The 72089-nt window shown below is 44.8% G+C and overlaps 1 protein-coding gene across 1 annotated transcript; it reads left to right on the top strand.

Annotated features, from left to right (window-relative positions):
* Nucleotides 1–23010: 23010 nt before the first annotated feature.
* On the top strand, nucleotides 23011–60682 carry pof1b (POF1B actin binding protein; the record flags this gene model as incomplete). Its single annotated transcript, XM_084451240.1, has 14 exons — nucleotides 23011–23064; nucleotides 30777–30917; nucleotides 31701–31778; nucleotides 53786–53988; nucleotides 54414–54447; nucleotides 54802–54882; nucleotides 55167–55259; nucleotides 55622–55735; nucleotides 55984–56136; nucleotides 56404–56523; nucleotides 57026–57154; nucleotides 58205–58275; nucleotides 59293–59407; nucleotides 60569–60682. The coding sequence occupies 14 exons, from the start codon at nucleotides 23011–23013 to the stop codon at nucleotides 60587–60589; spliced, it is 1407 nt and encodes a 468-aa protein (XP_084307366.1). The 3' UTR covers nucleotides 60590–60682.
* Nucleotides 60683–72089: the final 11407 nt, after the last annotated feature.

The raw sequence follows: 72089 nt of genomic DNA, 5'->3' as shown, positions 1-72089 counted from the left end.
GATCAAAAGTTATCAAAAGAAATTGAGTTTTCACCAAACACCCTTGCCGTGGCGCCCCGCCAAAGTTTGACATTTCGCCATAAAACACGAAGTCCTCATAACTCCTACATACATTATCCAATTTGTCCGATATATCTCACGCTTCATGACGGTTCTGTCCTGAACACATCTATGTGTCAGTATTGCGTCATACTTATAGCGCCACCTATTGGTGAAACAGGAAGTCCTCATAACTCCTACATACATTATCCAATTTGTCCGATATAGCTCACGCTTCATGACGGTTCTGTCCTGAACACATCTATGTGTCAGTATTGCGTCATACTTATAGCGCCACCTATTGGTGAAACAGGAAGTCCTCATAACTCCTCCATACATTATCCGATTTGTCCGATATGTCTCACGCTTCATGACAGTTCTGTCCTGAACACATCTATGTGTCAGTATTGCGTCATACTTATAGCGCCACCTATTGGTGAAACAGGAAGTCCTCATAACTCCTCCATACATTATCCAATTTGTCCGATATATCTCACGCTTCATGACGGTTCTGTCCTGAACACATCTATGTGTCAGTATTGCGTCATACTTATAGCGCCACCTATTGGTGAAACAGGAAGTCCTCATAACTCCTCCATACATTATCCAATTTGTCCGATATATCTCACGCTTCATGACGGTTCTGTCCTGAACACATCTATGTGTCAGTATTGCGTCATACTTATAGCGCCACCTATTGGTGAAACAGGAAGTCCTCATAACTCCTCCATACATTATCCAATTTGTCCGATATATCTCACGCTTCATGACGGTTCTGTCCTGAACACATCTATGTGTCAGTATTGCGTCATACTTATAGCGCCACCTATTGGTGAAACAGGAAGTCCTCATAACTCCTCCATACATTATCCAATTTGTCCGATATATCTCACGCTTCATGACGGTTCTGTCCTGAACACATCTATGTGTCAGTATTGCGTCATACTTATAGCGCCACCTATTGGTGAAACAGGAAGTCCTCATAACTCCTCCATACATTATCCAATTTGTCCGATATATCTCAAGCTTCATGACGGTTCTGTCCTGAACACATCTATGTGTCAGTATTGCGTCATACTTATAGCGCCACCTATTGGTGAAACAGGAAGTCCTCATAACTCCTGCATACATCATCCGATTTGCACCAAATTGCTGACGCTTCATGAAGGTGGCCTTCTGAACCCATCTATGTGTCGGTATTGAGTCACACTTACAGCGCCACCTACTGGTGAAACAGGAAGTCCTCATAACTCCTACATACGTTATCCGATTTACTCAACATTTCTCACGCTTCATCAAGGTACCGTCCTGAACACATCTATGCTTCGGTATTGAGTCACACCTAGAGCGCCACCTACTGGTGACAGGAAGTTTCTCTCAGTACTGCACACCGAAATAGCACAGCCTTTAACGGCGCAGCACCCCGACACGCGTGGGGTGCGAGGGCCCGCTCACTGCTGCTCGCAGCACTAGTTTCACTTTGAAATTAAACCTGTGTTTTACACATACGGTATGTCTGCTCAGTCTTGACTGGTTTTGCTCTGCATTCGCCCCTCAAAGCCTCTGGGAAGTGCAGTTTGTACAGACGTTCTCAATCAGCATTCGTGGCTTGCAGTCAATCTACATTTTCATTGAAGTGCAGGACAGACAGGTAGAGTCTGAAAGTACAGTGTAGAGAAAACCAAGGCATGTAAATAACCACATACTGAGCATATGTTCCCTAGTTATAAGTAAGTACAGTTTAGTTTACCTGCACAGCATTCCAAGATATGTAAAAAAAACAAAAAAACATTTTGGGGAGCAAAACGCAGGATGACGCTGTGGTACGACTCCAAAGCTGAGGTCTGGTGGTGGGGGCTGAGCTTCAACATGTCCTTCAGCACTCTCTTGTTTGTCAGTACCTTCTCCAGTTTGGTGAAGGCAACACCATCTAAAAATGATACAAAATGTAAACGACACAAACACCTTACTAAGCTCTTATGTTTAGCTATGATAAATGCTATGACAACAAAGACTGCCTTATATGTAGCTAACGTTACTCGTTGATCACACAATTCATGGCACTGGACCTGTTACACCAACTTGATTTCAAGTGGGTAACGTTAGCAACAGCTACAAACACTGTAATGGCCCTTTAACATTACCTAACGCATTATAGTCAGTTAACGTTATTTTAGATAGATAGCTATATCTGTTGGCTAATCGTTAGATATAGGAGCTATCTAACATTAGCTAACTAGGAAAGCATGTTAGCCCCACAGCTAACGTACACATAGCTAGCTAGTCACTGCTCTAGACCTGGTCCAGGGCGATATCCTACAGATAACGCCCTCTTACTCTCAATGAAATTTACCTATGAATGCACTTCCTTGGCCCGCTCGTCCGAGTCTACAGACAAAACCATTTCGTTACTCACCAAAGTAAAAACATCGTTGGAAAGATGAAAGCCTTTTCTCCGAGGTGGCTACAGTTTGTAGTTCCCCACCTTTCAAATAAAAGGCAAATTTGTACACTTAAATGGCTAATATCCACAGTTTAGTGAAGCAATCCGCCACAAAGTGGTTAGCACACACTAACAGTGATTTAGGAACTTTGGTTGGGATGTTGCCATCAAAAATAAAATGAATCCACTGACTACTTCTTGCATCCCCTGGGACAAGATGTAGCGATACGTGTGGATTTTTGCAGCCGAAAACAGAACAGCGATGCGGCATAATTCCTGATGTGATGCACTTGACTCGGCTGGAAAAAAAATGGCGGAGTTCAGAGCGGAAGCAAACCTGGCTGCTAGGGCGGGACCTGGGCGGGTGTGGTGACTTTTAGTTTCTGGTCGTAAGGAAGAAGATTAAGATCCGTCGATGCAAGTTTCAATACTAATCTCTGGCATCAAAATCACACTGTAGTTGTGATGAGTTCACTCTCCAATTGTCTAGCATGAACTGAACTGGAACAGAACATCATCTGATTATATGAAGAGGTGTTTTCCAGTTATGACCTGTTCCCTTATCTTCGGGTTAGGGACCTTGTGAGCGGCTCCAGTTTTTGACATTTGGGAATCCCCAGTACCCACCTTGGCCACCAGAGGGCGTTTTTCTTCTGACCAATTGGGAATCTTTGACACTTGGGAATCCAGCATTGGGGTATCTTTTGCCATTTGGGAATCCCCATTTGTTATGCTCTCAAGGTTAAATGCAAAACTGGTATGTTTGCTAGCAATAATAAAAAAATAAAATAAAAAAATGAAGCATGAAGGGCTGCATGTGTAACAGGATTAATATTGTTCCACTAGATTTTCTTATTGTATAACTTTAATAATTATTATTTTCCTTGGGTTTCGGCTCGCCTTTGATTTTAATTGGTTGATTTATTATACACAGGGCTGGGGATTGGTTTTGGGGTATCTGGGGGCGTGACCTTGTGGGGTTAACTGTCTGCGCATCTATATTTCCTTCCCTTTTGCGGAGTATGGGTGCAACAAGGTCAGTGCTGTCGGTCTGTCTAAGCTAATCTTGTGACAGTACTTAGTCTGCTGTTATAGTGTATGTAACCCCCCCCCTAGAGATTTGAAGTATTTCATATTGAATGAGTTATGTTAGACTTGAGGTCACTTTTATTTCACATAAGAATATAAAAAGAATGTTTCCCCGTTTTCATGACTGCAGGGTTAGCCAACGAGCAACGAACTATTGCCAGAGGCTAATGTGTTCTCTTGCCCTGTCTACATGTCCATGCAGGTATGCCATGTTTTTGGATTGCTTCCTGATGTATTATTTCATTTTAGTATTTTTACTTTGGCCATGCAGAAACGTGTGTGTATGTGAATAGTTATGTATATTTGTATGGCTGGGGTAGCTCGCGCGGCCTCGTGTTGTGCATAACTAGCCCTTTTGCGGAGTATGGGTGCAACAAGGGTAAGCCAACGAGCAACGAACAATTGCCAGAGGCTAATGTGTTCTCGTGCTTTGTCTACATGTCCATGCAGATGTCCATGCAGGAACAGTCTACAATAAAAAAGATATTTGAATGCACGTCGTCCTCCAGTGTGCTCCGTAAACACAACGCAGATTGAGCCTGGCTACACATGCATGTAGCTTTGAGTGTGAAAAGCCCTGTTACTCCCTTCTCCCAGACAAGTTGGGCCAAGTTTGTGCAGTGTGCACTTTCATGGGTGAGCCTGCAAACCAGAGAAAGTGAGGTTGCAGAAAGTGCCATAGTGGCCTTTGACCTAAGATCAGAAAATGCTAGCCATGATGTGCCAGCTAATCTGGGATTCCACAGAGAATGCTACATGCTATTCACCAACACTGCTCACATTGCAAGAGCCTCAAAGAAGAGAGGAAAGGCAGCCGAAGACGAAGGTTTGTATCAATGCATCATTTTCATCCTAACTCTCTTTGAGAGATCTGTCAAGGGTTTGTACCAGCAGAACCTTGTCTGTGAAAGGTATCCAAGATATTAAATTGCCATGTAGCATAAATTCTCATTGATACAGTATATGTCATAATAACACAATTATGTCTGATAGTGGAGTGAAATGTTCACAGGCTAAGGTCCTTCATCACTGATGCACTGCCAATGATAACCTATCTGTATACCCTGGGCACTTTGGTGATCGGCAGCCTGGTGGGAACAAGCCCTCTTGGGTTATGTGTGAAATAATCAATGACAGATCATGTTGGCAACTTCTGTGCCGGTGCTTTGTAATAAGTGTCCCAATGAGTTCCCTGAATAAGACAAGACAAGACACAACACTTTTTTAAAGAATTACATTTAATAACAAGACAATACATTATATTTTTCTGACCTAAACAATGTGTTAACTAGTTTCCACACAGCCATCTTTAAAGAATACATTGTTCCACTGTATTCTCATACCTGTTCATTACATTTTGTAATGAACTTTTTGTAATGTCTCTCAGAGAGATTATAGAAAACAAATGCAAAACTACTCCTACAATGCCATGGCCACCGACAGCACATGACCTTAACATGGACACGGCCTTGAATTCGATACCAACCGAGTTGTACAACATGATAGCTTGGACAGTAGGTATCACTACAGAGATTACAACTGGTGCTTTGTGTGTCAGTGTTGGGGTCGAGGAGAATCAGAAGATTGTGTGAGAGGGCGGTGGCTCATGGTAAAGCATGCCACGTTGGCCATGACAATAAGACACATGACTAGCTCAGCACAGTTAATTGGGATTCTCAATGGTCTTGGACACTGTAGCTCAAACTCTCAAGTGCTTGAGCATGACACTGCTCTAGCAGAGCTGCAGATACAAAGAGGTAGCACATACATCCCAACAAGCATTACATCTCAAGTCCAAGCAACCCTTGTTTGGGACAACAATGATTTTGGTGAGGAAACATTGTCAGGAAAAGACACACAATACCAACGGAATAATAATTCAGAAGCCTATTTCCAGTAATGCACCTACCTCAGAAGTCGTATCTCTGCAGAAAACCAGAAAAAGGTCCATTCAACCTCCTCCAGTCCAACTTGACGTCTATACAAGAGGACAAAGGACCAGTCCAAAATGTTTTGGATTAAAAGTTGAACTTGGACATGAGAAATACGCTCCTGCAAAGGACCCTGCACAAAGACTGGATAGCGCCTTCTTTTTCATGAAATCTCAAGAGATAAATAGCATTGTTCTACCTGGATGGACAGGCTACAACACACTGCTACACAGAGGTGAGATTCCACAACAGTCCAGCATTGGTTACCTCCCCGTCATCGATGCAAGTCCAACAGATCTCAACACCGTGCACACCATCCTCACTCGCTCTGTTGAAATCACAGACAAACTAGAGCTCAATGAAATTGTGCTGGTGATGGATCAGGCAATATATGCAAAAGCACAAGAAATCCGTTGGACAAACAACAGATTTATGGAACGACTCGTCATCAGAATGGGGGAATTCCACACAGCTATGGCATATCTGGCCTGTATCGGGAAGCGCTTTGGGGATGCAGGACTTCAAGATGTCATCATTGAAGCAGACGTTGTTGCTTCAGGATCTGTGGAAGGAGTCATAAGTGGACATCAATACAACCGCAGCATGCGTACGAACAAGTTAATGTGTGAGGCACTACAAAAACTACGATGGCAGGCATACCTTGAAACCCTTCCACAGGATGGCTGTGAAGCTGCAAGGACAATCGCTCTTGATCTGCAGAAAGCGTTCCCCGGTGAGCAATTTGATGACTTTTTAAAGTCTGAGAACTACCTGCAACTTATTAGAGGGTATGACAATTTAAAGAAGAACAACACCAACAACAGGACATTTGACTTTTGGAGTACTTACATTGCAATGGTGGAAGACCTTCTCCTCTTTATCAGAGGAACACGAGAAGGAAATTGGAGTCTCCATCTTTCAAGTGTCCATTCCATTCTGCCGTGGTTCTTCTCTTATGACAGGATCAATTATGCCCGATACCTGTAAATATACTGGATGGAGAAGGTCAGTTTGGAAGAGACTCACCCAAACATAAATCGCCAGCTCCAATCAGGCGATTTTGTTGCCCAGAGACAGCAAACATATGGCTTTGCACATACTGCTTGTGACCAAGTGATTGAACAAACAGCCAACCGTGACTCCAAAACCAAGGGTGGACTCACTGGATTTTCACAAAACAAAGGCGCAGTGCACAGATGGACCCTCACTCACCATGAACGTGCAGCCATCACCATGGAGTGCAAAGACATGGCCGGTCATAGCTGCACAACAAAACAAAGAGCTGAGCTAGATGACACCCGAAGAGATCGAGATGAAAAGGATGTGGGAAATATCATGTCTACCATCAAGAACATGATCAATCCATTTGATCCTACCATCGATGAAGAGGTCCTTTATCACATTACTTCAGGAAACGAAGCATCGGAGCCTATTTTCACAGACCTAAAGGAAGCAAAAGAGAGGAGAGAAAGCTTTTTTAGAATTTTGTGAAAAGAGGCTACAGAAGGATGAGGTGGAGATTCACCAGCCAATGAAAAAAATGAAGCTCAAGACCTTCAAAGACATCTCAACCACAACTGTAACAAATACAAAAGGCAGAGAGATAGCCTAAAAGGCAGATTGTGATCTTTTTGCCAGGTTAATTGTAATTGGGACTTCAAGAAAGATCGACATGAGTGAGATGCTTGTGTACAGTTTAGGGCCCTTACCTGCTGCACTTGCTCATTTTGACGGTTCTCTGATGAAAACTGATAAATCAAAGATAATCCACCTCCTGGAAGCAGCAGTCAACCCACCGGCAACAGTGGACAACATACCCGAGGGGTCAACTTGGGTATGGGATGCTATGACACTCATTCAGGTCTTGAAACCCCAACCCACATTTGGGATGTTTGCGGACAGTGTGTTGAGGTTGATTGTCAGTGTGGCTACTGCAAGCAAGTCAAGAGTAGTTCATTTCTTGGCAGACACATACAGAGTCACAAGCATCAAAAGTGCAGAGAGGGATCGACGTGCTGTGAAGGGCTGTCAACTTACCAAGATATATTCTGAGGACCAAAGAACTCCAAAACAGTGGGCAAAGTTTTTGGCATGTGGGGAGAACAAACAAAGCCTCTTAGAGTTTCTCTTCCATAGATGCAAATCTGGAAGACACATGGTGGAGGACCTAACTCTGATCGTTGCACATGGAGGGGAGTGCCATGCTCTGAAAAAAAGATCAGACAGCGTTGATTTGGACATCTCACCCATGCCGGCACTATTCAGCACACACGAAGAAGCAGACACCAGGCTTTTGCTGCACTACGCACATGCTGCTGATTACAGCACACATATAGTCATCAGAAGTCCTGACACAGACGTGTTTGTACTGGCCCTAGCTCTCTACAAAGACATCGGAGCTCACCTGTGTCTACATTTAGTGAAGCTAGTGTAGAAAGCTAGTGTCTAGCTTTAGTGAAAGGGTCATGAAGCCATGAAAATGTTTAGAAACATGCAAAGGTCACCAACTGTCATTCTCTGACTTTTGAAACTGAAATGTCAAAAGGTAAATTTAGGCAGGACATTTTCTACTGTCCACAGCTCCACAAGGAATGCAAGTAGAAGGCCAATATGTGCATATGTTCATCCCACAGTGGGGTGCTATATGTGGCCCAAGTACCAGACTTCTCTCTCCTTTCCAGGGCTACTTATCCCCAAGAATGTCAGTGAGATTTTGAGGCCCAAGTGTCAGAAACCAGTGACATTTGGGGAACCTCAACTTTGGGGGCCATATGGAGTGACTTCCCATGCTCCAAAGTGCTGAACCTTTATGTCATACATTGTCCTCAAAGCCAGCTTTAAGCCACAAGTGGTTGCAGGTGTCTAGCTTTAGTGAAAGACAAGTAGAGGCATGAAGACAAGTCATGAAGCCATGAAAATGTTTAAAAACATGCAAAAGGTCACTGGCCATTTGGGAATCATTAAAGGTTCCCAAATGGATGTCCCAAATTGGACACTTCTCCTTAAAGTAGAGTATTGCGCATTAGTGTGTTTAGCATGCCCCAAGACCAACTAGAGGGTTCCTGTGTTGATTGGACCTTTCCAATTACCAAAACCATACTCTCCATTTGGGAATCCCCATTGGATTTAAATGGTGAAGTTTGGGAATCTATTTGACATATGGGACTCTCCAGGGGGCATCCATTTGGGATCCTTTTGACTTTTGGGAATCTTCCAGTGTCCACTGGGGTACCGTTTTGACATTTGAGAATCTCCAGGATTGGACATCCCAATTTGGACATTTCCTATCAAAGTAGAGTCTTGTGCCTTGGTGTGTCGTTTGGACCTTTGCAAGTACCACAACCATACTGTCCATTTAGGAATCAAAAAAGGTTCCCAAATTGGACAACTTACTCTTGAAGTACAGCTTTGACACGTGGTGTCTAGAGGTTTTACAATTCCCAAAGACCAACTAAATAGGTACCGAGTTGATTCGACATTTGGAAGTACACAAACCATCAAATTGGACACTTCCTATTGCAATACCATGGTGCAACTTGGTTCCTGGGGGTATTGGCATGCCATGAGATGATCTAAAGGGGCCCCGAATCTATTGTACCTTGTGGAGTACCAGAACCACAGTTTGGGCCCTAGCAGGTGTAAAACAGGTTAGGATTAGCGTTGGCAACAATATACTAAAAGACCAGAGTGAACAAACACCCTTTTTTTTCCAAAAGACTTTTGAGAGTTTATTGTTTCACATTATTGTTATAGGACCTTGGACATCTCTCTATGTGAAATCGGGGATCTCTGGAAACCATTTGGCATCAAAGAGCCCCAAATGGCAGAAAGATTACTATTTGGATGGATTCGGACCAAGAGACCCATGCCAGGACTCAACAGAAACATTTGGCATGAAAAGAGCCCCAAATGGCAGAAAGATGCCCATTTGGACGGATTCAGACCAAGAGAACCAAACCCGCACTCACCAGAGCCATTTGGCATCAAAGAGCCCCAAATGGCAGAGATTTCCATTTGGATGATCAATCGGATCAATAATCATATCAGCAACCCTTTTAGCATAATGATTCCCAAATGGGTTTCAAGTTTGAGAAAATTGAATTGAAATGATACCCGTTTGTACATAGAAATTACAAGGAAATCCCTACAGAACAGGAGGTTAAAGGATCCCCAATGTCAAAAGGATCCTATCTGGCAGCACCTTCGAAGCAGGCCACTTCAGCCCGAAGCACCAAGCCCAAAATCAGAAACATGGCCTCGAGTCGCCCCCCGGTGGATTCAGAGCAACGGCACACCCACGATGCCGGAATGGACAAAAATTAACACCGAAGTGTGAGGGTTCTGAAATGGCGCTTCCCAAATGTTCACCCCATTGACACTGGGGAAGCGTTCCGGTATTCACTCAATGCAAATCTTTGGACATTTGGGAACACTTAAGCCTAAATTCTCTTACTAAAGTTAAGACAGTTACACACATTCTGTGTGCCCGTTTGTGTGTCGGGTTAACTCCCTAAATACCAGTGTTCTGGTAATGAGATACCTCATCCTGTAGACAGAAACTTGACATACAGGTACATAGGAGACACTCAGTGCCCTGGTATGCCAGCACACAGAAGACTCTTAGCATCCTGGCTTGAAGCAAATTTAGGCCTGTGCTACAGTAGAAATGGACAAAAGTTGAAACACAGGTCAAGAGACAATATGTGTGTGCATTTTAAATTCACTACAATATACCTGTGATTACTATGGTCAAAATATACGATACTATGATAATGTTCTTCGATCTACATCACCAAAACGTCAGTAACAACGCAGAAAAAATGTAAACTCTGAATGGCTTTTTGAAGGATTGAGCTTCCAGGGCAGGAGAAAGTGTGCTGACCATAAACAAATGACTGGTTTGTTTGATATCTATGGTAGGACCATCAGAGAACCACATGTATATAATAAACACATTACAAAATTGATTTAGCATGTGTGGTGACCTTTAAAATGAACTAAATGGCCACGCGGATGTGTCACCGTTGGTTCCTTGCAGCCATTATGTATATCTGAAGCACGATCGTGTTTGAGTTGGCTGTGACACACTAAATAGAAGGGAATATTAATTAATGTAATAAATTACACCTGTGTCTACCCTACTCTTCCTGCTTTCACACTCCACTATACCACAACGCTGTCATGTTTTACCGAAGGAAAATAAGTGAAGAAGTCGGTGGCCATCAGTGGCTAAAGTGGTTAGCTAACGTTACGATAATTGCTGTAGCTGTTTTGCTGCTAATGTGAGTTTGTTTCTGCCCGAGAAACAGAAGTTGAACCAACAGCATCAGCTACAGGAATAATCGTTGAAACGTTAGCTAACTGCTTTTTAGCCACGTTAATATTATGGAAGCGAGCTAACTGGCTATCACGGTCTTATTGTGCACCTTCATAGCTTGCTATTAGCAGACAGCATTAAAGTTGACAAAACCACCTTTGCACATCATTAGAATTCCAACCATTTATTTGGGATTCAAACTTATGCCATCAGTGATCGGGCTGTTTACATGGCACATCTGCTTGCTTGCGTCCATGAATATCCGACGCAATGGCGTTCCATGTAGTGTCGGAAAACTGTTTAATCATTCCCTATGTAGTTCACTATACGAGTAACACTACATAGAGTGAGTGAACCATTTCAAACACATCTCTAATCAACTCCGTTAGCTAGCTTACTCATCCTGATGCCATGTTCCATATGAGAACACTCTGCTAGCTAGCTAGTAAGCTGTGTTTAACTATGTTAAACCTCTACTTGTCCCGATACCTTGTTCCATATCAGTTAACAGATATAGAACCGACGTCAGTTACAGAGATAGATACTATAGATAGATAGGCTTTGTTCGTAAAAATTAAATTACAACTAGACGGAGAACAAGGTAGGCTCATCTAATGTGCCAGACAAGGCTATAGAAATGGGTCAATGAGTAGTATTACTTCTCCCTCTATCAGTGGCGTTTGGTGGGTCCTGGCACCGGGTATGCCAGAGCCGCTTTTATCGCGCGCACACCATTTCTAGGCACCAGAAGGGCCCTTGAGCAGTTATCCCCAGCCAAAACGAACCTCCCTCGAACCCGGAGGCCTTTGGATACGTCCGGAGCCACGTTTTGGCGCTAGAAATCCGGAGCTGCGTTCTAGTGTAATAGGCAGATCCGGAGGCTTTTGAAAAAAACCTTTAGGAATAGGCCTACACTGTAACGCTGTGTTCAATTGACATCATAAAAATCAAACAGGTGATTTACGAGTTTGAGCTATAACCTATAGTAGGCATATCATAATGGATATAGCCTAGTTAATAGTTATCAAATTGGAAATAATAACAGGAGTTACGAAAGGACAGTTGACGCACAAAGAGAAGGAGAGCAATACTGTCTGAGGCACAAACCTAAATTAAGAATACAATATTTAAGCTGACACAACCAGAATAAATGACAGGGCAGTCAGCACCACTACACAATAAACAGGACTGCCACTTGCTTTCTCGATGACATGGCGCCACTCCGAAATACCTGCATTCCGAAGGTCCGCCATTCTGAAAATTACAGAAGCTCTGCTATTCCAAAAATTACAGAAGCTCCACCTTTCCGAAATTATGATTTTCAAGGCCATATGTCAGTTATGTGATACCAATTATGTCTACATGATTTGGGGCGGGACATTACACTCCATTTCCAGCGTTGTATTGCATGTGAGCGGGGTAATAGGCCTATTTGTGCATAGTAAGCATTCTTCAGGAGTAGTCTGCAAAACAATGGCAGCGATATAGGTCCATAGATGTTATATGGCATAATTCACCACAATATGTATATTCTATGTAAGGCTATACTTTCCCAGATAAACATATTTATTTCCTCACATCAGGTAGCCTATGAACAGCTAAAGGATGGCTCTCTGTGGCAGGCCTATTACGCAATTTATTTTTTGCCACGACAGACTGACTATATATATATTATTATTAATAATATATGATTAGCCTATTATTATTATTGTTACAGTTATTGTTATTAATTATATTGTAATTAGAATAATTATAATTACTATTTACATATTATCATTATTTAAACAAAAAGGACATTTCTTCCTTTTTAGTACAGAGCTTGCAAAACGAGGTCTGAAAGGTGGCACATGGAACTTTTTTGAAGCAAGCCATGGCAAGGGGGCCCCTGATGGTGTTGGGGGGACCTTGAAAAGGACAGTGGACAAGCTGGTGACCAACGGCCGCGACATACCCGATGCTCATGAGCGATATAAGGCCCTCACAGAAACATCCACAACTGTTGGTTGTGGAAGTTGTTTTATGTTGCAAGCCAAGCCGTGGAGCAAGCAGTAGAAAGGATGCCAGGCCAGATTCCCCCAGTGCCATCCACAATGAAAACCCACCAAGTGGTCACATTCACTAGAGGAGAGATCCTGTACCGGGAGGTCAGGTGTATGTGCTCCACCCAAAAGCAGCTACAGTAAGCTGTCAGTGCTTCAACACACAGCACTTCACCTTCAACAAGCCAGCCCAAAAGGTGCCGGCAACAGAAGCAATCTCTTGGGAAAGTGGAGCTCTAATTGGGAAGTGGTGTGCGCTTTAATATGACCTTCATCAAGGGATCATCCTGGATATTGATGAAACGCATGCCCAAGTCAAATGTATGCACCGCGTTGGGGCCAACAGGTTCTTCTGGCCTACAAGAGACGATATCCTGTGGTACCTCTTCGATGACGTGCTTGAAATAATTCAAGCACCACAGTCTGTGACATCCCGTCACATGGAAATTCAGAGGGATGTATGGAAGCGACTCTCCGAGTCACTGTGAAGAGAAAAGATGATTGCAAAATGTAGGCTATTTTCTCATCATAAAGCCTACTATTTTCTCTACTAGTTTCCTCAGCATCTTACGTTTTTGCTATCGTTCACCATCTCCTCACAACACTCACAAATTTCTCCACATTCTTCATGGCAAACATACTTGTAAGTGGCACAAAAATTCCAAAATGCCTATTGTGCCCCAACGCGAATGGCACTGTGCCACTGTGTGGGGGCCCATAGCCTTTCCAAACAAACAATACTTGTATAGAATTGTTTGTTTTCAGACTACATGTACCTTGCAGTTGTATCATTGTGTAGTGTTGTTTGCTTTCACCTAAAGCCAAAGGCACTTCACTGAAGGTTGCGCTACATCCCTTTGTGGTTAGTGCTAGCTGTAGTATTACATTTAAGCCCCAAGGAGGATAAAGAAAGACGCATTTAAATGGCACAGAATACAAACTGTTGTACAAAACAAAGCAATCCAAAATGTGGTGATTCAATTCAATCTTTTGTCTCTGGAGGAAGCACATAATTGAAATTGACTGTATTTTTTTTATTATCGGACCAAGTGTTTCAGTGTGACACTCTCACTTAATCTCCCTGAGATGTGATAGGGGGCTTCTGAGTCTGCTCATTCACCGATGGGGTTTACAAAGCTGTCTATCTGTGTTTGTGTGTGTGTGCGTGTGTGCACCTGTGTGTCTGTGTGAGGGACGGTAGGTTGACATTTGTAGTATCGTTATACAGATCTCTGTAGAAATACAAATAAAGTGGATAATACCCAGTACTGTTCTGATGCTGTGACATGACTTCAGCTCTGTCTGGCAAAAATGCTGAATTTGTGTGAGTGAAGAGATCAAATCGCAGACTCTCAAAAAGTGGTGCTAGAAGTAATCCCCTTAGTAGTTTTTAAAAGACTAAAAATGACATACTCCCACACACACTTTTCTCTGCTTTATTTCTGTTAAGATTTCGGTTAGACCTTCATCAGGACAAACCACCACTGTCCCATTGAAACCGCTGTCCTGACGAAGGTCTAACCAAAACGTTAAATACAAGAAATAAAGCGGATAAAAGTGTGTGGTGTGTGTGGGACGATGTCATTTTTTATTTGAAAAATATTTGAAGTAGCCTACATGTCTGGCTCCATTTATACATCTATCATCTAAATCAGGGGTGTCAAACTCTGGCCCGCGGGCCAAATTTGGCCCGCAGTGTAATTATATTTGGCCCGCGAGGCAATACCAAATGACTACTAGAGCTGGCCCGCCAGTATTATACAGCGCATTCACCGCTAATACTACAAATCCCATAATGCTCTGCTGTTGTTTTGGCGCGTCAATCAAGACAGGACCCAGAAACGCCCTCTCTTCTGTGACAGTAGTCACATACTACAACTGTAACCGTGTTACCCCTTCTTAAAAATTGCGAAAAGAAAGGCAGAAAACAGAAGCTTTACGTTATGTTACGTCTCACTGTGATAGAGACACCTGTGTTGACCTAGCCGGCCGCTGTGTTTGCTCTGTTCCTGTTCATTCAATCCTGTCTGCCTTCTTGCCGGCCTGTCTGCCTGCCTGTCTGCCTGGCTGTCTGTCTGCCTGCATGCTGGCTGTCTGTCTGTCTGCCTGGCTGTAGGACAGTCAGGATTTTACAAGCTTCTCTACTGAGCAGATGGAGCACCAACACTTGTGTCTGAGGGCGTATAGACATATGTTAGTGCACACCATTGATGCGCACCAAAAGCGAAAGTGATAAGTGCATATTCAATGTTAAAGCAAAACTTGTTTGGGTCCATATTAAAATTTTCATTTGTTCAATGTTGGCCCGCGACTTTGTTCAAGTTTTAAATTTTGGCCCACTGTGTATTTGAGTTTGACACCCCTGATCTAAATGATGAAACACAGAACACAAAGTCAGACATGTAAGAACACAAAGTCAGACATGTAAGCCCAAAGTCATAGCTCTGTGGGATATTGCCACGGGTGCACAGCTAGCTGGGGATTGGGAGATGTGTGGAATAACAGTGATGGAGGTGGACATGGACATTTCCTACACAGAGCAGGTAGAACTGGATATTCACTCCACAACACTGAAGCTCGGCAGGGAAGGTGGCCTCCTGTAAACAGCACTTAGGAAAAAGGAAAAGAAAAAAAATCAGATTTAGGGCTCCAGCGGTGCTTGGAAACAGTAACCTGGAGTTCCTCTGTTCCCCCAGCCAGAACAGCAATATACCAGGCAAATACACACACTTACAAGCGCGCACACACACACACGTGCATACACACACACTTGCACAAGCGTGCACGCGCATACACACACACACACGGCCCTTTATTTACTTTGAGAGGACAAGCCTCATTCACACAAGATAACCTGTAGCCTATTCTAGAATCAATATGTCAAACATCATCTTGCTGTACAGTGGTTTTCTACATAAATCAGACGATACGGGTCTAATGTAAACAAAACCATGCCAATGACTTAGATTTACAAGACAGCTACACACAGCTTACACATAGCTTAGAGTCACGCAGAATACCACACCGAGCGGCAGTTCCCCAGCGCCATTCACCTGTTTCCTGAGAGGTTCCTGCCAATCATCTGTTCCGACTCTAAGCAAAGCCACCAACGTTCATTAATATGCAAGCAGCCCTCCGCCACCAGGTGACGTTCCCTCTCTCCATCCCCTCCACGTTCACCGTGCGTACAGTCGGTCACATGCTCTCGCCTCGGCTGGAGAGAGATGTGTGCAGCGACGCACTGCCGAAAACCTGCCAGTAAAACACAGCCTATTGTTCGGCAGCCTTAAAATAGAGTTCATTTGCGAAATGTAAACAAAACGATTGCAGTATATTTCAAATGCACAGACTTCGTGTGTAACAGGACTTCAAGGAGGCAAAAACGTTCGAATTAACAATTTATTGAGCGTGCCTAACACAGGGGTCGAAACTTAGGAGGGGCTGCAGCTTTTAACCTGGCCACAAGCCAGGAATCACATGACAAACACATTTGCATACAAAGAATGTTCATCAACACCAGATATGGTCACAAAAGATCAACTAGTCTTCTGAATGGTCAATGTATCAGCTGATCTTTGCCCCACTTCGGACACCGGGGCTGCTGGGTACTTCCTGGGATCATGCTACAAACTGTAATCACTTCAGAGGTGACCATTAGCTAAAGGACCATGCTGACTCAGAGACAAAGACAAAGGCCATTGAGCCTTGAATTAATACAGTTCAAACTAATTTGAAGTTTATTCATTATTCTATAAACATGATTACTACATGAGAGTAATACAGATGTGATCAATGCAATACAGTATAACAATATACTACACTATTTCCTCACAAGCTGGAGGGCCAGAAGAAAGCTTGTACTGTACGCAAACAGCTCGACTAGCTCCTCCAAAGACCAGTCAGTGTTGTTTTTGTTTTACTTTTGCCCCCTTCTTTAAGAATGTGACTCTGCAATTTGGTTAGCCATGACAGTAATAACACATCACAGGGGATTTCATTTTAGCAGCTAGGGCGGGGAGCCTGGAGTGTTAGCCCGGGCCGGCTACCACCTCGCACCCCAACCCGGAGGAGACGGTCTGTTGTTAGGCGCGAATTGTCAGATGGGAGTCACAGGTTGAAACCCAATCTACCGGCCACCCAGAGATGTTCATTGAGCAAGTATGCAGGCCGATGTGTTCCTCCTACCGGCCTATCAAATCTCTCAATGCTTGACTACAACCAAGAAAAAAACAATAGCCAAAGAGTATAAAGAAATATTTCATTTGGCGGTGAGAAGAAAACGGATAACAATATAACAGGGAAGGAAGAGAGAGTGTCTAGACCTAGCTGAGATGTAACGTTACCATGGATACTGTACATCATTTTTAGTTAAAGAATCTGAGAATGTGTATTTTGGTCCTTGTGAGCAGACGGCTGGGGGAAAAAAACTGTCTAAACTTTGTCTATGAAAATGAAAGGAAAAGAGAAAGGCAGTAGCATTAATAGAGAGAGAGAGAGGAGAAAAAGAGTGAGTGAAGAGAGAACGACAGAGAGAGAGAGAGAGAGAGAGAGAGAGAGAGAGAGAGCGAATGGGTGAGTTTTGTGCCCGCTGAGACCAATACTCAATGGGCCTTTTCAATTCAGCTTGTCCAGAAAAGAAAGAGAGATAGCGAGAGGGGGAGAAAAGATGTATACCCCCGCTGAAACAAATAAAAGACAGACGAGAATGAGAATAATAGTGATAAATGTCACCGAGTTGGAGCGAGCCGCATGCTCTGGGTCTTCACGACTACAGAGTGAAATACAAGGCTTAGTGGCCACTGGAGAGATAAGCCTGCCTAAAGAAAAGGTGTATTTCTCCTCCACTACAAGCTGATGAGCGTAGAAATTATTAATGATAATTTCATCATTAATGATAATTTCATCACAATCAATTTAATTGATTTTTATCACGGGTTTATCATTATACCGGTTATCATTACATCCCTAGCAGCCGAGTGGTGTCGCTACCTGAGACCGTCAGGGAGAGGAGGTCACTCTTCAACCCTAGTAAGTGTCTTTAGACTGCGGTCCGTGAGCAGCCGTACCTGTCCGACATTCACTCCAGGAAAATGCTGCTATCCTCCACGATACAGTAGTTCAAAAGTCTTGTAATAAAGACATATTGTTGCTACCGGTGAGCTCCGACACAAACTTCTCACAGCAAACAAGGCCACAGCCAGGCCAAGAGGCAAACAATAAATGTGATTATGCAGAGTAAAGGAATGAAACTGTCGGTCTCCCTCTCTCTCTCTGTCTTCACCCCTCTCTTGCTCTTTCGCTACTCCTCTCTTCCTCTATATGAATATGCTGTATATTTGTGTTCCAAACACATCAAAGTGTTTTCTAAAATCAAATTGTGGAGATGTCAAAGAAACCAAAGCATCCCTCATGCTGCCATATCATTTCCTCCAAGATTTTAAAGTAATACCAATGATTTATGGCACATCTGCTGCCATTCATTTATTCCACTTAAACCCTCACCAAAAATAAATATTGAATTACTTTGTGAAGAGAAGCCATCCGCTAAAGGTTTCCTTTGTAATATTAGGGATACAGAAATTAATTTCCCATTTGAGATAGCAAAAATTGACAATGGTAATGTACAATGGGAAATATAAGCCTATCAAACACTATCAATGTGCATGTGGCTGGCAGACAGGGGAACACACACAGTGACAATCCATTGAGAGGACTGCACACACATACTTGTGTGAATACAATAATTATGTGTAGAGAAAACCTATTTGCCCACAGTAATCGACACAACTCACATTCAACTATCAATCAGTGCTTCAATATTGAATGCGGAGATTAGCCTGACTACTGTAACTGGCTGAGAATAAGCATCTTTATACGGTCTGCTATTTGTTTTTTAACAGCTACTGTGCATGTGGTATTCAAAAACAAGTGCGCAGTGGACCTGGCATCCCTCTCACTTGATGTATGTCAGTACCGTTGTTGAATGATATTGGCCGTCGATCTACTGTAGCAGTCCGTAAACTTGACCAAATGTCAAGAGACGGACATTATTGGATTCATTTCAGCCCACAGAATCTAGGCTAGTTTTGAGCAATTTGGAGTCGATTAGCGTCATTGCAGAGAATTACCACCCATTGACCCCCATCCAGATGGGATTTATATCCATACCCGACTAGCTGTACTCATTCTGATCCATCCTACATGATCAAACTACAAATATGAATCATCGGATCGACAGTACAGTATGTTGTGAATATAAGATTTGTATATTTACCAAGGGCTACTGCTAACCGGCAGATGCTTCCTGTAAATGTGAAATGTCTGTCCCCTTGTACCTTTACTAAAATGTTCAGTGTAATACAACACATTATGTAACTTATGAATATTGTGTTTCATTCGCCTGTGCCTCACGCATATCCTGTTGACTCGCAAGCTTTTTTACATGTCCGATCGTTTGCAGCTACCGTTTGCAGGTCCAGTAAATGAAAGGATTCGATGTAGATATATATATAACTTCGATCATTGTGTTACATTCGCCCTGCTTCGTGCTCGGACTGAGGTTATTGATCAAAGTGTATCTCAGGCTGTGAATGCAGAACTCCAGAGCATCAGTAGCTTCGCAGACCTGGGCTGCGTGTGTCCAAACCATTAAGATACTGTAGATCCTTACGTCACAACGTCTCTCCGCGTTGTCTCACTGTCAATCACAGAAGAGAGCAGCTCTGCACTCTGACTCAACCTCACAGACTCCCCAAGGGTATGACTAATGGCTAGAAAACATATAACCTAGCTATACTCCACTGATCTATACAACATAATCAAACCACCTAAATAAGTCCCCATCTGATCTATGTTGTGAATATAACGACAACAACTAATGACAATGAACTTAAAGGAATAGTAAAGGGAAAATGCATGTTTAGCCCTGTTGTAAGGTTGCTTATGATCATATACAATGGTTCAGATCAAAACGTTGACAAAACTAGCACTTTTGAAAAAGTCTGATAATTGCTAAACCACCGTTTTGGTCATACAATGGATGTGGATGGGCATCTTGAAAAATCATTCAAAAACATGTTAAACCCTTTGATTTCAAAGACAAGAAGCTCAACGAGGGTGTAATTGGTGTCCGTTGGTGTTCTGACATCAAATTCGCCGCAAAGTATGAATCCTGTAGGGTTTTATTGATCATTTTATGAAATCCATTGACTTGTATTGACACGACCGTTGTAGATGTGTAGATCAATCCACAGAGGTGATTCTACTTACGGTAGCTATTGTTTATGTTAGCTAGGCTAGCTAGTTTGCTCACTGCTCACGCTACTCTTTAGCTCACAGACAAGGAAGCCTAGTCTCTAGCCCACTCTGAAGCTGAGTTGTGGGGTTGTGGCATGGATAGTGGTGTGATGGCGAGACTCCACCCCCCCCAGTTGTGGCTCACTTCCGTTGTGTTGTGGCTCACTTCCATTGTGTTGTGGCCCGTTTGTGTTGTGTAGTGGCCGATTTGTGTTGTGTTGTGGCCGGTTTGTGTTGTGTTGTGGCCGGTTTGTGATGTGGCTGGTTTGTGTTGTGTTGTGGCCGGTTTGTGTTGTGTTGTGGCCGATTTGTGTTGTGTTGTGGCCGATTTGTGTTGCGTTGTCACCTTTTTGATGCGTTGTCACTTTTTTGATGCTTTGTCACTTTTTTTGATGCGTTGTCACTTTTTTGATGCATTGTCACTTTTTTTTTGGATGCATTTCCACTTTTTTGATGCATTGTCACTTTTTTATGCGTTTTCACTTTTTTATGCGTTGTCACTTTTTTTGATGCGTTGCCACTTTTTTTGATGCGTTGTCACTTTTTTTGATGTGTTGTGTTGTGACACTTCAGGGCCACCGTACTTTTTTCATTAAAAAGTTAATTCGCACTAAATAGATCAAAAAGTTACTGCGACATGCTTGATGGAAAACAAATTAAATCGATTTAACGCCGACTTTGACGCGCTAACTTAATTTGCTCGCTAGGGTTGGATTAGGGAGAGTTGATTCGACTTTCAGGTGATGGAAAACAGCTGGAGCGATTTAAGAATGTTACGCATGCGCCAAACTGCTAGCTATCCTGTGTACACAGGTAGTGGCACTTGGTCAGGACAGTCTGCCTGTTGGTGGCCTCAACAAACAAGGTAAGTTGTGCTATTTTTGAGTATATTTCTTCTCATGTGATATTGCTGCTCCGGTTTGTTTTGGTCCACCGTCCGTGGCCTCATATTTGATGTGGTAGGCTACTGTTGGGGCGTGTTGACAAATAGGCTATTCAACCTATACCATCAGTTTTGAGTAGGCTAGCTTTTTCAACTAAGATTTTGCTCTTGCCCCTGCATCCCGAGGTAGAGGTCTTCACGGGTCGGGTAAATTCGAGAGGACCCGAACCGGACCCGAGACCCGTACGGGTCCGGGTCCACATTTCCCTGCTTTTATTATGGTCAATTGGGTTCGGGTGGATCCGACTCTATTACCTCGGGTCCCGGGTCTGCTTATCATTATGCGTAACACCCGAGAGAAACGCATGACGTGAATTCAGTGAGACCACGGGCGCGACGCAAGCAGAGACACGGCAGCCACCACCAGTAGCCTACCTTGTGAAAAATAAGCTGAAAGAAAATGAATATAAAGAGGTCAAACCTAGTGGCAGTTTTGTGTAGCCTTTATTTATTTACGGCCGTTTATTTCCATGCTACCACATCACAGCCTGACAAAACAGCGATTGATCCTGTCGAGATTGAGAGGATAAATCGCAATTCCATCCAACTGTGATGCAACAGCATGCAAGCCAACAGCCGTGACAGCCTATGCTACTGCTACTTGCTACTACTGCCTGTCGGATCCGTAAAATACCCGATCCGACTCGGGTCTCTGACCTACTGCTGCTCTCGGACAAAATCGGGTCCGGTATACATATTTTAACAAATTATCGAATTAAGTCGGATCTCGGAACGAATGTCTCGGGTCCATCTCAGTTTCGGGTCCACATTTTAGACCCGAGAAGACCTCTATCCCGAGGTACGCGACATCGGATACAATACAATTTGACACTCACTCGCCTATTCAAATTGTCTACATTGTAACAGGTATCTCGCGCAACTAACGTTTCAATCACTTCTAAGTTCTTACAAATTCCAACGGAAATCGGAAAAGACTAGCTATTCAACAAAAACTAACGTTAATATGGCCGAAGAGAAAAGACAAAATTGGACAAAAGCAGGAACTACATTATTTATAAGATCTCTAGTAGAATTAGATGTTGTTGCGGCATTGGATGGTAAAAGACAGAGAAATGCTGTGATCTTTCAGTGGCTGGCAAACGTTATGGCCTCCCAGGGTGTCACCAAGCCTTGGCAGGCCCTTAGGAACAAATGGAAAGCCATGAAGGCAAAATATCTAGCTGAAAAACGTGAGTCGATGAGAAGTGGAGCTGGAGTTAGGAAATTTGAATTTTGGGAGGAGATGGACCAGCTCTTGGGCAGTCGGCCAATTGCTACCGCCAGCACAGCAACCATCGGCAGCACTGGTAACTTAGTGCAAAGTTTAGAATATCAACATTAAAGCAATACATTGCGATATTAGGACGTTTACAAACATGTCTGGTGCTAATTCTCCAATTAGATTTACTAAAAGTAAGCTGAATCGTCCAAACAGTCTACTCAGAAAGATAATACATTGACATTTATTAACTTTTAAAACTCGAGCCCCCGGGACGCAGCATTCAGTCGAAGTGCGCATGCGCAACGTTGTGCTTAAACAACACAGTAGTAGCTAACTATTCCAGCGTCTATGGATATCATGCATTTTTTTATCTCAATGATATCAAGCGAAACATCACGGAGAAAGCCAGAAAAAGATAATCTGATGACTTTACGAAAGTACGACAGTGCACTTACTCGCAGAGCCTGTGGGGGCGCAGTTCCGAGAAAACGCTATGTATTGCTTTAACGTTAGCTCATTGGAGGCTTTGATAGCATAGCATTATTAAGCTAGCTGGCTAGCTAGCAACTGTTATTTGACCACCCAGGCTACAGTTCTTGCAAGCTAACAATTTTCATCCCTATTCATTGCAATGCCCCAATTAACCGTATGATGTTACTACTTTCAATCTCCCCAGATGTAGACGTTGAACATGTGGATGATGGTGGTGATGATGAGGAAGAACATGATGGCATGGAGGAGGATGGTAAGCCACCATTAACCCCAACTTAAGTTATAAAATAGGACCTATTTACATGAAATATTTCAATGTCAACTTATTTGGTACGAATACGCTTCCTCTTAATAATTTTCATATAGTCTAAGCTTTAACAGTACAAACACTACTTCAGCTGAGGGCTCAACCAAGGAGATGGAGGAAGAGGACACTTCAACTCCCACTGATGGGCCTACTGAGGCTGGGGTGACTCGGGAGAGTAGTGGAAGGAGTGTGTGGCGGAAGCCACTCAAAAGGCGTTCTGCATCCAACACCAAGCTGCTGCACCGTCAGCTGTCTGGGATGATGAGAAGACAGGAGAAGCAGCAGGAGAGCGATACAGATGTTGAATTCGCTTCTTTCTACCGTCAACCGCTTGGTTGACGAACACAGGCTGGCCCTCCTCAGATGTCCCCAGCAGCCTACTCTTACCCCCACCCATCTCCTCACACCTTCTCTCACGATCCTTGGCATTTCTCAGCTGCCTCTGCAGCTCTTCTTTGGGTCTCAGTCAATTTCTGTTTGACTTGGTCAGGGTCAAGGGCATAATGATGATCCTATGAAATATATAACACTTGTTGGAAAAGCACTATTACTAAGGATGGACCGATCGACCGGGGGCCGATTTAAAACCATCCGGTTTTAGTCAAATTAGCCCAATCGGCGACCAGCTGGTCTGGCTTTAACTGGCTGGTTTCTGTGATCTGGTTTTCATAAGGGCCACTAGGTGGCGCTGCAGCCGTAGATATGTCAATGGCACAGTCCGTCTGGTGAAAAGTCTGAGGTGACAGAAGTCACTCGCTCGCTCGCGCTGATCAGCTGCAGTGGTAAGTAAGTTGGCAAATTATGTGAAGTTTCTCTATTTCACTACTTCAGTGACAGTGAGAGGTGACAGTGAGAGGATTCTAGCGAACAGGAGTGGGGAACCCTCCCAGACCCGAACTTGTAAATAAACTGACAAAGAACTTGACTAATGTAATGTGTGCGCATGAGAGGGAGAGAGAGTGTGCATTTATGGTGCGTTCGTTTGTGGTCGGAAGTGGCAAGTCGCAAGTGGCAAAATACCCACCTCCGACCTGTGTGCATTCGAGCTATATACCATTATATCACAGTTACCTAGTTATATCTATATACCATTATATCAGTTACCTAGTTATATCTATATACCATTATATCACAGTTACCTAGTTATATCTATATACCATTATATCACAGTTACCTAGTTATATCTAGTGCATTCGAGCAACTGGGGGCTGAGAAACATATCCGAATTTGCGACAAGGAAGTGCGAGTTCATGCGGCGTTTTATTTAATCATTCCTAGTAGCAAGTCGCAATTTACCACCTCCCAGTTAGAAACGAACGCACCATTAATGTGTGCGCACGAGAGGGAGAGAGAGTGTGCATGTAATGTGTGCGCACGAGAGGGAGAGAGAGTGCATAATGTGTGCACACAAGAGGGAGACTGTGTGCTCTGTGTGTGTGTGGTGCGTGCACGTTGTAGGTGATTAGGCTGGTTCTTCAGTTTGGTTGGCTAGTGTGTGTGTGTGGGTGGGGGCCTAAAATCGGTATCGGTGAGTCTGCCCCCCAAAAATCGGAAATCGGTATTGGCCAAAAAAAAGCCAATCGGTCCATCTCTAACTATTACAACAACAATCCATCTCGAAGTATGTTGCAAAAGTACTGTGGATAAGAACTGCCTTATTTCACTTAACAAGGTTGATGGATTCAACTGGTCTGGGCATTAAGGTACAGGATCACTTGCTTCAGAGGCTTGTGTTGATGTCCTGGTTGACCTGGATTTATTAAGCAACTTTAAATGAAGCAAAATACAGAGATATGTGAATATGTTCTGAAATGAAGCTGCCAGCATTCACAAAGGGTCGCTGTCATTTGGATGCAAAGGATGTGGAGGAAACAAGAAACATCGCACATATCATGATCCACATGGAGAGTCATTGGTCTTGTCCGCAGCAACAAATACAAATGTGTTCAACAATTCCAATCAATATGGTTTTGCCATGTGAGGGTGTGAATTTTTAGATAAAGTTATGACAGTTTGCTGTGCTCTCTGACAAACGTGTTGAAGTGTTTTCTTCTCTTTACAGTGATTGTAACCACCCCCTCACACACACATACACCCAGCGGTCCTTTTCGTTTCTCTGCTCCTTTCTCCATCTCTTTCCTTCTCTGTCATGTGTTTTCATGCTCAAAATGTTACGTGTAGCTACACCGCAACTCTCTAACGTAGCTCTGCCTGTAACAATGGCAGATTCGTCACGGTGTCAACGCAGCCTTCACATTCTCTATTGGTAAAATATAAACGGGAAGCAAACTTTCAGTCAGTTTCCACTAGGTTATATATTAACATTGCTACCCAAAATAAGACTAAAATATCTCATGACTTGAAAAACACACTAACTTTAAACAGATGATCTGGAAAGGCAGGGAACACTGAAGGGACCACATCTTCCTTCAAACGCACAGTTTGCCAAGCTCTGTCGAAATATTCTGCATTAAAATGACAACTACAGAGAACTGTAGTGTCATTAGGCTTGAACTCGCTCCTTTTGAGAGTTATGGCCCACGATTTCCTCATTGCTGGATCCTTTGGGAACCTTTGACATAAAAAAGGCAATTTCGAAGTTAGGCTACTGTACTTCTGGTAATGTTAGCTACATTAGACGAGAGGTGCAGACTGAGGCTTTCTGCCCATGTGAGCTACCTTGGATGACATTGGGCAGTTGGGAAATTGTCCATCCGATCTGGCAACTCTGGGGTCATGTGAGTTGACAGCACAGATAATGGAGAGTTGACAGCGCAGCAAACATTTCGTCTGCAGTTAGCTAATAGCTAGCCTGATATTACTTTTAGTTATTTCTAATTTAGCTAAAATGGCCAAAAGAAAAGTCGACAGTGAAAATAGGCAATTCAAACATGAATGGTTGAAAAATATGCCTTCATCCTCCCTCTACTGAGCACCCAAACTGATATGTCAAGAAATGGTAGCTCTTGTGAATTGGCAATTAGAAAGGCCACTATGAAACAAAACAGTCATTTTGAAGCAACCTTTTCTCAGAATTCAGAGCGAAGAACCAGAAAATTAACAGAATAAAATGTCACAGGAGGAGAGGAGACGAGAGAGGAGATAGGACTTGTATTATATAAAGCTCATTGTAAGACCTGCTGCTGCTGCCTGCTAATAATACGGTCAATACGTGGGGAGATCTGGGACAGTGCCACACACGTCATTCTCAAGGCTCAACCTAACCCTTTATTTTGTTTTCAGAGTCGTCATGGCTGAAAAGCCGTCATGGCTGAAAAGCCAGCTTCACACAGATATGTGGTGCTGAATGGTATCAACACTTTAACTGCTGCCTCATGAGATGCAGGGTACTCAGCACCACATTCACACCAGAATGTTTCCAGGGACACTTCACTGAAACGAGCTCTCCAGGTGGTATCAGATGAGATGTCAATGAGTTCTTCCAAGAGTTTGGATGGACATGTGTCAGGGAGTTTGGTCTCAATGTTCTCTGTAAAGGGTTCTTTATCCAGAGGTAGGACGCTGCTTCCTCTTCACTGAGCTCAGGGAAATAACTGTTGAACTTGTCCAACATCCCTGCCAAGTGTGCTGTTAACTGAATGAATGAATGAATACAAAAACAATAATGAATGAGTGAATGAATGGATGGATGGATGAATGAATGAATAGTGTGCTCTTACCTGGCACTTAATGGTTCTGAAATCCATATTTTTCTCCTGAAGGAAGGCATACAACTGTTTGAACATATCAGTCATTCAAGATGAGGCTCAATTTGTCCACATTTCTAACTTTCTATTGAAAGCCTCCACTCTTTTGTGCTGAGTAGGCCTAATGATGTTTGTGCTTCCACCCTGCATTGTCTTGTTAAGTTTGTTTGTTTTATTAAGGATGTCAGCAAGGTAGCTGAGTTGAGCCAGCCAATTCTCTTGAGTAGCTCAGCCAGTTTGGTTTTTTTTTCGGAAAGGAAGGTATGCATTTCCTTCCTGAGGCTGAACAGGCGCGTCAACATTTTTCCCCCGGAGATCTTACGTCAGTGTGCATGAGCAGGGAACGGAGGTCAGAACCCACCTCTTCACACAGGGCAGTGAATAACCTGGAGTTGGTGGCTCTAGCCTTAACAAAGTTCACAATGGTCACAGCATTGTTCAAAACCTCGTGGAGCCCGGGATCAATGTCCTTTGCTGCAAGCGCGTCTCTGTGCAAAACAATGCATTGAGATGGCACGGGGAGTGACAGCTTTTATTATTTGAACTACTCCGGATTGTCTGGCTGTCATTGCCGCGGCTCCATCTGTGCACACTCTGATGCAGTTGGCCCAACTTATTCCATTTGACTTCATGAAATCATCCAGTGCTTCAAACACATATTTTGCTGTAGTAGTCTCGTCGTCTTGAGCTCTTTACAAAACAAAAAATCTTCCCTTATCTCCTTCTCCCATTCATAGCGAACGTAGCCTATGCGAGTAGATGGGACATTTTAGACACGTCTGTCGACTCGTCTAATTGGATGGCGAAATAATTTCCCTGAAGGCGAGTAGCGCACTGTACCAGTATATCCTCCGACATCGATGAGATGCGGCGTTTAACTGTGTCATTTGACGTGGGAATGTTCGCTAACTGTTTGGCCTTCTCTCCAAACAACTCTTTGATAATCTCAGTTGCACAAGGCATAGCCTAATCAAGTTTCCCCAATAGTATGAGGCTTCTTTTCTTTATGATATTTTAAGCAGTTTCTTATCCACAGCCAGGGGCGGGGTGGCCATCAGGAGCACCGGTGGACTGGCGTGCTAACTGGTCTGGCCTGCAGGCTAGAAGAACCCCCCCCCGAAAAAAAAAAAAAAAATCTGTCAGCACCCCCTCCCCCGCCAACAACTCGCCAACAGTTTATGATTTATAATCAGAAAGCGGGAGGGGGGGGGGGGCAACACACACAGTGTTGCCCTGATGAAGGTCATCTGACCAAAAGCTTGGTATTAAACCTGAAACTTGCATGAGACCTAAGTGTGCAGCTAAGTTATAGATAAAATACTGTTGTTTGTACACATTAGAATTGAAATCTTGAATTCAATTGAATATGTCCTTGTATTATTTAGCAGTGGATGCAATTACTGTATGATTGTTATTTTACATATACACTATATTGCCAAAAGTATTCGCTCATCTGCCTTTACACACATATGAACTTAAGTGACATCCCATTCTTAATCCATAGGGTTTAATATGACGTCAGCCCAGCCTTTGCAGCTATAACAGCTTCAACTCTTCTGGGAAGGCTTTCCACAAGGTATAGGAGTGTGTTTATGGTAATTTTTGACCATTCTTCCAGAAGCGCATTTGTGAGGTCAGACACTGATGTTGGACGAGAAGGCCTGGCTCGCTGTCTCCGCTCTAATTCATCCCAAAGGTGTTCTTTTGGGTTGAGGTCAGGACTCTGTGCAGGCCAGTCAAGTTCTTCCACACCAAACTCGCTCATCCATGTCTTTATGGACCTTGCTTTGTGCACTGGTGCGGTCAAGTTGGAACAGGAAGGGGCCATCCCCAAACTGTTCCCACAAAGTTTGGAACATGGAATTGTCCAGAATCACTTGGTATGATGAAGCATTTAGAGTTCTTTACACTGGAACTAAGGGGCCAAGCCCAGCTCCTGAAAAACAATCCCACACCATAATCCCCCCTCCACCAAACTTCACACTTGGCACAATGCAGTCAGACAAATACCGTTCTCCTGGTAACTGCCAAACCCAGACTCGTCCATCAGATTGCCAGATGGAGAAGTGTGATTCGTCACTCCAGAGAACGCGTCTCCACTGCTCTAGAGTCCAGTGGCGGCGTGCTTTACACCACTGCATCCGACGCTTTGCATTGCACTTGGTGATGTATGGCTTGGATACAGCTGCTCAGCCATGGAAACCTGTTCCATGAAGCTCTCTACGCACTGATCTTGAGCTAATCTGAAGTCTATATGAAATTTGGAGGTCTGCAGCAATTGACTCTGCAGTAAGTTGGCGACCTCTGCGCACTATGCGCCTCAGCATCCGCTGACCCCGCTCTGTCATCTGTTGGATGGGTGAGTGAATACTTTTGGCAATGTAGTGTATTTTAAGGTGTTAATTTTTAAGATTGAGGTGTCAATTTTTAATATTAGCATATATATTTAAAACATTTAAATGTACATATATTTCTTTTATATATATTTTAGGGTTCCCGGTTTTTAATATTTGCATATATATTCATTAAATATATTTTAGAAATATATTTAAAATACATTTCTTTTTGGTGTAGGTAGAGTAGTGGTAAGAGCATTAGACTCCCACCCGGAAGACCCAGTGGGGATGACTTTATGAGACTATACCCCAAACCTCCACATGTTCATCGTTTCACTCTAAACTTTTTATCCCTTACCTTTGTTGAGAAATAGAAGTTGAACCAATTGCAGCAAAATAGCTAACATTACAGGAATCATCATTCTAACTGCTTTAGCCACTGACCGCTACCATTAATGTTATGGAAGCTGCTGCTAGTTGTTGTGAGCTCATGAGCTAACTGGCTATCCCACTCTTATTGTGCTGGATTAGCATTGGAAGCATTGGAACTGATGTGTCCAGGCGACAAGACCTATCTTAATTTATCAGACATTATTTCATGTCATTTCAATTCAAAGCTATTTCAGTGGCATGACTAGTTTCCGTCCTACCAGTCCTGAACAGAAACAAGCCAGCCACGCACATAAGCCAGGCTAGACCTGGCCTGGTTGGAGGTTGACGCCAAAGAAAATTATCCATGCATGTCGTGTCCGTACTTTACCACAAGATGGCGATATAAATCATTAATGTTGCTTGGGGAGGCTAGGGATTAATACATCCATGCTAGGGATCCATACGGTCTACCCCCCCCCCCATCATCTCTACCCCCAAAAGTGTTTAGGCCTCGATCGTCCCATCATATGTCCCCTCTGTGATTTGGCTATGCAAGTTCATGAAAGCCTAATACTCACTAGTGTACCCAACACAGGTAGCCCCCCCCCCCCCGGTAGGTAGATGTGAGTAGCGTTCTATGGACACAAAGGTCGACTAGCTGGGAGGCGAGAATTGCGTTCCTTCAAGTAATTTCAAAATAAGGGTCCCATGAACATTTGACTGCTACTATTTAGGGGTTGGTCATTTCTCCGCGTGAGAATTGTGAAGTGTGAGCGTGAGAATAGGCTGAAATGCGCGTGAGACTTGGCAGCCCTGGGAATCGTATTACAGTCATTTGCATTTAGACCGCCCACAGAGTGCTTTCGCTGGAATCGTAACCTGCTCTTGCCTACTCCTCAACATTTTGCACCATCCGGGAGATTTGCTCTACTGTCAAGAGGAAGATTGAACAGTCGTGTATGGTGTTACTTGCCAACTTTCCGGAAGTAGCCTCTAATAGCCTAATTTAATCTTCCCAAGTTTTTGCATGAGTGAAAATTTAATTTTCGCCAAGATGTCTGTTCCAGTCGCTCACAACACTTCGACACTTAACACCTCGACATACAGAACGATCGTCTCCTCGGAGCCTACGAATACGACATACAGAACGATCAGCGTCTCCTCGGATCCTGCTTCACTGTCTCCGCTGCCTTACAACGTAAATGGATCCTACGAGACGGTGCGGTACCTTGTCCCTGTCCAGCAACCGATGCAACAGTCCTACGTGCTCGTTAACAGCGCACCTCAAGTTATGCCCCAGATGATGTACATGCAGACCATGCCCAGACTCAGCATGGGCAGCTTAGAAGAGTCGGACATCGTTTACCAACAACAGGTTGTTGAGGTGAGCTGTAAGCTAATCAAATATATATCATGTGTATTTAAATAATGGGCATATAGCTTATTCAGTTCACAGGCGCAGGCTAGTAAAATAATCTGCAGTCCATCCTTTCAACCAGAAGGTGTGATATTGAGACCTACGTGAGGTGCATCTTTGGGACCAGAAAAGTCAGTATTTGTTACTGTATCCCATATACTGAGAGACCACACAAAGCCTATGTTATTCATATTTTAGGAATTGTCTGTCTGAAAGCAACCCTTTGCAAGAACCCAACTCAGCACCCAGGTATGCATAGGGGTACATGAAGAATTACCCCTTTGCTGGCCTGTCTGTCTGTGTCTGTCTGTCTGTCTGTCTGTCTGTCTCTCTCTCTCTCTCTCTCTCTCTCTCTCTCTCTCTGCACCGCCCCTATAACAGTAGGCACCGTTGCTGATACTGTAGATGAACCACGCCTAGTCAAGTTCAAACAGATGACAGGCCACACCCTGCCTTACCTGAAAAATGAATCAGGTTGTACACCCCTCTGATTCAGCAGTCCAAGGGCCATCAATCATCTACAGCTGTTTCACTCTTAAGTCGGCTCTGTTTGGTACCACACCTCATAGAGAGAGAGAGAGAGTTTGTTTTTATAGGCTACTGTACCTGTGTTGGTTTTGTTTGTTCTGTTTTCCACTCTGTTTTCCTCCATCTCTCTCTCCACTCGTCTTTCTGTATGTCCCTCTTCCCCTCTCTCTTTCCTCTCTGTGTGTATTATTCTCATGTTTTCTGTGTCTCTCGCCCTCCCAGAGCCTTAATGGGAGAGCCCCGTCCGTGTTCAGCCAGGCCTCCAGTCCAATCAAGAGCCCCGAGCCAAGTGTTGAGGAGGTGAGAGAGAACACACACACACACATGCACACACACATGCGCACACACACACACACACACACACATGCACACACACACATGCACATACACACACACACATACACATACACACACGCACACACACACACATGCGCGCACACACACACACGCACATACACACACACACATGCACATACATACACACACATACACATACATACATTAGACTGTCTTACTATACACACTCTACCAGGCATATCAGTGTTCACAGGGCCTTCAACAGTATCTGTGGGTTCAGGGTGGAGCAGAGTGAGAGCTCAGCAGGCCTCTGAACACACCCACCCATAGGAACAACCAGGCACTCGCAGATGTTATCTCCTCTGAGACACACCCCTGACGCACACACAAACACACACATGCACGCACACGCCTGTTTAGTGGAGGTTAATTGCCTTAGAAGGTCTAGAGTGCAAGAGTTGAGCAGCATGACAAGTGAACTTTATTCATGAGCATGTGTGTGATATCTGTTATGTAACTCTATCCAACTCTTAATAGACGGTTATCAGGGTGTGTCCTATGGTTTCCCAGAAGTCCTTGCCGTGCTTGAGAGCGCTCTTTTGAGCTGACCCACAATACTATGATTACAGGTGTTGTCAAAACATAAAGACATAACGTGTTGTCGTCAGTTGGATTAGATGTCACTTTGCCCTAGGAGGACACTGATTGTATATAATTGCATTTGTCATATAATTACATAATTCACAAGTGTGCCTCTTTTAATCTTTTGTGTGTGTGTGTGTGTTGTTGGTGTCTGTGTGTTTGTTGCACATGTGTAGTTCATGCCTTCCCAGTGGAACTGAGGTCCGTTCACCTTGTCCGTGTCTTGAGGGTGTGTAGGCGAGACTGAGCGGAGTCGTGTGGTTGTGACGGCCAAGCCCCGCATGCGTTCGGTCTTGTCTCCGGTGCAACACGATTACACTGTGCTCATAGTGGTCCGTTAGGTCCTGACTGGGACGCTGTAGGGCCACAACAACAACAACACAACAACAACACAACAGTTAACCAGTGGCCTGTCACTCCCACTGACACACAAGACACATGTGACTGATTAATCATGACTTGTTGATTGATTAGTCATGACTAGTCACCTATTTAGAAGGATGACAGATCAACGAGTTATTATTATTAGATGTGAAGTTATTCTAGATGTATTTATTTATTTATTTGTTTTTATTTATTTATTCATTTTATTTTTTGGGGGGGAGGTGAACCATAGGATAACAAATGCAAGCATAGCCTTACGGAATACCGCTGCAAAATCGTGACAGAACATCAAAGGGTGACGTCAGTAATTCCCTGAAATAGGAAACTGCTACACTGACAGTGATAAAAATTAAAAATAAACTACTCACAGAATTTAGGCATTTAATCCCATTGTTGGCATAACCCTGCTTAATGACCCTGAGAGGTTGTAGAATAGTGTGACGCTGCCTAACCCATGTGGGAGGGGTGTGTGTTTGAGAGAGAGGGAGAGAGAACAATGACATAATTGCGTTAAACGAGGCGCCTGGAGGAAGTTTTGAAATGTAAATGTTGAATGTCAATCGCCAGAGAGCTTTGAGAGAAGAGGAGAGAAGATGATTCACTAATCTAGATCTAAAATACCAGCCTGGGGAAACATGGACACACACACACACACACACACACACACACAGGAACTTTCTCTCACCTCCTAAATGAGTTCACCTTTTCACTCATGTGAATGAAATGGAAAGTGACATATATCATAGTCCAAACTTGATTGTCTTGACATACAACTAACTGACCTGTTCTCTTTCAAAAAGCTGTGTTGTGTTGGTATGTTTATGTTGTTGCCCAAGTGAAGTCGGCTCATGTGACGGAAATGAGTCTAGGCCACTCTCTCTAGGCCACTCTCTCAGTGACAGGCCACTGGTCCCTCTCTGTCATAGAAAAGTCAAAAATACTTTATTGAATAGGCTATACTACACTATACTATATGCTGTACGTATTTGCCTCTCTTTTGCATTTAGCACAGTCGGCGGTTACTCAAGGTGCTGTGTGTCCATGTCCCTTGAAGCAGACATAGAACACAGAGAGGACAGACAGCAGGACATTAGAAGCCTGTCACTTGAGGGAGTCTTGGAAGAGGATCTTTCTGGACCTCAATGTGTTCCTCTCGGTTAGGTGGCCGACAGTCTAGACTGTGACAGCAATGCCCCGGAGACCGGCGTACTTCTGAGTGATTTTAATACAAGCTTGCAGGCAGTCCAATCCCCAGAGGACTGAGGGATCAAAATACAAAGATACAATCAGAGACAGCTTTTCCTTTATACTAGCAAAAAGGTGTGAGGTGAGCCCATGCATTGCCTTATCTTGGTGTTTAAGCATCCCTTTTGAAATTCACATATTTCTGAGCGAACTGCCAGCTTTGCCTTTCTGTTCATTGAACGCGTATGTGGTTTTCTGCTCCTACCTCAAACACTGCCTCCTGTCTACCATATCTTCCCTAACCCTGTTCTATTTCTGTCTGCCACATCTTCCCAACCCTGTACTATTTCTTGGTCCTATCTGATTTGTACTTTCTGTGACCTTTCACTGCTTACACCTGCAGACACACACCTCACATGAGCAAGTCTAAGCTAGCTACAGTACCTCCCCCAGCCCAGGAGCGGAGTCTGGTCTTTGGGAGTCTGGTCTTTGGGACATCCACACCATCAGACTGTGTTTGACCAGAGTTCTCTACCAGACCAGCTCCTTAACCACAAACCTTTTCACGACACTGACATTTCTTAAGTTGACTATAACGTCAATAAATGTAGAAACGCATTTAAAAGTGCTACGCTATCTGAATTTGTGCATACATGTAGATTCAGGGATGTTGCAATGTTTTCTCATGTATGGAGTCATAGCAGGTGTTCTAAGACGCTTCCCCCAGGTGTGTTTTCCCACGCTAGGCCGATGCCAGCTGGACAGCAGCCAGTCTGGAAGGGTCATTATGACAGTGATGGAGGGGAAGTCTAGGCCGTGATCTCCACGGTTCTCCTGAGCCCAGGTGATACCGCCCTAACTGCAGCCTGGGGAAGGATGGAGAGAGGGAGGGAGGGAGGGAGGGAGGGACGGACGGACGGAAGTAGCCTTGTGAGACCGTCCTGATCTCGGAAGCTCTCCTTCGGTTTCTCAAACAGATCAGTTTGTCTCAACGTAAATCCGTTTGCGTCCTGTGAGGAGGAAGTACTGGCAGCTACGGGCGTGGATTAGGTGTGACGACAGTGAGAAAGCGCTGATACAGTATGGCACCATGATAGACGGTGATAGACAGACTGATTTTTTTTTGCTTTGGGGCAATGTACACGTACGTATGTTTCCCTTGCCAATAAAACCGTTTGAATTGAATTGAAAATTGGTTCATCACCTGTCAAGTAATTTTTAAAGTGCCTGCACTTTTCCAAACAGTTTCCAACGAAGCCTTCCCAGATGGTCGATCGGAACAAACCATCTGGTGCGTCAGGTTAGGGGGGTGGATTTTTTAAGGCATTTCTGCTTTATTATGATAGGACAGTGTAGGTGACAGACAGGAAAGGTGGGAGAGAAAGAGAGGGGAAGACATGCAGCAAAGGGTGTGGGCTGGATTCGAACCCACGCCGCGGCAGAAAGGACTAGCCTTTACATGGTAAGCGCCCCAGCCCGTTGAGCTACCGGGGCGCCCCTACGCTCTGAATTCTGACGGCAGAAAGAGAGGAGGCTACAACAGTCTCTTATCTGTTTGTAAGCTGTGGGAACATTGGGAGGGTTTTCCCAAATGAAAGCGTTGCAACTTTATAGGACACTAAAAGTGTGTACAGTATCGGTTGGCCCATTTGTGTGTGCTTATATTCCCGTCAATTTTACAATTTTATGACTGTTTACCTTCTCCCATTACATTTCTGTGAGTCTCTCACACACACACACACACACACACACACACACACACACACACACACACACACACAGTGACTAAGCTGATACTCCTCCCTCCATTCTGGCCAACCAGGGTTACAATAGCCAAGTTCTACGGTTACAGTGTAACAGTGATGCCTACTGGCCTAGATCCCCTCCACACACACACACATACACACACACACACACACACACACATTGTGGATGAGGCAATGAAGCCAGGGAGGATCTGACACACTTCCAGGTGAGGGGGTGATGATGTATATTGTTTTGGTATGGAGTTACAGGCCCGCTGGTTGAAGGGTTTTCCTCTCTGAGATGGGACAGCTAGATAGGTCTGTCCCAGAGCTCTCTGGGGACAGCGCTGTCTCCAGATCACAGCTGATGTCATGCGGGACAGAGCGGCGTCTTACAGAGGCCAGAGAGAGGCTGAGGCCGGAGGTTAGTCAGGCCAGAGAGAGGCTGAGGCCGGGGGTTAGTCAGGCTAGAGAGAGAGATTGAGGCCGGGGGTTAGTCAGGCCAGAGAGAGGTTGAGGCCGGGGGTTAGTCAGGCCAGAGAGAGGTTGAGGCCGGGGGTTAGTCAGGCTAGAGAGAGGTTGCGGCCGGGGGTTAGTCAGGCCAGAGAGAGGCTGAGGGTGGGGGTTAGTCAGGCTAGAGAGAGAGGTTGAGGCCGGGGGTTAGTCAGGCTAGAGAGAGAGGTTGAGGCCGGGGGTTAGTCAGGCCAGAGAGAGGTTGAGGCCGGGGGTTAGTCAGGCCAGAGAGAGGTTGAGGCCGGGGGTTAGTCAGGCCAGAGAGAGGTTGAGGCCGGGGGTTAGTCAGGCCAGAGAGAGGCTGAGGGTGGGGGTTAGTCAGGCCAGAGAGAGGTTGAGGCCGGGGGTTAGTCAGGCCAGAGAGAGGTTGAGGCCGGGGGTTAGTCAGGCTTCCTGAAGAAGCTCTTCAACAATGTCCCTCCAGTTTTTTGTGGTAGGGGGATCCACATTGCACCATTTCCTGGTGGCCTTTTTTGACGCCGCTAATAGGACCTTGAGCAGATATCGGTCTTCCCTATGAACCTTGTCACTTGTCAGGTTGTCGGGCACACAACCCACCAGTGCTTTAACACAGGCACGCAAGTGAGTGGAAGGCCCCTCATTAGTGAATACCTCATGTGTGATGTGGTTTAAAGGGCAGGTATGTGAACTATGATGCTCTTTAACACATGGGGCTTTGATCACACATTGTCCTGGATAAAGTCCAATACGCAAATCGTGAGTGCGTGTGCAGCAAAGATCAGGAAAAGAGGTTGATTGTAGGGTTGTGAAAGGAGTTGGCTTGGTTTCTATAGCCAGCACAGGACAATGGCACGCTCCTCTACAGTGTTGTCAGTTGGCATTTTCTCTTTTTCTCACTCTCCCTCTCTCTCCCCTTTCCTCCTCTACTCTTCCCTGTACACAACTCTATAATAACATGGCCTCTCTCTCTCTCTCAACTCTATAATAACCTGGCCTCTCTCTCTCTCAACTCTATAATAACATGGCCTCTATATCTCTCTCTCTCTCAGCTCTATAATAACATGGCCTCTCTCTCTCTCAGCTCCATTAATAACATGGCCTCTATCTCTCTCTCTCTCTCAACTCTATAATAACATGGCCTCTATCTCTCTCTCTCTCTCACAGCTCTATAATAACATGGCCTCTCTCTCTCTCAACTCTATAATAACATGGCCTCTCTCTCTCTCAACTCTATAATAACATAGCCTCTCTCTCTCTCAACTCTATAATAACATGGCCTCTATCTCTCTCTCTCTCAGCTCTATAAAAACATGGCCTCTCTCTCAGCTCCATTAATAACATGGCCTCTCTCTCTCTCAGCTCTATAATAACATGGCCTCTCTCTCTCAGCTCTATAATAACATGCCCCCACCCTCTCTCTCTCTCTCTCTCTCTCTCTCTCAGACCACTCTGAGTGAGTGAGTGAGTGAGTGAGTGAGTGAGTGAGTGAGTGAGTGAGTGAGTGAGTGAGTGAGTGAGTGAGTGAGTGAGTGAGTGAGCTGAGAGCTGGTCGGTGTGTTTGGAGTTTTTCCTTTTCTTTTCCTGCTTTTTCTCATTTCTTATTTTGGGTGTATATGGTTTAGGTTTGATGTTTGTTACGAAATAGTGTGTTGATAGTTGGTACTGCGAGTTTGCAGTGGGTGTTTACCCACTAGGTGATTGTTTGGGCATAGAGTTTGCCAAACCTGCACGGAAACATGGTATATGGATTTCCACTTGTTTCCCCTTCTCGGTAGAGGAACCCTGTCTGGCCGTGGGGAAAGTTCCCCTGCTCGGTAGAGGAACCCTGTCTGGCCGTGGGGAAAGTTCCCCTGCTCGGTAGAGGAACGCTGTCTGGCCGTGGGGAAAGTTGTTGGATACAACAGTATTAAATCTGCTGATCGGCTGAGCGGCGCTTGTGTGATTTTTGTTGATGAAGTTCACAAAGTGAACGAGCTGATTGCGAGTGTGTTGTGTTGTGATCAGAGATACTTTGGTCTCTATTTTGCCCCTGTCTACACAAGCTAGGAAGGTCACTATATCTAATGTTCCGCCCTTTATTAGTGATAACCTTTTGGTAAGGGAACTATCCAGACATAGAAAAATCGTTTCCCCGATAAGAATACCGTCCGGTATTATTGCTGCGTTCTGTTGTACTCGGGACTCGGAAAGATCCGATCTCCGACACGGAAAAGTGCAATAGAACGGTCACTTAAGTCGGACTTCCATGTCAGGAACTCGGGTGACATCCACCAGGTCCGATAAACACACCTGACGTCAGTAGTGGAAGCGCACACAACACGCTGTGAACGGTAAGCAGAATTTTCATTTTCATCAATTTTTATTTTTATCTTTAGCCACGCTTTGTGTTTTCTATCGGTAGTTCCGCGTCAGTAGTTCTGACCTCCAATCTAAATCCGTTCTATTGCATCTGCTCGGGAAAACATGCTCAACTCAATGGAAATGGACATGAAAACTCCAAAGTTGTTACAAAAGCTACAAAGTCGTTCGAAAACACAAAGCGTGGCAAGATAAAGTAAAAATTGATGAAAATGAAAAATAGTGGAGTCGACTTAAGTGACCGTTCTATTGCACTTTTCCATGTCGGAGGTCGGATCTTTCCAAGTCCCGAGTACAATAGAACGCAGAATTATAGGCGACAGGTGAGCATGATTCTCAATAATAGAGACGAGGAACTGAGTCTGGTTTTTAAGGTGAAGGTGGATGATTATTATCATGTTGTTTTTGTTTCGTCCGAGACGTGTTGTGGGTGCAGTGGCGAGGGCCATGTAGCGAGGGATTGTCCTCTCAGACAGGCTGATGATGAAATTCCAGTTCAAGATATCTTTAATTCCCTTTAATTCAAGATATCTACAATGTAATTTTAAGATATCTTAAATTAAGTTTACGATGTCTTGAATTAAGTTGTAGATATCTTGAATTGGAATTATGACTAGTCAGAATTAAATTGTAGATATCTGAAACTGGAATTACTCCTAGTCATAATTCAGTTATAGATATCCGCAATTCATATTGTGGATATCCGCAACTGAATTGTAGATATCTGTAATGACGTACCCCATACACATGAATGGCAAAAGTAGTTTGAATCTACTAGGCGAAATGACGTTGCAGATATCTAAAATTAGAGTTTTGACTAGTCATAACTGAGTTATAGATATCGATTCAGGGAGGCCTTATGAATTACAGTGTGTCTGACCAGGAGAGGAGGCTGATTGAGAAAAGAGAGTAGTAGTATTTTACAGGAAAGGGTGAAGGGTGCTCTGGTGAGGGTTAGATTTATTGGTATTAGGGATATTGATGCACCTAGTGCATAGAGAGGAAGGTCTCCCAGACGAAACGGATGACTTGTCTTCGTATGTGGATGGGAGGACAACGACTGATCCAGTTTAAATGAGAAGTCATGCTGTGGATTTTTATACGGTAACACTTTACAATAAGGGTACATTAATAAGCATTAGTTAATTCATTATTAAGCATTAAGTAACAGTTAACTAATATCTCTATTAACCATTTACTAATGATATTTATGTTAACTAAGGTTTACTCACCTGACCCTAACCCTAACCTTAACTATGGTATTAATTAACATTAGTAACCTAACCTAACCCTAAATAAGCATTAGTTAACAGTTAACTAATGTTTTTTGTGACCCTTATTGTAAAGTGTGACCTTTTATACTGCCCTCTATGGGGAGGAGGGCTGTGTGCTGAGGACTTACTCCAGGACCTGCCACAGTTAGGAGATGCGGAGTTCCTTGCCCTGGACTCACCTTTGACCCTGGTGGAGCTTACAGCTGCAGGTGGGCCAGTTGGCATCTGGCAAAGCACCTGGGGTTGATGGCCTCCCGGCTGATTTTTACAAGCGCTTCTGGACTTGGCTGGGTGAGGACCTGCTGGAGGTGTTCGTGGAGTGTGTGGGGAGTGTGTGGGGAGCGGGTTGTTGCCGGTCTCGTGTCGGCGTGCAGCCCTTTCACTGCTACCAAAGAAGGGAGACTTGGCTCTCTTAAACTGGAGGCCTGTGGCTCTTCTATGTACGGACTACAAGCTGCTTTCGAAGGTGCTGGCGAATAGGCTTAATAACTATCTGGAGATGCTGGTTCATAAGGATCAGGCGTATTGCATTCCTGGGAGGACAAGTATGGACAATCTTTTAGTTGTAAGAGATTTGTTGGGAGTATGTAAAATGTATGTTTTAAATGGGGCATTTTATTCTTAGATCAAGAGAAAGCTTTTGACCGTGTGGACCATACTTTTTTGTTTTCCACCCTAAAGGCTTTGGGTTTTGATGAAACCTTTTTATCATGTGGGATTGTTGTATAAAGGTTCCTCCTATATGGTTAAGGTGTGTGTGTGTGTGTGGGGGGGGGGATCTAAGTTGTCCCACACCTATACAGAGAGGAATAAGGCGAGGTTGTCCGATTTCTGGGAAGCTGTATTCTCTGGTGTTGGAGCCCCTATTATGCAGACTTAGAGGGACATTAACTGGGTTTTCGTTGCCAGGGCTACCACAGGGTCCAGGCTTGGTATTATATCCGCTTATGTGGATGATATCAATGTTTTTGTTAGGAGTCAGGAAGATGTGGACTTTTTAAGAAATACTATGCAGGTGTATGAGAGGGCTTCGTCTGCCAGGGTCACTGGGAGAAGAGTGGGGTCTTTCAGGTGGGACACTGGGAGGAGGGGGGGGGGCTGCTCCTAGTCTGCCAGGTGGACTGAGATGGGGTACAGCAGGGATGGAGGTGCTGGGGGTTTTCTTGGGTACAGATGATTACCAGAGGCAGAATTGTGAGGGGGTGCAGGAGAAGGTGTGTGCCAGACTATCCAAATGGAAATGGTTGCTACCCCAGCTGTCATATAGGGGGAGAGTCCTGATTATCAATAATCTGGTTGCCTCGGCTCTGTGGCAGAGGGTCACGGTTTTGCCACCTCCACCGGGGTTGATGGAGGATGTACATAGGGCTGGCTATCGAGTTGAATTTCAAGAATGAATTCGATTCCGATTCACAAGGTTCGGAATCGATTCCGATTCGAATCGATTCGATTCAATATCGATTCGGTTAGTGTTACTAAAACCTGTTTTTTTTTTTTTTTAGCTGTAACCTTAATTACATGACTGCCAAGTTATGCAACACATCAGTACTAGGTCTGGGTATCGATACTGATTTCCAAAAATGAATGAATGAATGCATCAGTGAATGAATGAATGAACTATTCATTCCTTCATTTATTCATTCATTCATTAAATAAAAGATCGATTTTTGGATTCATGAATCGATTCAGAATCGATGAATCGATTTTTTAAGATTTTTTAAGAATCTAGATGTACAGAGAACTGTTGTTGTTTTTTTCGGTCCGGGAGGCTCTAGCTGAAGGTTGGGGCTCTCTCCACGCCACTCCATGAAGGAGGTCAGGGACTTGGAGACATTCCCTCCAGGATGAAAGCTTTTGGGTTTCAGACAGCACAGAGGCTGCAGCATGGGGCTGGTTTTCACTGGCATGACACCGCGATGCTGCTGAGGAGAGCGGGCCGTCTGGGGCTGGACAAGCAGCTCTTCCTACTCCGGCCTGACATCATGAACCTTGCGGGACTGACGCCTTTTTATCGGTCGGTATTGGTGGCATGGAGAACTTTGACTGTGCGTGGAGAACCTGAGCAGGGGGCTGGACTGTGGCTGTTTGAGGAGCCTCTGTTTGGGTCTGACCTCATTACAGCAGAGAGGCTCTCTTCTCCTAGTCTGCGTGCCAGGCTGGGTGAGGCTGGCTGGGGGAGGCTGGGACTTCTGATGAGGATGCCTGTTGACCAGCCGGTGGAGTCTATGGCTGGTGGGTCAGTGCGCCCGATGGAGAGAGTGGTGGTGTTTGCATCGTATGTGCAGAATCATCTTTTTTTTGGAACAGTGGCAGGATGGACATGAGTGGGTCTTCCCTACGATCTTAGTCTCTCCTGCTGTTGGGGAGTGGGAGGAGGAGAGAGGGCTGTTTTTCACTTTCCGGACTCCTGAGTTGGAGAGGCTTCAGGGAGTGAGTAAGAAGGCTGTCTACCACACTTGTGTCAAGGTCACGCACACGGTCTCTGGCCACAATGAGGGAGTCGAGGTGGGCTGTTTTTTTTGGAGCAGACTTTTCCCCGAAAGGCTGCTGGCGGTCCCTATACAAGCCACCCACTGATAAGAGAACAGGTGATCTCGAGTGGAGGGTATTACAGCATAGCTTCAAACAGGTATCTGGCACACATCGGTCCTAGTACGGGGGAGGGAGGTCAGGGAGAGAGATTAGAGCACCTTTTTATTAACTGTGCTAGACTTAAGGAGCTGTTATATCTTCTTCGAGGGTGGTGTCAGGGGCTGGGCATGACTTTTTTTTATTTCTGGTCCATGGTACTCAGTGAAGAAAAAAGGGGTTCATGTTCTGGTTTATATGATTTTTGGCACAGCTAAGTTGTCTATATGGGAGACTAGGAGGAACTCCATTGCGGGTGGGGGGTCAGTTGATCCAGTGTGTATGTGTAAAGGTTTGATCACTGCTCACTTGAGTTGAATTTGAATTTTACAAGATGACAAATGACTTCGGGAGTTTTATGAATGTATGGGGGGTTGGGGGAGTGTTATGCTCTGTGCGGGAGGGGTTACTGCTGGTTACTTTTTGAGGGTGTATTGTTTTTGTTATTGTTGTTATTTGTCTTTTTGTCTATTTGGTGTATACAGTATCTGAATGAGTTTGTGTACTTAGTATGAATTGTTAATAAAGTTGTTGTTTTTAATCAAATCTCTCTTTCTTAGCTCTATAATAACATGGGTCTCTCTCTCTCCCTCTCTCTCTCTCAACTATAATAACATGGCCTCTCTCTCTCCCCCCCTCTCTCTCTCAGCTCTATAATAACATGGTCTCTCTCTCAGCTCTATAATAACATGACCTCTCTCTCTTTTTCTCTCTGTCCCTCACTCATCTGTGTAATAACATTGGGCGTCATTCACCAACTGTTCTTACGAAGCTTTTTGTTCTTAACCCCACTTATGCAGTTTTCACGAAGATTCTGACATTCACAAGTGTTCTTATTTGGGATTTGTTCGTAGGTAAGAATAGACCCTATGAACACTCAAGAGCAGTTGTTGTTCGCACACGAGTGCTAACATGTTTGTGCAAAATCATATAATCAATATTATATGGTTGAAATACAATAATATTTGTATCATTTTAATATATTTTAATAATTGTTTTCATTATTTGATAAAGCGAGAGCGCTGTCTTTCCAGTAATGGCCCTGATGCGCCTGGTCCAGCTCAGATAACTTTAATTATTTTCTTTGCCTCAGATTTGGCATCAAACCATTTTTATTACTTCATGATACAGTATGTGCCCTTCTCCGGATACAGTGTTCACTAAGCGAGTAATAGATGCGTCTTTTTACAGTATCTGTTATTTTATATCCATCACTAATGCTACTAACTATGACGGGTGGAGTCCGGTGCTTTCCGCAGCGTGACATCGGAACTTTTCTTTTCAGTTCCTGGGAATTGAAAAAGCTAGCGTGCAGGCGGTATTCATATCGAGGAGCGAGTTTAACCAACTCGGCTCGGTTACATGTGCACATGGCCCTGCAATTTCATGCCCTTTTTTCGGATGGATGGGGTGCTTAACTATGCTAATTAACTATACTAATTAGGGACAAATCAAACTTTATTTGTATTTGTAACTGCCACACGCTAATTTACGGTAAGAACATAGGTGCAAACAAATCTGCAGTGTAAGACCATGTCGTCAATCAGACGTAGACTTTTCTAAGTTAGGACCTTTCTTAAGAACATAAGGAAAATATCGGAAAATATAGGTGAATGAGGCGCATATTCTCCCCCCCATGCCATGTTTTGTGTGTCCCCTACTAACACACGCAGGTTGCGCAAACGTTCTACATACGGCCGCTATAGGTGACGATTCGTCTGCGCCGCGTGCGGAAATTACGCGGCCATTTACGGAAACGCGAGATCTGCCGTTTAGTAGACGCTACGTAAGAACGACACGTCATTCCGAAGTTGCGGCCGCGTGCAAAGAACGCACGTGATCACGTGGGCAGGAACCTCCGTTATAAACTCACTTGGCTGACACTAGATTAACAGGTATTTATATGACTTGGTCTGCACGTCTTTTTCGCACGGTGCAAATACGGTGCGGCCGCGTGCAAAAAACGTGGGCAGGAACTTCCGTAATAATTTCACTTAGCTGACACTAGATTTACAGGTTTTTATATGACTTGGTCTGCACGTCTTTTTCGCACGGTGCAAATATGGTCACTTACTTACTAAACCCTGACCACTGGCTATATTTAGCATTTGCAGTACCACTGGCTATATTTAGCATTTACCAGTACAAAAACGAATTAATGCTATATGGGGATATAGCAGCAAGCATTATGATACAAACCAATATAAGACTGAACAGTTTAGAACATTTTATTACACAAAGTACATTACAAATTAAAAGTATACATATTTACAAGGATGAGGTTTACGGTCTGTCACATTACGCATAGCCAGAAAAGCAAAAAAAAGCATGTACAAGCTCTGGCTAGCAACCCATTATCTGACAATTGCAAAAGTTCTAAAAACAAAAATGAAACAGTGCGCATTCTGTGGCAGGCAGACCGGGAACAGACCGTTGTATCCCACAAAAAAAAGGTTAAAATTTACAAAAACTATTTACAAAAAAGGCATCCATCCTGGCAGGCTGGAAAGGCAGGTTTAGGGAGACGGGCTGGGGGTCACCCACATCTGAATCGAGGGTCTGGGCAGAAGAGGTCATCCTCATCTGAATACTCCACTGTGGTCAGGGCTGGAGCTGCGGTCAGGGGCTGGGCTGGGGAGGTCAGCTGGGCTGGAGCAGATGCCTAAGGACATAATGAAATGGCTGTAAAAGCAAGTCGCATACGTTCATTGGAAGCGTGCCATGTCACTGGATACGAGAAAATTAACTGCCTGACATCACATACCTTTTTGCATCGAGCAGGGGCATGTTTCAGCATCTCCTGCAGCTGGGCAGACACCTCCGTCACAGTGGTGCTTGGCTTACAGGCCATAACTGCACCTTTTAACCAAAAAGGGAATGGTTTCAATGCACATGGCATGAAGCAAGGACAATGTATTATTTTGCGAAAATATGAACAATCCCTTACGTAATATGACATTGTAGAGGGTCATATTCTTCAGAGGCTTCTTCCCCCTCTTCCCATGGACGCTGTAGACACACCACACTGTGTATGGCAATGGCTGACAGCACCCGCCGGACCACATCTGGCAGATCTTTGCCGCCAATGGAACTCAGATATCGTGTCTGCAAAACATAAAGACAATCATTTACTTTTACATTTCCTTAACACTTCTCTGCAAAAATAAGGAACAAAGTTCTGCCTTGAAGTTACTCACCATCTTCCTTTGATGATCCTTGTCCTTCAGCTGCTCCTCCAAGACCAGCAGCTCCTCCTCCGTTTTAGCAGGGTGCAGGTCATCCAGTACTGCTCCCCGATAGCTGTCTGCAGACTCGCCGGACAGTCTCTGCTCCAGCCTCATCATTGTCTGTGCCATCTCCCTCAGACTCTGCATGACGCTGGAGAACTGCTGACACATCATCCTCTGGAAGTCTGGATATTAAACACAGATGTGGCTATAAGTAATTGTACGGTCCCATAATGGATATTCAGCTCAAAGTATATCCCTACATGCAGCATGAAGTAGTTCACAAAATTCAGCATACCAGCATCTGCAGAGCTTGATGGCAACCCTGCTGGAGCTGTTGGTCTCACAGGCGATGGCATCAGAGAACTACCTGAAAACCAGAGGATAAAGGGATGAGCAGGAAACAGACTCGTGTGAGCAGGTGCTAAACGCTGATGCATGCTGCTCGTGCCTGGACGTCTGAAGGGCTGAAGGGCCTGGGCTCACAGCGCCTTGGCTCAAAGGACCCGGGCGATGAACATCTACTGCCGAGTAGTGAGATGTGAGATGAGCGAATTAGTGAACTGAGTACATGAGTCTTCAGACAGTCCTGAGTTAACTGTAAGTGTGCAAATATGCATAGACATTTCACCAACACAAACATGCATGGATACCTGCATTGATAACTGGCAGAGCAGGCGGCCTTCCGGCTCTGGCACCTGGCATAGCTGGTCTGGTCTGAGTTCTACAGACCGGCTGCCTGGGCACTGGAACATATAGTAGAGGTAAATTAGCTCAGATTAGTCAACTCAAGTAGTACTCTTTTGGGACTGTTGAATGCACTTTATTATATTACCTTCGTCACTGGAGTCATAGCGTGTGTTGCGCTGTCTCTTCCTTGTGTCTTGGGAGTTAATCCATTGATGACTGCTGCTCAAACACCTTCGCCAAGGCACTGGCTACTTCATAATGCTCTGTGTGTTCCTCAGCAGAGACAGAGGTTGTCATGGCTCCTCTTGATGTGCTTGTGGAGGTAGATCTGGGAGGTATAGGAGAATGGGCACTCAGAGCAGGAGAACACCCAAGTCTTGCACAGCAATGAGAGAGACCATTAAAAAGGATTATCTCACCTGTAGTACAAGTTCAAATATAGAGTGATTATACGTCATTGTAAATGAGAGCTTACTCTCAATTGATTCACGAGGTTAAATAAAGATTGAATGAATATGTAGCTAGTGGGGGGTTACAACCACACAACTGTGGAGAGAGAATGAGACACTTGGTTCCCTCCTCTACTGGTGTTCATGGCCATGGCCACACACCTGGAATACTCCAACCCTGATTTAAAGGCATAAAAGTGGGGAACACATTCTTGAGACGGTTCCTAAAACTGGAGGGAAAAAAAACGGGAAAATGATCTTACCTCTCCTCATCACTCACTTCTGCATGGGGCTGAGCTCTACCCTGTCAGCAGTGGCAATACATGGGATAGCGGCTCAGCACACAGGAGAACTGCACAGAGAGGAAGGAGGAGAGAGAAAACCAACAACAAAAAAGGCAAGAAGGGTTAATAACTGAGCGAATCTTGCAAGTTTGCACTACAGGGAAGCAATTGCTCAATTTCCCTGATATTGTGGCGTCACTGGCGTCAGTGATGCGTCTTATGAATCTCACATGTCTACCGCTAACATTAACTCAATATCAATATCCCCATTTGTTTATCCCGTCTATGGAAACGTATGTGCATTTGTACTTACGTGTGCCTGCCTATATTGATGATCAGGTGTTTCTCCACCTAAGGGCTGGCCAGACAGAACCATCAGAGACCATTGGGCTGAGCTGAGGAGAGAGCGACATGTTAGAGTGTATGTGTGCATATGTATATGGTGCTCTTCTGTTAATACTCATGAGGGCATTCAACTGAACAAGACTCACAGAGCCTGTGGTGCTGTCCCAGGACTGCCCCTGGCCACGCCTGTCCCCGTCTTAGCGCCTCTTCCTGCCCCGCTCACCTGCTTCTTGCTCAGTTCAAACAAGAACTGGGAGGTTGGCAACTGAGAGCATGGGAGGGGAGAGAGGGAGAGAGAGAGAGAGTGGGTGGGTGACCCTCTCGTTGGCTGACATGAACACTCCACAGGACCACGTGCCAAAAGCCAAGATGGCTGCTATAACAAATCCTGCTAGCTAGCCTAGCTCCGTTGTTGGGGCTTCTAGTATGCTGTTAACGTTAAAATCGGAAAAATGAATGCCTAAAAACAAACACATACTAACGGTGTCGTGGGTTAATGCGAAATCAATGAGTAAGCTAATTATCCCATTTTATTCCAAGCGATGAAACAGTACGAACGTGCAGGAGCTCGCGCGAGCCTGTTATTAGGAAACAATGGCCCACAACAACACTTCATAAAAGTTATAGTGTACACAACTGAAATATTCTCACGTTTCCAAGCCAACATTATAATTTAAGCTACAATTACACAAAAGCGAACGTTTTAACAATAATTGCGAGAGTAATTTTACGTAGGCTACTTAGCTAGCCATGTACAGAAAAAGGCTAATCACGTTAGCTGGCTAGCTAGTTAGCTAACATTGGAAAAAGAGAGCATCTCCATATAGATAATCATTACAATAGGGTAGCTTGCACATAACGTTGGTGTTTTATCTGGGACGATACCAAAATACATAGCTATCTATGTATACATTGAAATTGAGATACTTACATGATCTGTGTTGTCGCGGAGACAAAGCGTGTTGGTCTCTGTTTCAAACGGCGGAAGTTTACCGTTCTCGTTCTTCTTCTCCTTCGCTGGGTTTAGTGGCGGATCGCAAACAACTTTAATGTGCATACCGCCACCTACTGGCACAGAGTGTGTAACTTGTTTGTCTAGTTCTTCAATTGTAAAGTAGCCCAATGCCTTGCATTCTACGTTCAATGCTCAGCGTTCATTGCTCACATTTAGGTTGCAAAATTAGGACTTTATTCATAGGCATATTTTTTATCATTCTTTTTATTAGGCCTAGACTGCAAATCTTTAGTGTTAATATTAACTGTAAATGAGAAATTACACACAAAACAGACATGCAGGATTTCTCCTCATTATTACAATTCTGTAACTGTATGACTTCTAAATTTATTTTAAAACCTAAGTAATTTACAAATGTTCTGACCCACTGTGACACATTTCCAATAAAGTCAGATTGGGACTGTGATCCAACCACATTGTCACGTTATTTAATTACATCGTAGTTACGGATTTAAGCAGCAGTGGCGGCTACGTTCCCTTACAGTGTACTTGAGGACGGCTATTTTGGTTATTTTGCGACTGAAAAGGCAAGTGTCAGCTAGGTGTCAGCTAGGTCCGCTGCTGGTGACGTCGCAAAATTACCACAATTACACCAATGTGTCCCGTCAGTTTTACGTACTGTGTTAGTAGGGTCAGAGCTGTGGTGATGTGAGGACACATTCCTCTCTGCTTCACAGCTCTGTGCTGCTGGCTCTCCTCCTCTCCACTCTGGTCAGGGTGTGAATGTTCAGACCTCAGCAAGCATACCGGGATGTTGTTTGTATTTAAAACATGACATCCTGCCCCGCTCCCTAGGTTATGGCCACCGGCTATTACAAAATACAGGACACGGCAGGCTAAACAAATGTATTGCAAGTCACATGCTGCATGACAGTTCATGACCCAGCACCAGAAGACCCTCATGACCTTGTGATGTACAGGTGAACGGGAGTATGTTAACAGGTAAGGTTTGATGTCGATGAGGTCAGTCTGACACTTGAAGGTGTCGCAGACATGGCCGGCCCATGAAGGCGGAGAGACCTGCAGTCTGTGTTTACAAAGCACAATGTCAGTCTGCCCTCGGACCGATTTGGCCGCTAAACCGGTCCAAGTCTAGATCGTCCCAAACCTGTTCCCACCTTCCCTTTCACCGCAGGCATGAGGGGAATGTTCCCAAGGCGGACACACTGGACACACCCTCCTGGAGGTGAACACACCCTCAGCACTGGAACGTCTCTTATCTCTACTGTGATGAACACATCATCCGTATCTGACTGACTGACTGACTACTTTAGTGAAATTTCAAGGTGTAATGGAGGCTTCCCTCCCATCTTGAGAGGGAATGTGAGCTAGACGAGCATGACAACATTCATACATTACATTAGTCATTTAGCAGACACTTATCTAAAGTGACTTAGAATAATTACATTTAACGTAGGAAGTCAGTGTACTACTACACACCAGAACTCACAAAGGCATCTCCTTTCTAAAGAAGTGACTAAGAGCATAATCTAGTGCTGAAGGCAAAGTGCAAGAATAGCAAAATGTAAACACAATAGCTGTGTAAAAGGAGAAGGGTATGGGTGGTACTTCTTGAAGAGGTGAGTTTTGAGCCTGTGGCGAAATATGGGCAGCGACTCTGCTGTCCTGACATCAGTGGGCAGTTCATTCCCCCACTGCGGGGCCAGGACAGAGAAGAGCCGTGACTGTGTCGATCGACCGCAGGGGCCTCGGAGTGACGGGGCAACCAGTCGCCCCGAGGTAGCAGAGAGAGGTGGTCGGGAGGGGGTGTAGGGCTTGACCATGGCCTGGAGGTAGGAGGGAAGGGAAGTTGTGGTTGCACACCAGGTGAGCAGCAGATTACTGGACAAGCTCCAGAGGTTTAATGGCTGACGCCGGGGCCCCAGCAAGGAGGGAGTTGCAGTACTCCAGGCGGGAGATGACCAGGGCCTGGATGAGCACCTGCACCGTTTCGTCAGTGAGGAAAGGGCGAATCCTCCTGATGTGGTAGAGCAGGAATCTGCAAGAGCATGTAACGGATGTGATATGCGCCAAGAATGACAGTTGGTCTTCCAGGGTCACACCCAGATTCCTCGCAGTCCGAGTTGTCGTCATCATCTGTATCGTCAATGGTGATGTGGCCGGTGGCGGTGTGGGCAGCCCTTCCCCGGGAGGAACAGCAGCTCAGTCTTGTCCAGGTTGAGGTTGAGGTGGTGTGTCGCCATCCACATCCATAGAGAGGAGGTTAGGGGTTGAACAGTGTCTAGTGAAGATGAGATCCAGCTGGTTGCCAGCTTTGTGAGTTGCATACACCTTTGCGTATGTGTTTGTGTGTGTGGTTTTCAAGCTGTGTCATGTACGTACGGTAGATGCTCTTTCCACAACACCAGTATGACGTTAATCCTGAATCCTGATTGGCTCGGAGGTCTGTGAGGAATCTGGCTAAGTGGCTCCACCGCTCCTACTACTATGGCTGCTGCTGCTGTGGTTGGACAGGATATACAGTAGCAGATCACACAGGGCCTCTTTCTCTCTCTCTCTCTCTCCCTCTCTCTCTCTCTCTCTCTCTCTCCCTCCCCATCTCTCTCTCTCTCTCTCTATTTTTGTCTGTCACACTCTCTCTAGTCATGTGAGCGCGGTGTGAAACCCAGATCATATCGGAACAGAAAGTAAAAGGGTGTAATCAACCTGGGACATCTTCACAATCGGAGACAACTTGACACTCTTTCACGATCCCTCTTCCTTTCCATGTCATTCCTCTCTCTCTCTCTCTCTCTCTCTCTCTCTCTCTCTCTCTCTCTCTCTCTCTCTTTCTCTCTCTCTCTCTCTCACCCCCTCCGTCCCTCCCTCTCCAGCAGTCCACCCCAGAGCAGTAGGACAGAGACTGGCGATGCACAGACAACAGATACTGGCAGGCAGGAGGCCATTACTGGGCACAGCCTCCCAGCCAATCACAGAGCTCATCCTTAAAGTATCTCTCTTAGTAGTGGTGGTGATGGGGGAGTCGTGAACAAGATGGCAGCTCCCTGTGTGACTAAGTGAAACTTAAGTAATACCGTTTTATTAGCATTTCCGTTAAATCAGTCGTACACTCAGTATATACAATCAGTACAGTGCGTTGTTATCTACTGGTTTGACATCTTTGTTCCGAGCTGTTGTGGGCGTCTAACGCGGTTACCTTGTGGGTAGTCTGGCTCAACGGATGTAGGTTTTGGCAATACACCTTGTCATTCATTGTCACGCTGCCCAATCAGTGGCGAGTCTGGCGAAGCAAATTAATCTGATTCAGGCCGAGAGATTCTCTCGGCACCAATCAGATTCGATCCAGACTATTTAGCAAGAGCACCGACGCTGCGTCCGGGGCTGGCTCCGCCCAAGACGACTGTGATTGGTTTAAAGAAATACTGCGTTTCCCCCCCCCCTATTGCAGAATGGTTATATGTCCAGCCAGACCTGTCTCCGGCGCTGGCACAGCATAAACGAAGTGTGGAGATAGGTCTGGCTATGCGAGACTACCTCGTGGGTGACGTCGTTCTCCACCTCCCCACTTCCCAGACGAATGGAACGCAGCATAACCTAGGACAGCACAGCCGGGAGAGAGGGAGAGGAGGGAGAGGAGGGAGAGGAGGGAGAGCAGGGAAAGAGGGAGAGAGGGAGAGGAGGGAGAGGAGGGAAAGAGGGAGAGAGGGAGAGGAGGGAGAGAGGGAGAGGAGGGAGAACTCAGAGTCTGGAGATAAAGAACAGAGTCTGCTGACCGGCGTTCAGCCATAATGACAGGGTGGGTGTCCCAGGGTGTGGTGCTTGCTTAGCCTTGCAGGTGACCTCATCAAAGACAGTCTCCTTCCCTCCCTCCCTCCCTCCTTCCCTCCCTCCCTCCCTCCCTCCTCTTTCTCTCTTCCTCATTCCCTCACTCTGTTCTTCTCTCTCTCTCTCCTTCAGTTAAACAGGAGTGTCCATTTTACAGAAGAGAAGGGGAGGGAGGTAGAGAGAGAGGGGGGTAGAGAAGCAGGAAGTGGACCTGGCGAGCATGGGGTTTGCTGATTAGACAACAACAACAACAAAGACACTGCCCTGATCACGATCACATTACGTGTTAAATTCCTTCAAACTGGCCAAGCCCCCGCCGCGCCCCAGCCGCGCCCCACAGGCAGAGGGATTGAGTGACGGTTGTGTTTGCAGGCTAAAGGTGGTTTCTGTGTGAACACCAATCCGAGCTCAGCTTAGCTCGGCTCCGCATTAGCGTTACGTAAGCCTGTCGACGTGCTGGTGGGAACCTGCTTGCACACGCACCGCCATGTCCGCGTAGGTATGGGTCACATGGGAAAGGCTGGGGCTGTTCGGCTGGGTAGAAAACCCAGCCGTCGTCATCAGCTCCCCCCTCTAGTGCGGCTCCTAGCTGTCTGGCCGGAATCGCAGAACTCTGCGGCAGGGTTCTAGAACCGTGGGCGGGCTCCAAACGGAAGACTCCGCCTCTCCGAAACAGCACGGATGCTTGTTTTATAGGCGTCTGTAGGAGGCCTACAGCGTAAAGCCGTAATGTTAGTGTGCCCCTGGCAACGCTGACGGATGGTACCTCAGACATCATTACGAGGCACTGTGATATAAGATGATTGTTTGATGGTATTGAAAGAAGCGGAATGTTTTTTGCCGGGAACTGAATTGTAGATCAGATTCAATATTTATTTAGTCAAACCACACGGAATTCTAGGTCAGCCACAGAGAAACGCTTTAGCAGTCAACGTTCCCTGATCAGACAACATGGTGTTCAGTTTCTCTCACCTTTATAGCCGGCAACCTGTATCTATACATAGTTTCAGTCCAACGGCTGGAGTTCTCTCCAACTATGAACTTCTACATCAGTGGGCAGTGAGCTTCTTATGGATGTGCACTTGATGTCCTCCAGACACTTGACCATGACCCTATGCCACCTCTCTGGACTCAAATCCACCCTAAAAACTCACCTGTTTAATGTTGCCTTCAATTTTTAATTCCACTCAACACACACCCAGTCTCCATTAGTTTATTGTTTATTGTCCCTTTTACTGTTCTGTCTGATTTGTTATCTGTGCTTTCTTTGTCGATTGTTGATTTCCTGATATGTTTGTAAAGCGAGGTCCCATGAAAGGTGCTATATAAAATAAAGTTTATTATTATTATTATGACCACCTAAGGCATGTATATGTTCTTGTGCTGAGAATAGCTATGGAGCTTGTGACAGAAAAAACTCCTCACACTGCTGTCATGACGCCAGAGTTGACTAATGATGCGTCTTCCTCCTTCTCCTCCCTGTCTTTCTCTTTCTCCCTCTCCCTGTCTTCGCAGGAGGAGGAGGAGGAGGAGGAGGAGGTGGTGAAGGAGAAGGTGGTGGAGAGGGTGATAGAGAAGGTCTTCCAGGTGGACGTGAGGAGTGAGGCGGCGCCGTCGGTGGTGAAGATGGACACGCGCTTCTTCGGGGAGCTGCTGGCTGAAGTGTACAGGAAGAACTGCGACATCCACACCTGCATCTCCCAACACGTGGCCAAGATCAGAGGACGGTACGGCCCACTGCTCCATGAGCACCGCCAATCATTGAACCAAATGAAGGAATTAATGTGTGTGTGTGTGTTTCCAGTAATCCGTCAGTTTGTGTCAGAGCTGTCTGTCTCTGTCTGTGTGTGTGTGTGTGTGTGTGTGTGTGTGTTCAGTCACAATGCGTTAGACTCCCCTGGGCCAGCCTCTCCCCTCTCTTGAGACAGCTCTGTGATTCACTGAGCAAACACCTCCCCAAGGCCCCCCCCCCCCCCCCTGCTCTTAATCATTTATGGACCAGGCCTATTTGACTTGGCGTGGGAATAGTAGCACTCTCTCTCACACACACACACACACACACACACACACACACACACACACACACACACACACACACAGGTGTCATGCCCTGTCATGTTCTTGACTGTTTACTTTTCTCTCTCTGTGACAGAAAACACCTTCTGGACCCTAGCAACGACTACAAGGTGAGGAAGAGAAGGATAGAGGGGGGGGAGTGTCTGTCTGCCATGACAAATTCATGCTCACCCCGCAGGGTGTAGAGTAACGCTCGAGTTATCCAGCCGTCAGACTGTAGGTGGAGACTGTAGACATTTTTGTGCTTGACACCCGATTATAGTTAGTTAGTTGTGCTTCTTACTCTGGATTCTAAACTTGTGAGAAAAGAACATGTTTTTGTGTGTGTGTGTGTGTGTGTGTGTGTGTGTGTGTGTGTGTGTGTGTGTGTGTGTGTGTGTGTGTGTGTGTGTGTGTGTGTGTGTGTGTGTGTGTGTGTGTGTGTGTGTGTGTGTGTGTGTGTGTGTGTGTGTGTGCACGCGCAGGTGGAAAAGGATGAGGTGGAGTCTCTGATTCCCAGAGGGGCGTCGGAGCTGACCAAACAGCAGATCCGCTACCTGCTGCAGGTGAGGCCGGCTCTTACTGGCTCTTTCACAAGTTCTTACTGCCCGTTTTCATAAATACTTACAGCCTGTTAGCGTTTGGCCTGCTCTTACTGGCTATTTGGCAGTGCCCCGAGCGGATCCATCCAACCTAATCTCTTTCTTGCCCCCCCCTCCCACCCCCTCCATCACTCATTCTATCACTCTCTCTGTCCACGGCTGTCCGCCATCACCGACTTCCCCTCAATCTTGCTCTGCTCCGCCCACCGGTACACCCTCCATATATCTCCCCCTCCCGGTTCCTCCAGACACGCCTGACGGCAGATAAGAGCATGCGTCTGCTTCTCGCCACCTTCAGCAGCCTGAGGGAGGAGCTCATCCACATGACGGAGGACCTCAGGGTACGACCTCAGGACCCCTGGTGATCAATCAGCGTCAGCGGTGCTGTAGTCCAGGGTAGATTTAGGGGTTTAAGATTTTAGGGGTTTCTCCCAGTATACCTGCTTGTCTTTGATCCACATAGAGTATTCAGCCTGCGGTCAACTCACCAAGACCTCACAGTCTTACTGTAATAAAATCCACAAAAAAAGTTGAGATACATGCTACAGGTCTTAGTAACTTTGAAGTGCTGATGGATGAATACTAGTGTATGTATGTGGATTACTGTACACATGCTATGGTAGGTAGTTAATGGTTGTCAGTGGTGATTCATGGTTGTTGATGGTAATTTTACTGTGGTTGCCCCCCCCCCCCCCCCCCCCAGCGCCTGGACAGTGAGAAGGAGAGTCTGGAGAGAGACCTGAGCTTCAAGGCTGATCAGGCACAGCAGTATGATCGCCTCCTAGAGGCTGTGAGGGAGAACAACCGCCAGCTACAGGTAGGGAGGGGGAGTGTGTGTTTGTTTGTGTGTGTGTGTGTGCGCGCGTGTGTGTGTGCCTGTGTGTGTGCGCGCACGCGCGTGTGCCTGTGTGTGTGCGCACGAGCGTGTGTGCCTGCGTGTGTGTGCCTGTGTGTGTGTGCCTGTGCCTGTATGTGCCTGTATGTGCCTGTATGTGCCTGTATGTATGTGTGTGTGCGTGTGTGCGTGCGTGCGTGTGTGTGTGTAACCCTGTCCCCCATCCCCAGGTGTCTCTGAAGGAGAGCATCACCATCCAGCGCAGCCTGGAGAGCCAGCTGCTGACCAGCAGGACTACAGACTCTGGACGGGACTTCAGGATCAAGGAGCTGGAGGGCAGCTTCAGAGCCCTGGAGAAGGAGAACGAGATGCTCAGACAGAAGGTCTTTATTTCACCTTTATTAGGTACTCTACTCTGACCTGACCTGGTCTACTGGAGTCTACTCTACTCTGCTCTAAACTCTGCTCTACTCTGCTCAAATCAGCTCTGCTCTACTCTACTCAAATCAGCTCTGCTCTACTCTACTCAACTAGTCTGCTCTGCTCTACTCTATTCTACTCCATTCTTCTCTACCATGCTCTGTTCTACTCTTACCTTTACAAAACTCACTCAGGAATGTTCCTGTCCATCGTCCTCCCTGTCCCCACAGCTGGCCGGCCAGTGCAGCAGCTCCACCCTGCAGCTGAAGACCGGGGAGCTGTCCCGTCAGTACAGCCAGCAGCTCAGCAGCCTGCGAGAGGAGAAGGACAAGGAGCTGCAGAGCCTGCGGGTGAGATGACCAGAGAGGGGAAGGATGGAGGGATGGAAGGATGGAGGAGTGGAGGGATGGAAGGTTGGTGGAGTGGAGGGATGGAAGTTTGGAGGGGTGGAGGGAAGGAAGGTTGGAGGGATGGAAGGTTGGAGGGATGGAAGGTTGGAGGGATGGAAGGTTGGAGGGATGGAAAGTTGGAGGGATGGAAAGTTGGAGGGATGGAAGGTTGGAGGGATGGAAGGTTGGAGGGATGGAAGGTTGGAGGGATGGAAGGTTGGAGGGATGGAAGGTTGGAGGGGTGGAAGGTTGGAGGGGTGGAAAGTTGGAGGGGTGCCGAGATGGTAGGGGAAAAGAGGTAAAGTTGGCATCAGAACTGACACTGTTTGTGTGTGTGTGTGTGTGTGTGTGTGTGTGTGTGTGTGTGTGTGTGTGTGTGTGTGTGTGTGTGTGTGTGTGTGTGTGTGAGCACGTGTGTGTGTGTGTGAGCACGTGTGTGTGTGTGTGTCTGTCTGTGTCTCAGACCCAAATCACACGGATCCAGACAGAGTACAGCACAGAGAGGTCAGGTGACAAGAGCCTGAAGCTGCGCATCACAGAGCTGCTGACGTTGTTGGAGCAGCGCGATGTCGTCATCAGACGCCAGGAGGAGGTCAGGGGCCAAACCGGGGTCAATCCGGGGTATCATGAGGGTCATATGACCAAACACATACATAGGCAGTCCTATCTGAACCACAAGAGCAAAGCTGGCTTCATTCAGCCCATTCAGACATGTTTACCTAACAATGGTTAGGTATGTAGGTTTTAGAGTTGGAATTCCTCCTAATGCCTTAGCTGGCTCTATTCACACACCTTAGACCTTGTTTAGATGTGCAAACACCTGCCAGCCCTCAATAAGCTTTGATTGTTAACTGTCCCTTCCAAAAAGTGTTTGAATTTGCTTAGCTTACCTTTTTTTTTTTTTTGTCTTTATACAAACCCAAACCCGTCTAAAGAGCTGAGAAATGAACTGACACCCAGTTACGCAGTATACCACCACCCCTCACTCTCCACCCCCAATATACCCCCCCCCCCCCCCAACATACCCTCACCCCTCACTCTCCACACCCACCCCCAACTACCCCCGCCACCACCCCTCACTCTCCCCCACTCCCCCCCAACATACCCCCCCCCTCATTCCCCCCACCCCTCCCTCAGCGTACTCCCCCCACCCCTCGCCACCGACCTCCTGACCCCCCAGCGCCAGCCGCTCTCCCTCCCTGCTCCCGGGGGCTGTCATCATGGCATGCCTTTCCTTAATCAACCCAAGGACGCGCCACCTGCTGGCAAGACTTGTGTACTGCAGGTGTGCAGAGTCCCGGTGCCAAACGCGCCACCTCATTGCCTTTATATGCGAATCGAGAAACATCCGTTGACGCTGACCAATGAGGAATGGTTTCCACAGCATTTTTGGGCTCATAAAATTAAATGTTTTTAGTTGTCATGGCCTACGTGGAGAGGAAGGTGCGTTGATGCGCAAGTCTGTTTTATTCCAAGGACCGGTTCCACAGGTTCTGCATTCCAATCACATGCACTAATCCTGTAGACCAGATTAGCATGAAAAACTACTTAGACCGTGATCCACCGTGAGCTATGACAACTTTGAGCAGACTTACCCTAACCCCTGACCTCTGACCCTTGCGCCCTCTGACTCCTCCTCCAGGACATCCGGCGGATGAAGCAGGAGAAGAGCGACAGCTCCATGAACGTCACCAAGACAACCATCACCAAGAGGTCAGCACTCTCAAGACTCAAAACAACATATTGCATTACATTATTTCATTTCATTTCAAACCTTTATTTAAGCACTGAGGCTTCCCTCATTTACAGCATTTACAGTGATGACGAGTTAGCCATTTAGCTCACACTTTTATGCACTACTACTCACCAGAACTCACAAGTGCATCTCCTTTTTAAACTAACCCTAACCCTAAGAGCTTAAAGGACAATGCTCGTTTTTGACAACCTGGACCTTATTTACGACATATTATAAGAAGTTTGACTCACCGAGATCACTTTTGTGTAGTTCGGAGGCCTGTAGAAGAAATGTAAAATCCAGCGCGAGCCAGTATATCCATGTAATGGCGGTGATCGGGGCAACGAGAATGCAGTTTCTCAAAATCCGAAAATAGATTTTGAGAAACTGCATTCTCGTTGCCCCGATCACCGCCATTACATGGATATACTGGCTCGCGCTGGATTTTACATTTCTTCTACAGGCCTCCGAACTACACAAAAGTGATCTCGGTGAGTCAAACTTCTTATAATATGTCGTAAATAAGGTCCAGGTTGTCAAAAACGAGCATTGTCCTTTAACCTAGTGCTAAAGTAAAAGTGCTAAAAAACAGCTAAATACAGTAGGTGCTAGAGGAAGGGTCAGGGTAGTACTGTACTTCATGAAGAAATTAGTTTTCAGCCTGCGGCGAAAGATAGGCAGCGACACCTTGGGCACTGTAGTCTCATAAAGACTTGTCTTCTAGGACACTGCCATCTTAAAACCCCTAATTTCAGCAACCCCTGGACAACAATGTCAATTTTAGGGTTTTAAGGAGCAAAACTATATTTAAAGTAATTTTAACCTTGGTTGTACTTTCTGATGTTTTGCTGATGTTTTAAGGTGGCTGTGTGTGCAAGGTCTCAGTGATCAGCTGTAGTCTCTAAGCTATGGTGTGTTGGAACCAGTTTGTGTGTGTGTCTCTCTCTGCTTCAGGTACAGGAACCAGTTTGTGTGTGTGTCTCTCTCTGCTTCAGGTACAGGAACCAGTACCCCATTCTGGGGTTGCTAAGTGACGAATACCAGGCCAGCTGTCACATCAAGGACGCCAAGACCATCGTCATCGAAAAAACAGGGGAGATAGTCAAACAGGTAGAGACTGCAGCAATTCTGGGTGGCCATGCTTGTTCTAAAGCTGTCTAGTTAGTACATACATGTGGTATGTACTAACTAGACAGGAAGGCCTGAAATGGTCTAGTTAGAAGTATGGATCTATTTGGAAGGTCTAAAGCTAGGAAGCTTTAAGGTTTAGGTTAAAAGGACTTATGGCCTGTGTTTATTCTGTTTTGAGGGAGGGAGGGAGGGAGGGAGGGAGGAAGGGAGGGAAGGAAGGAAGGAAGGAAGGAAGGAAGGAAGGAAGGAAGGAAGGAAGGAAGAGGGAGAGGGAGAGGGAGAGGGAGAGGGAGAGGGAGAGGGAGAGGGAGAGAGAGAGAGATGTGTGGATCTTAGGAGAGCCAGGCCTGTGTGCCGGTCCAGACTGGTGCCTGATGACTCTGGCCAGACTACAGTAAGGGTTGGCTAGCTTCAGACCGCAGGGTCCAGGGGCTGTTACTGCGAGGGTGATGGGTGCGCGTGAAGCTCAGGAGATACAAACCAGACCGAGGGCTTCTCATAAAGACGTAGTCTTCTAGGACAGTGGGCAGCGTAGGCTACATGGCGGCTCCTTGGCGGGATGCCTGGACCAGGGTTGCCGTGAGGGGGATGCTGAGGCACGTGCATGGCGTTCAGAGGAGCCAAACGTCTTGTGGCTTAAAGGGGCAGTGTTAAATTCTGCCGCTGTCCGTGGCGGCTGATAAACGAGCGTTCTCCAGACGCCACGACATTCCGCCTCAGACACGTGGAATTTGGATCACAAGGGACGAAGTGTTGTTGGCATGGTTGTTTGTGAGAGTCAAGCACAGTCCAGTACAGTCAAGCACAGTTAAGTTTGTTAGTCAGTTTTTGTTGGTGTGGGTTGTGGGTTAGGGTTTGTCCAGTAAACCCAGTGCTCTGATTGGATGTGCAGCAGTCATCATATCTGTATGCTACAGTGGTGTTGGTGTTTGGAGGTTATGAGAAGCACCTCAGTGTTCCTTCAGATTGACAGGTGAGGAACAGTTAGAGAACAGAGCAGAGCTGGCTGCACACTATCATGTTCTTACTGTTGACCTTTAACCTCTTCACCTTGGATTACCTCTTTCTGCTCTGGAGCTGGTGGGTCAGAGTGTGCCGCGCTGTAACCTCCGTATCCGTGTTCTGTTTATCTCGAAACAGGAAATCATTACAACCCCCTAAAGACACTGCTTCTCTCCGACAGGAATGAACAACAAGAAGACCCAGACGTCCCTCCCTCACTCACCCTCCCCCCTCCCCCTGCAAGCACCCCCCTCTCCCGTGTCTAGAGGGTTGCCTGGGCAGTGGTTGTTTGAAAAAACCCTAAATTACGCTTCACCGGATTGGGCTCAAAGGGGTTTGTATGAAGGCCTTGCTTTGGGTGGCATTGGGACCAAAAAAGCTACAGTTTTATGGCACAGCTAGGAGGAGTGTGGCACAGCAGGGTGGGGTGGGTGTTGGAGGGGAGGGCACAGCTTATGCTATGCAGTTAGCATTACCCAGCGTGTCACATCCTGCGTGTCATTTCCTGTCACCACAGCCCTATCAGCTTTCGGGACCAACCCTCCCCCCACCCCCAAAATCTGTGCGTGGGTGTTACTATAGTTAGCGCGCATGTTCATAGAAACGTTAAGCAATGTTGGTTTTTTTATGCATGTGTTAATATAAGAATGTTCTCTAAAGAGACATCTGAGTAGCCTACGATGGCCTGCGGCGGCCATTTTGAACGTGGCTGGCCCTGTTATGCTCTTTTGCTTTTTTTGTGGTAGCTTATAGTTTTGAAACCTTCCTAGATGTATTTTTTGTGTGTCTCAAGGTTTCATGTCTATCTGTTTAAGTTGATAAGGTATGATGCATGGGTATGTTGCTGTGTTCGTTCATCAGTTTTGAATGGGATGCTTGGTGGGATTGCAGATGTGCTGGGCGTCGGGTCGGGGTGGGTAAGGGGAAGAGAGGGTGTGCTTGAATCTGCTGTTTGGGGTGAATGCAGCATGTGCTGTATGATAGATTAATGGCTGGGCGATGTTATCTGGTTTTATTAGTTCTAAACTGGTGGAAGGATTGGCTATTATACACATGCTGTGTATATGGAATAATACTGTCCTGTTCTCTGATCTGACAGTCTCCACTGTCCACCAGATCTGGGTCAAGTGTGGAAGTACTGGGGTAAGCTTGATTTATCTCACCCAGGGCAGTGAAATCAGTGGATCAGTCCTCTCCCCAGACAAATTAAACACACCTTGATCTATGTACAGTCATTGACCCAGGGCTGGTTCTTGAAAATATTTGTTTGATTTGTTTATTTAAAGGATCCCCATTAGCTAATGGCATAGCAGTTCACTGGTCTTCCTGGGGGTCCACACACATCAAACATTACATCAAAAACACATGCATACATTCCAATACAATTTGATTGTATGAATTGTTACTGTATTAATCTGTTTTTGCTGGTCTCCCTGGGAAGAGAGGTAGAACCTGTATGGACACCAACAGCACATCCCCATTTATTAACGGGAGTCAAATGTCTGACCTCTTCTCATGTGTTCAGATAATCAGAAAACACTAAGTTGAATTTTATACAGTATATGTCATGTGATGTCCAGGGGATTTTTTTTTAACCTTGTAGCAAGGGTGCTAAAATGTTTGCTGATAGCAACATGGCTCCACCCTTGCTTCAACCATGTCCGATAGAAAAATAGATGTCTATAAAAGGCTATATATTATATTTAGATTCTTAATAAAATGTCAAAATTAGCCTCACAGATGTGCAGCTTTTCCTTCAGATCTTTTCAACTGTTGGAGTATGAATGTTGGGGTGTTACACTCAAACCTGTTGTTACTTCTGCTCAGCAGCTAACTGCCACTGCGTCTCAGCCACTTGCACAATAAACATGTCGTCCCCCACCAATGATGTATCATCCCTTTGTGTCAGTGCACTGGAAGCAAGTGTACAAATATTGTAGGACTCATTTAAATCCCACAATGCTCATGACGTAGTGACATCCAACATTGTTGAAAACAATGGAGGTCAAAAATATCTCGAATGCAAGAGAAAATAAGTTACAGAACAACAGCACTACTACTGTAAATGTTTTACATTAGTCGTCTAATATTGGTACCATAATGTCCCTAGCCCAAAACAATTTCATTTAGTTAAATCAAGTACAACTGCAGGAGGTGCATCATCGTTGATGTTTATGAGCAACTGGGTATGACACCGATAGGCTAATAGTTGCTAGGATGTCCCATTCACATAACCTCATGAGACCATCCTGATCTTGCGAGCTCAGATTCAATTTCACTCCAGATCAGTCTGGACCCCCATGATCGGGACGCTGGACCCCCTCCATAGACAATCGTTTGGTCTTGGTCAAAAAATGGCAGAGCCAATCAGTGTTCTGAGGAAATACTAACAGCTACGTTTTAAGTGTGCTGAGAGCGAGGAGCGACTCGAACGACTCCAGTGTCTAGCACGTGATAGACGGATGGTTCATCCGATCACCTGTCAAGTATTTTTGAAAGTGCCTGCCCTTTTCCAGTTTCCAATGAAGAATTCCCAGATATTCACATCCCTGCTACCATGCAAGGTGCCACCCTGCTCATTGAGAGCAATTCGGGGTTCGTTGACTTGCTCAAGGACACTTCGACATGTGGACAGGAGGAGCCGGGAATCGAATTGCCGACCCTGTGGTCATTGGATGACTCACTCTACCTCCTGAGTTACAGCCGTCACAAAGAGATGCCCACACCTCTGTTAGAATTTACACCCGTCCTTCTGTTCTGGGGACTTGAGGACAACGAGTTGAGTAATGAGTTTCACGCTTCTCACACCCATACAGAAAATATTCACTCTCTCACTTGCATGAGATATGGTAGACAGGATAGAGGAAAGCAGTGAACTCCAGGGGGTTTCATCCTCGCATCTTCCTCATCCTCTTCCTCACGTCTTCAATGATTGGTTAGAAAGATGTACATGTTTATATATTCATGATTAGGGGTGTTCCCACCTCATCCTATATAATACAATGTTATACCATTCTATCTTCACTTTTATTGGTAACTTATTTGACTGATAATCATTGTTTGTCATGCTTGTAAAACTTAACAACTTTGCAAATGTTTTGATTAAATACTAATTTTCATGCATCTGTAAGGAACAAGGCTATTATTGCTGTTCCTTATTGAGAAGTTAAAATTTCCACCACAGGACAAACCTACAAACTAAACAGACTGAATTTACCCTGGAACATGGAATTTTCTCTTGCTGCTAGTTTGAGAGCACTTCTCATGTGGTATCTCATTCACAGGTCAGCTATCGGTCCGTCTTGTTTTCGCTGCAAGAACTAGTTAAGAGAGATTTACATATTCATGTTTGGGTACTGATTGTCATGACCGGAAAACTTAACTGTTAATAAAATACATGTGAGTTTCTTTTGACACTCGCTAGCTTGCTCACAATCAGGCTCAGAGCAGAAGTTGCATAAACTGCAGCTTTAAAATATAGCTAGTCAACATTCCTACGTAGGTAGGCTACAGTATCAGGTCGCCTCTTGTTCTAACTCTGACAGATATCCTTACACTAGGCGAGTACAGGAGCACAGGCATGCTTTTAAAGGGCTTTGCCCTGCAGCCTACTTGCATAGTGTCAAGTCCCTGCCAGAGGACACACCCCGGAAGCAATTTCAAAGCAGACATGCCACCTGGGGCATGACTAACAATTTGACGGTTGGACACATACATAACCTAAACATAGACAGTAGTTTAATCTATCCAGCATTGTCAAACTACCTAAACAACAACCACCTAATCTATCCTGTGAAATACAATGACTATAAATAATAACTAGATGAAAGGCACTCGGGCGAGGTGCCAAATTGCGCCGCTGCCAATTCCACCGTCTTTGCATTGGCTACGTACTTAAACCAGTTTACTGTAGGTAAATTAAAACTATATTGTATAAGATGAAGTATTATTGCTACGCCTATATGTTGGCTACGCTATGTTTATTTTCTCTATGTTGTTATAGGCCTAAAGATAACAACCACCACAGAAAACCCTTACAGAAATGATCTTTGCTGTTCATGCGTACATTTCAATAAAATTAAAGTTGAGCTTGTAATTTTATATTGGTCTCCATTGTTCCTCTTGTTCTGAATAGAATAACATTGTGACAACTTACAAACTAACATAGTGTGCAAAGTGAGGTTCTGTTGTACTAAATTGGGTCTGTTGCCTTTGTGTTGTCTCTGTGTATGTAATGCGCTATACAAATAAAGCTTTGATTGATTGATTGATTGATTGATTGTTGAGTAGTAGTGAACTAGGAAGACATGTTTTGATGTAGTATGAGCTGTCACACTGCCGCTTACTTCGCATAGAGTGTGATTTTTCACATTAATGCCCAATAACTGGACTGGATTTGGAAAGTAGAGCCCCAGATTAGAATGGACTATACTTTATTTGTGCAAAGCAATACCCGTGTCCGAAATGCATACTACCTGCTACATGCTATATAGTACATACTAAATAGCAGGCGGGATGTAGTATGCAGTTTTGATGTAGCATGCTACATTTCACATACTATATAGCAGGTAGTATGTATTTCGGACACGGCCAATATGTATTGGCAATGGGGAAAATCAACTGTGGCTAGCACCCCCAGTGGTGGGCTCTGATACAGGTACATCTCAGAAAATTTGAATATTGTGAAAAAGTCCATTATTTTCCGTAATTTAATTTAAACAGTGAAGCTTTCATGTATTCAAGATCCATTACACAAATTGAAATATGTCAAGCCTTTTTTGTTTTGATCTTTATGATTGTACAGTATGTTCAGTATGTTCATTTATAAACTCAATACTTAGTGGGGGCTCCTTTTGCACAAATTACTGCATCAACATGGAGCAACATGGAGGCAATTAGCCTTTTTGTTTTAATGCTTTTAATTTGTCCTGCCTTTTGTTTTAAATGTCTATAATGTCTTGCTTTTTGTTTAAATGCTTTTAATGTCTCATGTTAAGCACCTTGAATTGCCCTGTGGCTGAAATGTGCTATATAAATAAACTTGCCTTGCCTTGCCTTGCCTTGCCTTGAAATATTTCACTGCATGTGTAATGAATCTATAATATACTGTATGAAAGCTTCACTTTTTGAATTAAATTACGGAAAATAATGAACTTTCCACCCACAATTTTCAATTTTTCTTAGATGCACCTGTATGTCTTGTGTGATGGACACTAACGGACTGAGCCCTTTTTAATAGCCCTCCCTCCAGTTTCAGAGGGTGGGGGACAATCAGGAGAGGGACAATGTTGGCTGCACCATTGAGGATGGAGTCCCTGATGCATACCATACTCAACAACAGATGGCGCTGTCACATGAGTGTTCCTCAACATTCACTCATCTTGGTTGAACTGATCCATTCATGCTAAAACCGGCTTCCTGTGAGGTAGCCACTGACATAACTGTACAGTGGTTCCCTGCTCTGCCAACAGAGGGAGCCAGAGACACACAGGCAGTGCCAGTGGCAGGGGAGTGCCAAGGAGACAGCAGTCTTCCTCCTGAGTGAATGAGGTCATGATAGCTCTGTAGGGCTTGGCTTACTTGGCTGTCAACCATTTTAACTCCCTTCACTTATCTATCTATCTATCTATCTATCTATATCACCATCCATCCATCTATCCATCCTTCAGTAGTTAATATAGTGGTGGATGGTGGGCATACAGTAGTAACCCTAATAGCAGTAACAGTACAGTGTCAGTGATCAGTGAAAGGTAGAATTTGATGTAACAATTTGTACATGCAGTGGATCTTCCAGTTTCAGTGGTGACTTGTTATACAAATCATCAAGCTCACCCCTTCACATGCTCTGATTCTTCTGTGACACATTTCTTGACTGAATTGATTACATAGCCCATTTTATGCATGCTTCATGCATTAGTGATGAGGAGGCTTGCTTCTCTGGTGGATCCTCCGCTGCTTCCGGAGAACGTGGTGTGTGTGTGTGTGTGTGTGTGTGTGTGTGTGTGTGTGTGTGTGTGTGTGCATGCGTGTGTGTGTGTGTGCACTCATGCATGCGTGTGTGCATGCATGTGTGTGTGTGTGTGTCTGCTTTTTATCTCAGGCTTGAATTTACTGTGCAGTAGCTTCGCTGTCTTATTAAATAAGATCTGTAGCATCCAGAGAAACACACACACACTAAACATGGTTAGGCTGCTGGCAGCTTGGATGAAGAAGATACTGATTTGGATAAGGGGGGAGGCTGGGGAGAATTTTGGTGGGGGTAAGGGTTTGGAGAATTTTGGTAGGGTTAAGGGTTTAGAGAGTTTTGCTAGGGTTAAGGGTTTAGAGAGTTTTGGTTGGGTTAAGGGTGGGGAGAGTTTTGGTAGGGTTAAGGGTTTGGAGAGTTTTGGTAGGGTTAAGGGTTTGGACAGTTTTGGTTGGGTTAAGGGTTTGGAGAGTTTTGGTAGGATTAAGGGTTTTGGAAAGTTTTGCTAGGGTTAAGGGTTTGGAGAGTTTTGCTAGGGTTAAGGGTACCGAGAGGGTTAGGGGTGTAGCAGTCTAAGGGTTAGAACTAATGAAATATGACTATGACTAGGTATAATTTATGAGTATATCGCGGTTATGAAGGAAAATGGATTTAATACATTAAATCAACTCATATGGGGCACCACCCTGTTCTGTACAGGGAAACAGATAACCTTCATCAATAGTCTAATTTATCTATCAATCTCAGTCTGAAGGAGGAGGTCTTGACTCAATCAAGTGACCTAAAGATCATGTGATGATGCTAGGATGTGATCAAAGGTTAATAATATTTATTGAAGTTATACTAATCAATTATCAAAATAATATGAAAACACAACTAAATAATAGATGGAAAAACACGTGTCAATATGAAAACAGCAGAAATGAAAAGAATGATGTCATAGATTATCACCACCTATCCTAATCCTCTAAGCTTAAACAACACTTGGCATCACACCACATCAAAAGAGAATGCTGGATGGCAACCTTACGGGTAGTGTGTTTGACGAGGTGTCCAGAGGTGTTGTGAGGTATGGCTCGAAGAATGGAAGAGGCATGTGACTGATGGCCGGTTGCTCGATTTGATGCAGGGTGTAGCGCGCCTGCGCTCCCGTTGAAACAGTGATGATAGTGTTGCGCAAACATTGATGTTCGCAGAGGTTAGAGTTCAGTTTCAGAGTTCATTCAACTCTTTGTCTCATTCAAAACTAGGGATGGGACATGATCTTCGAAAAATCAAATAGTCATTAAATTATTAAAAATCGATTTTATAATTTGATAATCGTTTGTTCGTCTTGTCTTATAAAAAACTAGTTACCTTGTTTTTCGCGGCGCGAGACGAGAGAGAAAGGCACGCGCGGAAGACAGTTTGAGTACTGTAACCTAGGATAAGTAGTAGGCGTCATTTACGCAGTGCGTGAGGTCAGGTGAGACTCGACTGGACCAGACATGCAGCGGCTAACGCAGCCAACGAAAAGTTGTGTGTGGAACGGCGAAACTGTCTAATGTGTACTTGAGTGTACCCGCAACGTCATACCCTCGGAGAGGGACTTTTCCGCGGCTGGACTTATCGTCAATAGACCGGCACCTGTCTCCATCCCGACCATGTCGACATGCTCATATTTCTAAATAAAAATATGAAGAAATAGGATAGGCCCTATTGTCCGGTAAAATCGCTCAGACGAGCAATGATGAGATGCGATTTTTGCTCAGCGATTTTCGAATAGCAGATTTGCCAGAAAGTCCCATCCCTATTCAAAACCTCTGCTCTCGCCAGAGGTGGATCGTTTGAAGAGTTTGTGGAAATTCCTAAGACCCTGGTGTGATGCCTGGATCCTGGGGTTACGTGTTACTTGGCGAACACAGAACCTGAGAGTTGAGAAAACTTTATAGAGAGAGTCTCTGTCTGGTCTGCCTAACTACCCCTACTTAAGAGGGCCAGAAAATGAGGCGTGTCCTGTTTGCATAGACAGGCACAGATTGGTCACCTGGTCACACAGCATGACCCCCGCTCCCGTCATGAAAGGAGAGACAAAATTATCTTAGGAGTCTGGAATCATCAAATATCCCTGATATGGTTTCAACATATTACATTTCCCCAAAATGCATAATCAACTGATTCATGATTTTAGCTTCAGATTGATACCAAACATGGTTAGATTGACTAAGCATAGAACACAGCATAGAATCAGTTATTTATAACACACAGTAACACTTGGTTACAAAAACAATTCCTCAATGCCCATAATTTATTCCCAGGTCTTATTCTCGTGGTGGTTGCATCACATAGTTGGGAGGAAATAATTTCACTTAAATAAATAAAAGTTTGAAATGAAATGAAATCAAAACTTTCCCCAACCTCCCCTACCAAAACTCTCCCCACCCCTGTAGTAGATTATGGACATGACAAATATTCTACAGACCATATTGTGAGACCATCTCATTGATTGGAATGTTGTGGACGCCTGATAAGGATCCAAGGAAGACCTCTCAACAGCAGACTCACACAGTGAGACAAAAGAATTACATTCTTTGTCTTGTTTTGACACACCGACACATAATTTGTGCATGAATTATGATAAACTCAGTCAGGATTTCAAAACAAGGTTTGAACTTTATTTTGTTTCAATCTTTATTTTATAAAGAGATATTTATATGTCCACTCAGGTGGACATCATGCATTTTCGTAAAAAATTTATTGAACAAACAAATGATTAAAATAATATAATAGTGTGTTGAAATATTATGTGTACTTTATACTATGTGTACTTTAAAATTATATAAATTGTGCACGTATGATCAAAGATGGATCCTGCATTTATGAGAGCACAAACTGTAGATGCCTTGAAGTGCAGAAGATCCTTATGTTCCAAACCAGACATTCTGTAGAGGTGCCAGGCATTCACAGTGGTGACATCAAGTAGGAATATTCATTCCTAGAAATGTTTTGAACTCCTCTCATGTCAAGGTCAGGTTGTCTTTTCCTTTTTGGAGTGCATACATGTTTGTATTCTGCACTATATCATCGATCAGATCTTTGGGAAATAGATGCATGAAGAAATCTATTGGTTCTCTTCACTCAACATTCACTTTCCGCTTTCCTAAAAAAGGAGGCAACTCTCCCTCAAACTCGTTGTTTTGCTTTTCCAGACATTTCGGAAATTCTTATCTGCTTTTTTCCCTTGAGCTCTGTTAGGCGATGCTTCCTCAGCTTCAACTCCCTCACCATCATTTCCATCCTCAGCTCCCTGAGTCTCATCTCCCTCAGCATCCTGTCCAGACTCAGTGTCCTCAGCTCCACTGTCACTACTGCTTGCATTTGCTAATCCTTCCTGTTCTGGCAGCCATTCATCATCACTGCTACTAGTAGCACCATCATCCTCACTTGAGTCTGGAAATTCCTCCACTACCCTGTAGGCCTTTCTATTTGAGCTCTACAAAATATAAAGATATACAACAAAAAAACTCAAGTTACATTCTAAAAACAAACAAAAAGTTACTGCAGATGAAGTATTTTCAAGAACAACAGTAGCTGTAATAGACATTAATTGAAGTTGAAATATAGCTAGCGATGCATGATGTACAATTTAGTGGACAGATGATTAATCATTATTTCCTCCCAATATAAAATCAATACTTGGAAAATGTTGAAATTGCATGACGATGTTACTTGATGTCACCTTTTTTTCTTTTACCTTCAATGGCTTTCTTTCATTATTTTGACAGGGATATAGGAGCAACTTGATGCTTCTCCCTGTCTGTCGGCCATCTTGGTTTCACTGACTTTTTTCTCACTTGCAAAGGCTTGCCACTGGGTAGCTGTGTATGGGATGATGCAATAGCGTCCACTGTAGTGGCCACCAATTTGCATGCATATATAAAAAAAACAGCTTTTAATTTGCTGTACACTGTAGTGACCTCTATGCATAAAAGGGATCGTAAAGCACTGAGGTTTCCCTCATTTACAGTGTTGACAAGTTCACACAAATACACAAATAACAACAGAACAAATACAATAATAATAATAATGACAATAATAATAGTAATAATAATAATAGTAATAATAATAATAATAGTAATAATAATAATAATAATAAAAAATTACAAGTTGAAGTACAAATGTCTGTAAAGTCTCTTGTAAAGTATTCCAGGTGTAAGGAGCATCATGGAAACCAGTCCAGGTCCAGCCTGGCTTATGGGCATGGCTGGCTTATTTCTGTTCAGGACTGGTAGGACGGAAGCTAGTCATGCCACTGAAATAGCTGTGAATTGAAATGACATGAAATAATGTCTGATAAATTAAGATAGGTCTTGTCGCCTGGACACATCAGTTCCAATGCTTCCAATGCTAATCCAGCACAATAAGAGTGGGAAAGCCAGATGAGCTCACAACAACTAGCAGCAACTTCCATAACATTAATGGTAGCGGTCAGTGGCTAAAGCAGTTACACCGATGATAACATAGTCTTCCCCACCTGGTCTTGAACCCGTCTCCCGGGTGGGAGTCCAATGCTCTCACCACTACTCTACTCGTGCAGTGTAGATCAGGGGACTGATTTTGGTGTGCGTCTTGATTTTGGTGTGTGAACTAGAGGGATTGTTTTAGTTAAGTTTACAGCACCCCATAACTTTGCAGGGTTTGAATAGGAGCAAGAGACTAAATCCAAAAAGTAGTCAGATTTAGCTTTCCTTACAGCTGTTGTGCATTTATTTCTAAGTTGTCTAAAAGAAAGCCAGTCTTGGGTATCTCTCGTGCGTCTGGCAACCAGGCACAATTCCTATCATTAAACAAGGTCGACAGATCACTAGAGAACCATGGTGCAACTCTATCTTTAATCCTAGTCTGTTTAGAAGGGGCATTCTTATCTACAAAGTGATTGAATGTTTTTACAAAAGAGTCAAGGGTGCCTTGCATGTCCTCAGGCTCAACTGAGCATAAACTATTACAGTCAATAATGTCATCCAAAAAGGCTTGAGCATTGAAGGATTTAAGATTTCTCCTCAAAACAATGCATGGCCGTGTTTTAAACTACCCACAAACAATGAGCTACTAGGCCCCAGTTCAACCTTCAATACAAGCAGTTCAAACACTTTTAAATAGTAATGGAATTTATGACAGAGACAGACAAGATTTCACATAAATAGCAACCCCACCACCCCTGCCAACTCTATTGGTTCTATATAAATTAAATTGCTGCAGAGCTACAGGGGAGTCACTGTCAGATTGTTTTAGCCAGGACTCAGACAATACCAGGACCTCAGGGTCAGTCTGAGAGACTTAACAATTTGATGATCTAATTTATGTTGCTGAAGGAGTCTACTTATCTTTAGATGAATCAGCCCAAGCCCTCTCCTTTCCTTGAAGGCAGTTGGATTGCTTAGACAAACCGGGGCGACTTCTAAATCAGATGGGACAGAGCCTAGAATGACAGGGGCCTGGGTCAAGGGGTATAGGTGTCTCACAGTACGATTCACCGGAGGCCTAGGTCTAATAGGTATGTCAGCCCAATTTGAGAGGCGGACAGGGATTCTAACTGTGATTCTAGTGGGTATGTGCTGAGGACTCGCTGTCACATGGAGAGGTGAACAGTCATCAGAAAGCCCTGATGTAGCCTGATCTGAAGGAGCAGGAGGTCTATATTCATGGAGTAAACAG

Source organism: Borostomias antarcticus (assembly GCF_949987555.1).
Source record: "Borostomias antarcticus genome assembly, chromosome: 1".
NCBI lineage: Eukaryota > Metazoa > Chordata > Actinopteri > Stomiiformes > Stomiidae > Borostomias > Borostomias antarcticus.
Note: the sequence above shows the minus strand (reverse complement) of the source record. Positions and strands in the feature narration are given on the sequence as shown.